At 36.0% G+C, this 72089-nt stretch overlaps 2 protein-coding genes across 2 annotated transcripts; both read right to left on the bottom strand.

The window, feature by feature from the left end:
• Positions 1-34589: 34589 nt before the first annotated feature.
• Positions 34590-35496, bottom strand: LOC132287667 (pectinesterase inhibitor 7-like). Its single transcript, XM_059789793.1, has one exon. It carries the CDS (start codon positions 35476-35478, stop codon positions 34849-34851), a length of 630 nt encoding a protein of 209 aa, XP_059645776.1. The 5' UTR covers positions 35479-35496; the 3' UTR covers positions 34590-34848.
• Positions 35497-53165: 17669 nt separating this feature from the next.
• Positions 53166-69011, bottom strand: LOC132296410 (uncharacterized). The gene is made up of 5 exons (XM_059794612.1): positions 68795-69011; positions 55339-55838; positions 54708-55194; positions 53491-53795; positions 53166-53300 (listed from the first exon to the last, which is right to left on the bottom strand). The coding sequence occupies exons 1-5, from the start codon at positions 69009-69011 to the stop codon at positions 53166-53168; spliced, it is 1644 nt and encodes a 547-aa protein (XP_059650595.1).
• Positions 69012-72089: the final 3078 nt, after the last annotated feature.

The raw sequence follows: 72089 nt of genomic DNA, 5'->3' as shown, positions 1-72089 counted from the left end.
CACATGTTGATGCTAGAATAATTCTTTGCCAAATAATTGTGTGTAATTTATTGATATATTGATTTGTAACAAATTCTTGTACCCACAAATATGAAGACATATCCAGGGTTATTAGGGCAATGAAATAATCTAATGCTCAAGAATTTTCTTTTAGCTAGTTTTAAGTCCTGACAATCTTAAAATCTGAACGATATATAATAAATTTATTTATTTATATTTAAAATTTAACATTACTCTTCCTGACATTTATTTTAGATGGCACCACTCTCCTATCGAAAGATGGACTTTGAAGAGTGTTGGCCTAAGGATTTTATCTAAAGGTCAATCTTATGTTTTGATGATTACAATCCATTAATGATGTTTATATATTAATATTTTTATTGAGTGAAGTATAGTTGATCAATCATTCAATCCTCAATGATGAGCTAGAAGTTCCATCTCAAGCATTCCAAACACTCAAGCAATGATTTCAAAGAAGCATCAAAGTATAAGAAATTAAAGAAGAACTCAGACTTCAAAGATCATTCAAGCTTTTCAGCAAATCTTCATCAAGCCTAGACAATCATGGTCAAGAAATAAAGAAAAGGGTAGATAGGATGGTGAGAGCTTAAGGTTTAATGTCAAAGTTTAGTTGAATATATTTTGAAACTCAAAATTACAATTCATGCATTTCATTCTCATTTCATCTTTCAAAGAACATAAAATTAGCTCATTAGGTTTTTGAACACATTCATATGAGCCTTACATCATACTGGAATTCATTTTAAGTCTCCTACTGAAAGTAAAGAAGGCTCTACAAAAATTAGAGAAGGCTCAAGGGAAAATAGAAAAGGCTTTACAAAAGTAGAAAATGCTCTACAATTCTAGAGAAGGCTCAGAAAATTAGAGCAGGCTCTATTTCAAATAGAGACGGCTCTCAAAGCTATTTTTCAATGAAAAATGAAGTTTCCATCCAAAGAGCAGGCTCCCAAAAAGGAGAGTTGGCTCTCAAGGCTAGGGAGCCGCCTCCTCTTGTTTACAAGAGCCGGCTCCTTCTAGGGTTTTGATCTACAACGGAAACTTTCTCATTTATTGTTTTCCAACCACCTGCAACAGCTATATTGACCATTGTTTATCTATAAATACAGAGGTTGGTTTGCATCATAATATACACCATTTACAGAGAGCATTCTACTATTCTTGAAAAGCATTACAGAAGCATTCGTTGAGCTTTCATTCCCTCTGCTTTCATTTCCTCTCTTACATTTCATTCTACTATAGTAATTATGAGCTCATATATATATTCATCTTTACTATAGTCATGAGCAGAACTGTGTACTTCTATATTTGAGAGATTTATTGTACAATTCATTTCTATTCGAAGTTATTGTAAAAGGGTTGGTGTGACCCAAAAGAAAGCCTAGGAGAAGGGTGTTCTCTTAGCAAAGAAGAGAAGCAAGGTCTTGCTTCAATTGAAGGTTTGCTCTCTACCATTAAGGAGAAGGTCTAGTGATTTTGGGAAGTCTCAAGGGGGACCTTGAGCCGAGGAGTAGGAGTTTCTGAACCTCGATAAATTGCCGAGTCATTGTTTGCAATCTCTCATCTCTATCTCTCTTACTTGTGCCATATACTGCTTGAATATTTCAATTTCTCTGTGCTTAATAGTCTGTTAAATTTAATATTTTTAAATTACAAAAAATTGGCCCTTGACTCTATTCACCCCCCCCCCCCTCTAGAGTCAATTAGTGACTAACAATTAGTATCAGAGCCTAATCTCTAGAAAAAGATTTAACCATCTTAGAGAACGACCATGGCCAATGCAAATTTTCATCAAGAAGGTCAATCTAATAATAGACCTCCTTGGTTTGACAGAAATGACTACAACTATTGGAAGATCAAAATGAGAGCATTCCTAAGAGGTGTTGATATAGATGTTTGGAAAGTCACAGAAAAAGGAGACCATGTTCCAACCAAAATAGTAAATGGTGAAACTGTTCTAACACCTAATATTGAATGGACACTAAATGACCGTAGGCTTGTACAATGTAATGTCAAGGCTATCACTAATCTCTATTGTGCCTTAAGCAAAGACAAATTCAATAGAATTTCGGATTGTGAAACGGCCAAAGAAATTTGGGATAAACTTGAAGTTACCTATGTAGGGACTAGTCATGTAAAAGAATCTAAAATGAATATGCTTGTCCATAAATATGAACTTTTCACCATGAACAACAGAGAAACTATTAGTGAAATGTATTATCGTTTTACTAACATTGTGAATCCTTTGAAGGCTCCTGGAAGATCATATACATCGTCCGATAATATGAGAAAAATTCTTAGGTCTTTGCCTAAAAATTGGGAAGCCAAGAAGACCGCCATCCAAGAGGCTAAAGATCTCAATACACTCCCCATAGATGAACTCATTGGCTCATTAATGGCCTATGAGTTAGAGATGAATGATAGAGATGAAGACAAAGAAGCTCAAAAGAAGGATATAGCTCTTCAAGCTACTACCAAAGAAGTCACAATTGATAAAGCTCCTAATGATGAAGAAGAAGAAGAAGTTGTTTTCATTACCAAGACCGTGAGAAGAGTTCTTCAAATAAAAAAGTTCCAAAAGAGTAACAACTTCAAAAGAAATGGTGCATCAAATGAGCAAGGAAAAAGAGAAGCACCTACATGTTTTCATTGTGGAAAACCGGGGCATTTCAAATCCGATTGCTATGCCTACAAAAATGAAAAGGAAAGGAAAAAGAAAGGCAAAGCCATGTGAGCTACATGGGAAGATGATGATTCAAATGGATCTGAAAGTGACGATGAACTCAATGAATTGGTCAATCTTTGTCTCATGGCCGATGAAGATGAGGTAAATTCTAATCATGACTCATTTGATTTAGAAACTTCATATGATGAATTAGTTGATGCACATAATTATTTGTTAGATGCTTTTAGAGAATTACATGATGAATTAGGCAAAATGGTTCAAAAGTGTGCTAGCCTTAGAAGAGAAAAGCTTATCATCTCTCAAAACCTTGAAAAATCTCAACTTGAAAATGAAACCTTGAAAAAGGAAAAACAATTAGCTAAAAAAGCGGCCTCAATTGAGTTAATTTCTGAAAATGAATCATTGAAAGTCATTATTGAGGATCAAGTTGAAACCTTAGCCAAATTCACAAAAGGTAGAGAGAATTTAGGTATCATTCTTGGAAAGCAACGAAATGCTTATGTTATAGATGGGCTTGGATTTGATCCTCATAACAAAGATTCATGTTTATTGAAAAGGAGAAAACCCTTGAACAATTTCTTTGTTAAAAATTCCTCCTTTAGTCCAAAATGCAATTATTGTAAAAAGATAGGACATAAGATCAATCATTGTCCTATTAGGCCATGTAGGACAAAAGAAGTTTGGGTTGTTAAAGGGACTTATGTGCTTCTTCCTAACTCTCATGGACCCAAAAGAATGTGGGTACCAAAAGAAGATTACTCAAATTCATTTTATAGGTTTGCGTGAAGTCTTCATATTCATCCAAGGAAAAATGGTTCCTTGATAGTGGATGCTCAAGACATATGACGGGAGATGAATCAAAATTTTGCTCCATCAAACCTCACAAAGGAGGAAATGTTACATTCGGCGACAATTTAAAAGGCAAGGTCATTGGCATTGGAAATATTGGTATCTCCTCTTCCTTATCTATTGATGACATTTTACTTGTTAAAGGCTTAAAACACAACTTATTTAGTAGTAGCCAACTATGTGATAAAGGATATGATGTTTTGTTTAAATCGGATAAATGCATTGTCAAAAAGGATAATAATGAAGTTTGTCATGCTCTAAGAAATGGTAATGGGTACACTTTGCTTTTGTGTGAATTACATGATCAAGATGTCAAGTGCTTTGTATCCTCAAATGAAAATAGTTGGTTGTGGCATAGAAGGTTAGGTTATGCTAGTATGGATTTGATTTCAAAGCTATCTAGAAATGAATTAGTCAATGGCCTCCTAAAGACTAATTTTTCTAAAGATAAAACTTATAGCGCATGCCAAATAGGCAAGCAAATCAAGACATCATTTAAAAGGAAAAAGGACTTAACAACTACAAGGCCACTTGAATTAATTTATATGGAGTTATTCGGTCCAGAGAGAATTGCTAGTCTTGGTGGAAAACTCTATGCATTTGTCAATGTTGATGATTACTCTAGATTCTCTTGGGCATTTTTCCTTACACACAAAAATGAGGCTCATGCAATCTTTGCTAAATTTTATAAGAGAGTTGAGAACGAGAAAGAGTGTAAGATTAAGTCCATTAGAAGTGATAGAGGAAGAGAGTTCGATAACCAAGATGTAAAAAGATTTTGTGTTGAAAATGGATATAATCATAATCTTTCGGCTCCTAGAACTCTTCAACAAAATAGAGTTGTTGAAAGAAAAAATAGGACTCTCCAAGAAATGGCTAGGACTATGTTAAATGAACATAAATCTCCTAGAACTCTATGGGCCGAAGCCGTTAGTACCTCATGCTATGTCATAAATAGGGTCATCATTAGAAAACTTCTTAATAAGACTCTTTATGAACTTTGGAACAAAAGGAAGCCAAATATTGGATACTTTAAAGTTTTTGGGTATAAATGCTTCGTGTTAAATGACGAAGATAGTCTAGCAAAATTTGAACCTAAATCGGATAAAGGTATTTTTCTAGGATATTCATCTCATAGCAAAGCATTTAGAGTGTTCAACAAAAGAACACTAGTGGTTGTGGAATCTATACACGTCGTATTTGATGAATCACCATTACCCCATCTTAGGTGCTCATTGGATGATAATGAAGATGTGCTTGAGATTGAAAAGAACATTGAAAATCTTAATTTAAATGGTTCGTCTGTTGAAGATCACTCCAAATATGTTCCAAAAGATAGTCACTCTCATGAAGATACTCTTCCTAAGGCTTGGAAGCAAGTGTCTAATCATCCAATAAATCAAATTATTGGCGATCCATCTAAAGGAGTAAGCACTAGATCTCACATAAGTAATGTTTGCAACTATATAGCTTTTGTTTCCCAACTTGAACCAAAGAATATTCTTGAAGCCGAAAATGATGAATCTTGGCTCTTGGCCATGCAAGAAGAACTTAATCAATTTGAAAGAAATGAAGTTTGGCATTTGGTTCCAAGACCTAAAGATAAAACTGTCATTGGCACAAAGTGGGTGTTTAGAAATAAAAAGGATGAATCGGGAACAATTGTGAGAAATAAGGCAAGCCTTGTTGCTCAAGGTTATAATCAAGAAGAAGGAATTGATTATGAGGAAACCTTTGCCCCCGTAGCTCGACTTAAAGCTATAAGAATGCTCCTTGCATTTGCATCTCATAAAAACTTTAAGTTATATCAAATGGATGTAAAAAGCGCTTTCTTAAATGGCTTCATTGAAGAAGAAGTGTATGTTGAACAACCACCTGGCTTTGAAAGCTATAATTGTCCAAACCATGTTTTTAAATTGACAAAAGCATTGTATGGTTTGAAACAAGCTCCAAGAGCTTGGTATGAAAGACTAAGTGGTTTTTTACTTGCTAATGGGTTCATTCGAGGAAAAATTGACAATACTCTTTTCACTAAAACCATTGATTGCAACTTGTTGGTCATTCAAATTTATGTTAATGATATTATCTTTGGATCAACTAATAGTGTATTATGTGAAAAGTTTGCCTCTAGTATGCAAAATAAATTTGAAATGAGCATGATGGGTGAACTAACCTTCTTCTTAGGGTTGCAAATCAAACAAACACTTGATGGTATTTTTGTTTGCCAATCTAAGTATGTTAAGGATTTGCTAAAGAAATTTGGCTTGGAGGAAGTCAAACATGCCATTACTCCAATGAGCTCTTCTTTGAAACTTGACAAAGATGAAAAGGGCATTAATGTGGATATTAAAAAATATAGAGGTATGATTGGTAGTCTCTTATATTTAACCGCAAGTAGACCGAACATCATGTTTAGTGTATGCTTATGTGCTTATTTTCAATCTTGCACTAAAGAATCTCATCTATGTGCTGTTAAACGCATCTTTCGCTTTTTAAGTTATACTACATTCTTAGGTCTTTGGTATCCTAGACTTACATCATTTGAACTTGTTGGTTACTCGAATGCTGACTTTGGAGGATGCAAAGTTGGTAGAAAAAGCACTAGCGGGACTTGTCACTTCATTGGACAATCACTGGTATCTTGGTCCTGTAAGAAACAAAACTCTGTTGCTCTATCAATGGCGGAAGCCGAGTATATTGCAGCCGGTAGTTGTTGTGCTCAAACGCTTTACATTAAACAACAACTTGAGGACTTAGGACTTCATTTTGATCATGTTCCTATAATGTGTGATAATACAAGTGTAATTTGTATTTCAAAAAATCCGATTCAGCATTCTAGGACAAAACATATAGAAATTAGGTACCACTTTCTTAGGGATTATGTCTTTAAGGGCGACATTGAACTTATGTTTGTCAATACGGAGAAACAATTAGCTGATATTTTTACAAAACCACTCCAAAAATATTTGTTTGCTTAGAAGGGAAATTGGAATGTGCTCAGAAGAAAAAATACAACAGTAAAGCAAAGCAGCAGCAGAGCCAGCTCCATTTAGAAAAAGAGTCGTCTCTTTGAAGAAAAAGAGCCGTCTTTACACAAGGCAGAGCAATCTCCACAGATGATATCAAATTGCTTGCTCTCGGGATCTCAAAAATTTTAAAAAAGGGCTTGCTCTATAAAAACAAGAGCCGGCTCCCCAACCTGTATACAAATTGGAATAGGAAGAGCCGTCTCTAGAAAAAGGTAGAGCTGGCTCCTTCAGTGCTATTTTTTTTCTTAACTCTTGGGATCTCCTCTGCAGACAATTGAGCCTGCTCAACAAAAAGGAAGAGCCGGTTCCTAAAATGCCTTAAACATCCAACTCTCGGCATCTTTGAAAAACTCAAAAGAGCCGGCTCTAAAAATTTATTGAGCCATCTCCAAATATTGTTTAGAGTCGTCTCCAATTTCTTCCTTGAGCCGGCTGTTATTTTTTTTTTTCTCTGAGCCGTCTCCAAAAATTTAAAGAGCCGGCTCCAAGACAATTAAAGAGCCGACTCCTTATTTTGGCCAAACTCAAGCTCTCGGCATCTCCCTGCAACATATAAAAGCCGGCTCCAAAATTCCTAAGAGCCGGCTCCAAAATCCTTTACAGAGCCGGCTCCAAATTCTCTATGAGCCGGCTCTCACATCAATTGCCTATATGTTTTTTTTTTTTGGGCTCGGCACTTCCTCATTTTGAGGTCCTAACAAAATCATTCCAGAGTGTTTGGAGACTCCATCTTGCTTTGGGCGATTTCCTCCATTTTGTATTGGACGCTTCCACTGATAAGGGTACTCCATTAATCCACAACATTGCAATGTCTCGGGCTTTCAAGCAATTGAACTGTAGGTTGTTGTAAGCCTCAGCAGTATCACTATTGGGCATAAACACTTCATTCCACAGAGCTCTTTCGGCTAGGGCACTTCTCCATTCTCTTTGGGCATTGTGTTCTGTAAGTCTCTTCCTCTCAAATTCAATCATTATTGCAGATGATCTCACATTTAATTCATAATTTCAGCTGTCCATTTTTTAGTTCATTTCCTTTGAGCTTTCCTTCATGAAACCCTCATATTCACTATAGTTATTTTTCTTTCACAAAAAGGGTCAATCATCCTAAGAAAATTGCTTACTATATGTTCTGCTATTCAAATTTTATACTCAAACTATCATTCTCCTCTATTTAATCTACTGCTCCATTATTGATCAAATCTTGAGATATTGCATAAATTTTGTTATCAAAACCAATTTTTTTTTTTTTTGTTTTGAATTTATTTTTGGATAAATTTGAATCATATGATGTCTATGCTTCATTTGGGAAGTACATTTCATAACTCTATCAAATTTCTACTCTTAAGATGAACTCATACATTTCAATCCCTAGAGCATGTTTTATAAAAAATAAAAAATAAATAAAAATTTTGGTTTATAAAGCAAAAATTTTAGACTGTTCCATGCATTGACTTGTCGAAATTTCATGTGCCTCCATTTAGTTTAAATTTGAATCCTCTATTCTGATTCCATTTTGATTCTTCATGTCTAGACAAATTACTTTTCACTCAAAATTCTAACTAAATTTGCAACTTTAACTGGGCCTTTTTATTGGTTCAATTTGTTTTATTAATCTTAATGTTAATCTTCTGTCTAAACTTATTTGAGATTTAAATTTTTCATTGCCTTTTAAATTGGATTTTTATTCAGAGAATTCCTCTGTAATTTCAGTTTAATTTCTAGAAATGTCCACGGCTTCATCCTCACGTAGAAAGAATCCTTCTCGTGGACAAAAACGGTCTACTCAACATAATGATGAATCAGGCCCTAGTGAACCAAATCCTCCTCCACTTCAAATCTCTGCCACCATGCTATATAAAAACCCCACATACAAAAGCATATATGACAAATTCTTTCAGCATAGAAAAGTGGCCACAGCAATGGTGTTGTCTGACACAATTTGCAATGATCTTCATCTCAACACCTATAGATTGTTTGATGCAATTGGCCTTGGATCATTTGTTGGAATGAATGAAGGATACTATCCAAAAATAGTAAAGTTATTCTACACTTATCTTGAAGAAATGCCTGGAGAAGAAAAACTTAACTGCTATGTGGTTGGAATATATTTTCACCTTGATACAAATAGCATTGCTCGAATCCTTTATCTTCCCCCTGTGGATGGAATTCAATTCTATTCTCATTTCAACTGGTTTAAAGGACAAGGTTTTGATAAACTCGCGGCTATTCGGCAAATGAGTTATGATTCTAATGTAACCAATACCAAAGAGGTCAACACCAAGCAATTAACTATGGAAGCTCGTTTGATTCACAAGATCATCGTGTACTCTATTCTTCCCAAATCCGGCAGTTGATCCAAAGTTTCCCACATGGACATCTTTCTTATCTGGTGTGTCTTAAATGGCAAGCACTTTGATCTTGCATACATAATTTTTCATCACCTTCTTACATGCAAAAGAAAGAAAAAGGTCTCTCTATATTATCCCATGGTTCTCTCTCACATATTTATGGCTAAGAAGGTTCCGCTTGATAGTTGTGAAGCAGTCAAACCAGGTCCAAGACACATTCTCACTGCCTTAAATCTTGCGTCAATGGGGCTAAAAAGGGATTCCAATGGAGTGTGGTTTTATCCTAGGCAACGAAGGTTCGAAGAGGCTAGAGTTAGAGGAGAAGAGATTGAGGATGTTGATGATGGGGATGAAAACGAACATGAAAATGATGACGATGATGAAAATGAGGAAGTTCCAGTTGAAAATCGTACCAATCGTGCTCTCTTGTTGGAAATTCTCAAAGGCACTCGTCAAAACCAAGCCACTCATGAAAAACAACAAACTCAACTTGACGAAATGCACATGGCAATCGCTCATCTTAATGAGGATTTTGTAGAATTTCAAAACCAATATGGACCTTCTTCTCCTTAGAACAGTTTTTCTCCATTTCAAACCTTCTTTTGTGTGCACTTATTAGCTTTATTTGCTTTAGAGAAACATTTTTCTGTGTTTTATAAACTATGCCTTTATCTGTCATATGGTACTTGTGTTCACAGTCTCTTTCTGTTATCTATAAAATGCCATATTTGCTCATCTTTTGCCCTTTAATTCATTCTTCTCTGATATTTCCTGAAATGGCAAGTTATTTTTCTTTATCTATTCATTTAGTCTCTCATTTTTTTGAGATGACAAAGGGGGAGAAAGATGTGTTATCATGCTGATGTGCTATTCTATTGCTTTTTAAGTATCTTGATAGATGCATATTGATAGGGGGAGTCTTCTAAAAATGTCTGTGAAATTTATATGCTTTCAAATTATCTAAAATAATTGTTATAGAATCAAGTTTGATATAATTTTCATAATATGCTTATTGATAGGGGGAGCATTCTTTCTAATGCAACTCCATGTTGACTATAAACACATCAATGTTTTGTCATCATCAAAAAGGGGGAGATTGTTGGCCTAAGGATTTTATCTAAAGGTCAATCCTATGTTTTGATGATTACAATCCATTAATGATGTTTATGTACTAATATTTTCATTGAGTGAAGTATAGTTGATCAATCATTTAATCCTCAATGATGAGCTATAAGTTTCATCTCAAGCATTCCAAACACTCAAGCAATGATTTCAAAGAAGCATCAAAGTGCAAGAAATTAAAGAAGAACTCGGACTTCAACGATCATTCAAGATTTTCAGCAAATCTTCATCAAGCCTAGACGATCATGGTCAAGAATTGAAGAAAAGGGTAGATAAGATGGTGAGAGCTTAAGGTTTAATGTCAAAGTTTAGTTGAATATATTTTGAAGCTCAAAATTACAATTCATGCATATCATTCTCATTTCATCTTTCAAAGAACATAAAATTAGCTCATTAGGTTTTTGAACACATTCATATGAGCCTTACATCATACTGGAATTCATTTTAAGTCTCCTACTGAAAGTAGAGAAGGCTCTACAAAAATTAGAGAAGGCTCAGAGAAAAGTAGAAAAGGCTCTACAAAAGTAGAGAAGGCTTAGAAAATTAGAGCAGGCTCTATTTCAAATAGATACGGCTCTCAAAGCTATTTTTCAACGAAAAATGAAGTTTCCATCCAAAGAGCAGGCTCCCAAAAAGGAGAGCCGGCTCTCAAGGCTAGGGAGCCGCCTCCTCTTGTTTACAAGAGCCGGCTCCTTCTAGGGTTTTGATCTACAACTGAAACTTTCTCATTTATTATTTTCCAACCACCTGCAACAGCTATATTGACCATTGTTTATCTATAAATATAGAGGTTGGTCTGCATCATAAAACACACCATTTACAGAGAGCATTCTACTATTCTTGAAAAGCATTACAGAAGCATTCGTTGAGCTTTCATTCCCTCTGCTTTCATTTCCTCTCTTACATTTCATTCTACTATAGTAATTCTAAGCTTCATATATATATTCATCTTTACTATAGTCAGGAGCAGAACTGTGTACTTCTATCTTTGAGAGATTTATTGTACAATTCATTTCTATTCGAAGTTATTGTAAAAGGGTTGGTGTGACCCAAAAGAAAGCTTAGGAGAAGGGTGTTCTCTTAGCAAGGAAGAGAAGTAAGGTCTTGCTTCAATTGAAGGTTTGCTCTCCACCATTAAGGAGAAGCTCTAGTGATTTTGGGAAGTCTCAAGCGGGACCTTAAGCCAAGGAGTAGGAGTTTCCGAACCTCGCTAAATCGCCGAGTCATTGTTTGCAATCTCTCATCTCTATCTCTCTTACTTGTGCCATATACTGCTTGAATAATTCAATTTCTCTGTGCTTAATAGTCTGTTAGATTTAATATTTTTAAATTGCAAAAAATTGGCCCTTGACTCTATTCGCCCCCCCCCCCCCCCCCCCTCTCTAGAGTCAACTAGTGACTAACAAAGAGTTTTGTGCTGCTGCAATTAGCACATATCAACTTGAGGCACTTGAACAATGGGAGCATATTGCATCTACAGCGTTTGAGCATTTTGAACAGGAGGGTAATCGAGTGATTTCTGTGGAAGAATTGGCTCGGGTATTTATGAAGTCATTGCTAAGAAACTGATGATATTTACAATACTAAGATCATAAACAATCTACAACAAATAGTATGTGAATATATATTACCTCTACTTGATTTTGGAGCTAAAATATCTATATTGCAGTTTACAATTTCCTTTCTGTTAACTTCACTTATAAAGCAAATGATACTTTTTTAATTCTTGATTGTCTATTAGTTTATTCATGTTTGTCAAATGATCTTGAGCATTTGTGCACTCAGTTTATTATGTTTGGTTGCGATAGGTTTGAAATTTTAGTAGCACAAGGTTCAGTTGCACTTGTCTTTGTGCTTCAGTCAATTTAATGAATCCAAACAACATGCTTCACAACAAGAACCATACTCTCATATTTTAACAACGCAGTACTTGGAGGCACATATTTAAACTAAACTAGTAGGGGTTTATGAAGCATTTGCGTGCAATACTAAACCTACTGAATTGCTGGCAAGGTGTTTAGATATTGTCACCTTTTAATGATGGTAATATGTTTTTTAACCTCTCTATGCTTGTAAAATGATTAAAATTATGAGAAATCAGGCATTGTCTAAGCTTGCAGTTTAAATATGTAATTCTTTGCATGTTTTTTGTTCACAAATATTAGAAAAAAGAAAGTTTGAAGTTTGATAGGTTCTTTTGTTAACTTATGGTTGTATTACCTTTGGAATTGTATGGCTACATTTCTGAAAAATTCTTTTGATTGTACAATTTGGATGGTATTTTCAATTTGAACGCTAATGGTACAATTTGGTGGGTTATTGGCCGACATTTGGACTTTTATAAACAGGTTTTATAAATGGGTTTTCTTTAAGGGAAAAGAAAAAAACCAAAAATAAAATAAAATAAAAATGGGTAATCATCAGCGTTTATTAAATGAGCGCTGGTAAAGACTATTTACTAGCGTTCCTTAAAGAGCGCTAGTAAAGACTTAATACCAGCGTTCTTTAAAAAGCGCTGGAATTGACTCAATACCAGCACTCTTTAAGAAGTGCTGGTATTGACTCAATACGAGCGCTCTTTAAAGAAGCGCTGGTAAAGGCCTAGCGACGCTAGAATCACCAGCGGTTATCTATGAACGCTGGGAAAATGCTGTTAATTGAATTACCAGCATTTTTTTAGACTTTCACCAATGTTTTTGAGTGCTGGTGAAGAGCATAACTATTGTAATGAAACTACACTCATAGCTAGCCAGTACAGTAGCATGACAGTGCTATACACCCGCCCAGAAACGTACCCGCCCATGAAAATCGCAATCTCAGAGGAATCATCCCGAATAAACAAGGAGCCTAAAAGGTCCATAATCTCATCATGGCTCAAAACCAACAAATCCACAATCAATCCACAAAGCCCTAAGGCTATGCCTAACGACTCACCTCACAAGAGCCTAAATAAAAGGTGTCTCTCCACCTATCTTAAAACTAATGCTAGGTTGACAACAACCTACGCTACCATGAAACACTGCCAACGATCACAGTCAACCTCAAGGAAAAGTTCCTAACTCACCATGCACCCCAACCTAAACTCGTGCTTTCCATGACCAATCCCATGTCATGCCAAATATGCAACAACAATCATGCATATACAAATCTAATCTAGCATACATCATATGTCATGCTCTTTACATTAAAATCAAATTAAGCTCGATAAATAATATACACACATAACACATATAAGTAGCAACTAGCATGCTTTTTACAAAATGCACCTAACAATGCATAAAGACCGAAAATTAAGAAGTTCACATGCCTCTCTTGCATCCTACAAATTAATTGAGTCTCCAATGAAATTCAAGTGTTCACGACTCAATGCAACCCACCAATCAATGCATAGATAAGCCCCACATGGCAAGACACATAAGCACTGAAATCATATCAAGTCATGCAGTAAAAACTTAAACACTTAAGCACATAAGCATGTAAGCATGTCAACATGAGGCATGAAATGAACCTAAACCCGTCATTCTAAGGTTTTTAAACCTCAAGTTCTGAATTCACCTGTGACGGCCCAAGTTTTACAAACCCGGTGCGTCAATGATGACCCAAAATTTAACCCGATAACGGATCCGAAATGCGGAAGTAAAGGAGAAAAATAAGGTCTCTAGAGATGTACATTATCCCTAAGATGCCAAAGTGACTACCCATGAAGCCACGGAACTCAAATGAACCAAATGCGGAAGCGAAGTTTTGAAAACGGGTAAGTACACCTTAGGGGTAAAATGGTCTTTTCAAAATAGAAATGGGTGCCATCATGCACATCATTGGAAAAACAACAAAAAACTAATAAAGTTAGACTCAAAAATTGCCTGATTCAGAGTCCGGATAACAAAGATATGGAACCTTGAAGTTTTGAAGCAAAAACAGAAAATAAAGTGCTCCCAGGGCTTCAGTGATCAATCGCAGGATTCGACGATCAATGCCCTAAGTCTTTCCAAAATCAACAATAAGCACAAAACTTATACTCGAATAAGGAATGCATGAAACCACTTTCTATGCACAAATAGAGTTGAAACCACACACCTCATGTCCTAGGGTTTCATGTCTACAATGGCATACAAAATGTCGAATCTTCAATGTGCAATTCGCTACACATAACAATGGCATAGACAATGCCGAATCTTCAATGTGCGATTTGCTACAGAAAACAATGATATCACAAATCATGTTAAACCAATTCACCATCAAAGTAAGCCACAATTACTAATCCACCCAATATAGTAATAAGCTTATAACGTGAATACAAGTAATAATCAACAATTCTTTCATATCACAACAACTATGATATCTCTAGAATTTTGTAATCTAGTAAATGAAACAATTTACTTACAACAAGATATATATATATATATATATATATATATATATATATATATATATATATATATATATATATATATATATATATATATATATATATATATATATATATGTTTCACATGCTTTAAATCATTAAACCTTAAGTCAAGAATATAAAATTTATATCTAAATGCAATTCCTATAATTCAACAAGCATGTATATAATATATATAAAACCTCAAATACAATTCAAACAATAAGAGGATAAACATACTACAACCCCTACCTCATTAGAGGATTGTTCCTCTAGAATCAAAGGCAAACGAACTCAATTTGAAAAACTGTGAGAAGGTGTTCTAGATAAAGAAGAGAGGAAGATTTAATCTTCGAGTTGGAAAACCGAATTTCTAAAGGAAGAGGGTTGAATTCTAAAAATGGTGGAGAGGGTTTCAGGATTTCCTAAACTACCTTACCCGAGAATTGCCCCTCTATAATCTAAGGCAAACAACATAAAATGGAGAAACTGAGAAAAGGTGTTCTAGATATGGAAGAGAGGAATATTTGGTCTTCAAAGTGGAAGATCAAAATCCTAAGGGAAGGATGTTGAAATCTGAAAATGGTGGAGATGGTTCAAGGAGGCTGCAATGGTGGCCTTTGTGAGGAAGATGAAAATTACACCTTTCTCCACCAACTCAAAGGCTTTGTTAGCCAACTACACACACACACACATCCATCCTCCACTTTTCACAATCCTAGGGCTCCTCATAAGGCTTAATCTCAAGCTTACACTTGTCACTAATCTAAGTCAACAAGTGTACCAACCAAAAGTCTACAAGTGGGTGAATCTTCACCCTCCATTTGTCACCATCCAAAGCACCCTCACAAGGCTTAATGACAAGCCTATACTTGTCAATATCCCAAACTAACAACTGTTCCAATTCAAGGCCAACAAGTGGGTGAACCTATACCCAACATTTGTCACCTAAACAAGCTTCCAAGTCTCATCACTAAGAAGATGACAAGTAGCCCCAAGGAAAAGTGACACTTGTCACTAATTCCTACAAATTGCAAAGAGGTCCCTCCTCTAAATATCTAAAGAAATATTTGTATAAAAGTTCCTAAGACAAAAAATAATTACATAAAACACCACATAAACCAAAAATGTTTTCGAAGAAACTATGCATCCATACCTCTACGAAATGGAAATAACCAACAATGCTTTTCAACAAAATTAAATCATGCATCAATAGTAAAAGCCAAAATGATATAATGCACGTGGTGTCAGAAATCAGTTCCGAACACCAAAGCCTACCTCGGGTGCAACAAAACCCTAAGGTATCCCGAAAAACAATAAATCAAATAAATAAATAAATAATAGTAATAAAAAAAATGAATGATGGAAAATCGGGAAAGGAAAAAAAAAAAAAAGACACGATCTTCACAATTTGTGCTTATTTATAGGGATTCTATGGTCTAGCCCTGAACTTGATCGAGTTAGGGCTTTTGGTGGGCTTAGTAGAGTAGATATATTATTCAACTAGGTCAGTTAAGTGGGAGGATGATCGCTAAATGATACCTATAGCGAGAGAGAGATAGAGAGAGAAAAGAGAAACGAAACCCTAGATTCCATATCTTCCGGTATGTGGAAGTGCTCATTGAAAATGACTCTCGCTTTGAGTTTCATTGGTGGTGCTCCAAAAATAAGATTTATCATTTATGATTTACAGATGACTTAATGTTTTTTTGTAAGGGAGTGCCCCGCTCCCTTTCTATTTAACCAAGCATCTTGTGGGGAAAATTATTGGTTGAATTAGGTGTTAAACTTCCAAATCTCTCACTTATGCTAGGAGACTTCAGTTTATTAAGGTCATCGATCTTATTCAGCATGGGCCATTTTGTTTATTCTGCCCAAATTGGTATTAGGAAAATCAACCAAGTATTGAAAAGCTTCTTACGCCTGGTGTGGAGGTAAAAAATACTGGAGGTAAAATGGCATAGACAAACATATGCAAGCCTAAGGAGTATACTGGGCTTGGCATTCCTCAATTAGTCTCGTGGAATCGAATCTCTATCATTAGGCATATATGTAACCTGCTGAAGGCTTTAGATTAATCTATTTGGTTTGATTGGGCACAATCTACTCTGATCAGAAGCAACACCTTTTGGACCATCAACACTCCCCAACTGTGCTCATAAAACTGGAGAATGATTCTAAGATTATGAAGTCTTGCTAGACCTTTACCAGGTGGAGGATGGAAAGGAGATAGCACTTTGACAATAGCACTTTAACATGACTATTGGCTACCATTTGGTTCTTTAAATGATAGAATTGACAATCAATTGATTATCTTCTCTCAATGGAGGTCACATGTTAAGATTGGTTTATTCATAAGATATGACCAATGAAAATTGCAGTGTTACTGAACAACTTCCATTTCGAACCCCATATCTAAATCAGGAAGGCTTCTCATATATAACCTATGCATCTTAACATGTATCTAGGTTTTTTTTTTTTTTTTTTTAGATGCTAAAGCAAACTCACACACACATGTCAGGCTCGAACCTAACACTTTCCTTTGGGAAGCTGGCTGGGCCTTGTACCCGCTGGGCACTTATGGAAAGAAAGGAACAAATGCGCCTTTGAAGGAACCCAAAGCTCCAATAGGGATTTTAAAATAAATATCTTGATTTATGTGTAGAAACAAGTTTTATGCATGAAGAATATGATGATCCATTCAATTTAAGGATAGAAAACTTACATCAATGTTTGAGTAAACCTTAAATCTCTCCTCTAAAGTGAATATTCTCACTTATTGTAGATGCTTCCTCCTTAGAACTCCATATTCTTGGTAATGATCTTGCCTTTAGGAATCACCCACAAGCCTCCATGAATGACCTTGGAGAGTGAAGCTTGAGGGAGCCTTCATCAGATGAGAACACTAACTCTAATTTCTTAGAGAGAAAAACTTTTCTTGTTTTCTAAAAATTATTGCACAAAGGCATAACTTAAAATATACATGGACTCCATGTATATATAGACATCATAAAAATAATAATTAAAGACAATATATTTTTCTCAATCTCTAAAAGTAAAGTGATATCTCAAATCTAATGAGCCTCCAATATCAAGTTGAGCTATGAGTGAGAATATTTGTGCTTATTATTTTCTTGACTACAATAAATTAATAATTGGCCCGATCCATGGACCCAGTTCAATTAATTCATAAATTAATTTCTACTCTACTAAAAGAAATTAATTGAACTCTAATTAAATAATAAATAACATCTAAGTCAATATTGTACTTTGACCCTTTTATGAATAATTAGTTATCAGATAAATAAAGCCATCAATCCAACTATTAAATTAATATATTTATTTTGGTACCTTTCCTTATTTCCGACTTTCACAATAAAATATTTATTTGACAAAAATAATAATTTAAATAAATAAATAAATATATAAAAAATTATTTTGTCTAAAAACACACGAAGGCCTTCGAATTTACTTTGTGATCAACCATAATCAATACAAAATCAATACAAATAGTAATGATGTAAATATTAAAAATATAACTCTCTAACTATTAATTAAATAATTACCCAAAGTGCCGGTCTATGGATTCCGAAGATTCCGCCGAACAAATCAAAGTAATTACTAATTAATAAAAGAGTCTATACTTCTCTCATGCTTAAGAGTCAAATGTCATCATAGTAATAGGGAGCAATTGTATACGACAGCTCTTGTAATATATCTCAACCTAACCCGAATCTAGTTTAAGTCTTAGTTAATAATAAGTCCATCCATAATTACCGACTATGAACTATTTATGATTACTATTTATGTTCATGTATTGATCGTCATTACATACATATATAAATATCTCTTGTAATCAAGTGGACACTATCAATTCTATAATGAATTGAAACATAATACATTGAATTCACCAATTGTATAAAGCATAAATATTTCAGATATGTTAGGAATATATGTCACTTTAATCCAAATAGGAATTTGCTATGCCAGGGCATATAAATCCCAACAACTCCCACTTGCTCTGATAGCCAATTCTAATTGCATCTAACTCTAATGTTATCTAAGTGACGATCAAAACTATTGGTCGATGACACCTTTGTTAATGCATCAACAAAGTTGTGTTCCAATACAATGTTCTAGCCACGAGTATATGTTCTTGCCGGACAATATCATATAGGACATGATTTTTCCTCTCAATATACCTTGTTCTTCTATTGAACCTTGGGTCATTAGTTTGGTCTACTTCTGTACTATTGTCGCAATATAGCTCGATAGGCAGGCTAGTATGGTCCACAACCTCTAAATCAGTGAGATCAAACCAAAAGGCTTCATTTGCTGCCTCTAAGGCTGTAATGTACTCCACCTTCAAGTTTGAGTCAACAGTTGAAATATGCTTAACAATCTACCAACTGATTTCCCTTCCATTGAGTGAACATACACTAAGTCATAGACCTTATAGTTTCTACATCTGATTTAAAATCAGAACTAGCATACCCGACTAGAACCACATCATCACATCCATAAATAAGTATGAGATTATTGGTTCTCCTAAGGTACTTTATGATATTTTTCACAACAGACCAGTTATCAAGTCCGGGATTGGACTAATATCTACCAACTATCCCTACAATGTAGCGGATGTCCTATCTGGTATAGACCATGGCATAAATGATACTCCCACATGCCGAAGCATATTATTCCAGTCTCATTTGCTCAATTTCCTCTGCTAGTCCTGGAAAAGCTACTTAGTAGAGAGAGTAATCCATGTCAATAAAGCAAGAACTCATTCTTTGAGTTTTGCATACTAAACCTGGTCTAAACTTTATCAATGTAGGATTGTTAAGATAAGCCTATTTTCCTTTTAACCCGATCTTGCAAAAGCTTTATCCTAGGAATATACCTTACATCTTGAAGATCCTCCATTTCAAAGTAATTGAACAACTACCTCTTTACTGATGACAAAACTTTCACGTCATTCTAAATGAGTAGGATGTCATCAATATATATATAATTAGAAAAATAATGACATTACCCTGTACACACATTTTTTATTCACTAAGAAATCTTCGGTATCCTTTTGTAGATTAACTTGTCTTCCATAGGTATCACCATATTAGAAAGTTCTACAACATCCCAGATTTTATTAGAATACATAGATTCCAACTCTGATTTCATAGCAACTTGCCAAAACTATCTGTATCCATATCGGTTCACGCTTCCGTGTAGCTTACTGGGTCCAACTCATATTTAACAGGGATGTCCATAAAGATCTCACCTAAAAACATGACTTTGTCGGATTGGATGATAATTCTCCTACTACATTAATGTACCGATGTAGGAATCTGTGTACTAGATGATGCCGACGCATCAATAGGGAATTCATATATAATTCTTAATTTCTATAATAAGTGTGTTCATATGTGGTACAATTAGTACTTTAACTATCTTCTCTAACACTATTGTGCTACTAGGTATACGATTCATAATATGACCCTCCTATAAATAAACTGTAAGTGTTAACAATCAACTTTTATCATTTAGATCATAAAATAACCCATCCTAGTGCCTTTAGAGTAGTTATCAAATCAAGCATGCCTATGATCTGCTTCCAACTTACTTGTCCATATCAAGTGTACATGTGCAAGACTACCCCATATGTGCATGTGATTCAAACTAAGATTTAGTAAAAAAACACAGCTCAAAAGATATCCTTGAGACAGACTAAGATGGAATGCAGTTCATAATGTGTATCAATATCATCAAGGCTAAACTCTAAAATGAAAGAGATAATGTAGCATAACTGATCATAGATTTAACCATGTTAAGCAGAATTCTGTTATTCCTATTTGACACCTCAATTCATCGAGCGTCAATTATGGAAAACTGGTACACAACACCCTCATTGACCATATAGTCTTTGCATTATCCCAAGAAATATTTATATCCATGATCAGATCGAAGTGTTTTGATAAGTTTACCTAATCTGTGCTCTACCTTAGTCTTGACACTCTCGGAATACACCAAAAGTTTAAGACTTGTGTCGCATCAAGTAAATGTATCCAAAACGTGAGTAGTCTTGCTTGGATGTTCATAAGACCGCACATGTCAGTGTGTACCGACTCCAATTGTTCTTTATGTCTATTTTATTTGGCTGATTAAAGCCCTTTATGGTTATCTATCTTTCAATATAGGATTCATAAGTTGGTTTAGGCTCCCCTGCCTCACTAGGTAATAAACCTTCTTTGACCAATCTTTGAATCTCATTTTGACTGATTATAACCTAATAATAAACACTAAAAATATAATAAGTCAGGAATAACAAATTTTCTCTTAACATTCAATCTAGAAGATACAACATTAGTTTTTATATCATGCAAATATTAAGAGCTAGTGGTTATAGTATATTAACCATCTTTCAATGCACTATACGCAATCGTACATTTATTTAATTTTATAAAAGCAGTTTTACCAAAAGTAACAGTACAATTTTTATAAACTAAAAGTGAAACAAGAATGAGATTGCGTCTAACATCTATGCATAAAGATAATTGTCTAATACTAATATCCCCATTGTAATGACCCGGATTTTTCGGATAAATTTTTTTTTCCGTTGTCTTTTCCCTTCTGAGTTTGGTTTCTTGTCGATTAGTGTCGTCTCGAGTGCTCTGGAGTGATTTCCGAGACTCTTTTCTTTGGATTGACAACTTCCTTTGAGGACCGAGTCATTTCGACATTTTACGTTTTTTGACACTATTCACTTTTCGTCCTTTTCCCTATTCCGTCTTTTTCCCTATTTCGTCTTTTCCTCGTTTGTCACTCTATTTGTGTAACCACACTTCTTGTGTTCGGAGTTGGTTTCTGACTTTGCGTATCTTCATTCTCAATGATTTCTATGAGATACGTATCTTTACTTTCGTGAGAAAGTACTCTGGTTCCTCCCGGTGTTCATAGGGGCATAAATACAAAGTTCTTTGGAAACTTTTTCTTTTCTTGGGGTGTTTTTCATAAATATCTTTTGAAGATATTTTATTTCAGGGGTATCTAAAAAAATATCTTTTGGAAGATATTTTCATTCTGGGGCAGTTTCGCAGTTTTCACTTTTTGGAGGGGTCATTGTGCAATTAATGAAAGTTATTGCTCAATGCCTTGTTTTGAGCCTGGATCCTCGTACGAGATTCATTTTCACATTTCGTTGAGTCGTGGACTCTTAGAATTTCCTCCTGGACGATGTTTTCCAATTTCAGGGTTTATGGCCCCGGTTTGCGCCAAACTTGTTTTGGGCATAACTCTCTGCTCGGGACTCGGTTTTTGACATCGTTTCTTCCGTTGTTCATATTTTCTCATTTGAAATCTTTTTTGTTCACAGAGTTTTGCCGTTTGAGCGCATCTGCTCAGATTCCACTTTTCCGGACCTGGCGGGGCCCGTTCAGAGCACTTTTTGAGTTTTTCTATAAACAGGAGGTCTTAGAAAGAAAAATCAGATTTTCTCTCTCTCTCCTCTCTCATGGCCAGTCCAAGCTCCATCCATGGCTGCCATCTTCTCTCTCCTCTTTTGGACTTCTTCCCTTCATTAAAAAGTGGTGATGCCTTTGTGTTTATTGTTCCCCTCGGCGAGGCCTACGATTCCAACCGATTGGAATCTCGTTTTGGCCATTTCTTGAGTTCGGGTTTGAAGTCAAGTTGTGTTTTTGATGGGCCTTCCTTGGGATTCATGTTCGTGGTGTTGTCTCCGACAAAACCTAGGAGTTTCGTCGGATTCGGAGCCGATTTATTTTGGTGGGGATTTGAGATTTCATCTTAAATGGAGGTAGGGAATGTTTCAGGCTTTTATGTGTGTTGTATTGAGTGTTTAGCATGATTATACAACTTATATATGTGCCTTGTATCAAATCTGGAAAGTTAGTAATTTTTAATTCTTTACATAAGATTTAAAATTCATGATGATATATAACTTTGATTTGACTTATGGCATGGTAGAAACTCTTATTTTAATATGTTAGTTAACATATATTAATTTGGGATTAATTAAATAAGAATTGCTCTTTTTAATTAATATTTATCTTTTGTGAAAGATTTAAGTTCATGGCCATACCTTGCATGGAATTGAGTTGTATTACGCTTCTAAATTAAGTTTTGGTATGTTTGTTAACATATTTTAATTTGAGAGCATTTGGTTGAGTTTGGAAATCTTGAGACTTTAATTAAGGGAATTAATTAAAATTTATTTTGGTGGTTTCATGGGCCTAATTAAGCTTGTGTGTGAATATATGTAATGACCATGATATGTCTATTAACATATATTAAATTGGGGTCAATTGGAAATGATTTGAAATCTAGAGAGTTTAATTATTTTGATGTAATTAAATTATATTTTGTTTATCCATGGATTTAATCATGTTTTAGAAGTTGTTTCTATTTTAAGAGTATGGATTTAGACTTATGATGTATTCACTAGATTGTGTTATATGCATTGAAGAGCATTGTTGTTAAGTTTATATTTATGAGAGTATGTTTCTAATATGAATATATTATTGGCTTGTGATTTCGTAGCATTATGGATATGAAATGCTTATTATGCACAATTGAGAGTTATATTGCTAACTTGTTACTATGTTGTAGTAATATGTATAAGTTATGAACTTATTTGGCTTATTTTGGAATCTTGGAACATCGTTGAGTGGAGATGGCTAGGGTTTGGCTCTAGTACGGGGACGTGAGTCCTCTAAGTCATTAAGATAGTGTGCACTTAGGGTGGTCTTCCCTACGAGTTAGTGCCCGGAATAACCATTGAGGTATCGGCAGAATTCCGAGCGTGATGTCCAAGTTTTCCACTGTTTGTTTTCGCATTCAATTCCAAGTTGACAATCATGTTTACCTTGTTAACTTGTGGTTTTGGCTATTGGTGATTTTGATGTTGTTAAGTACATCTATACTAAATTGATATATTTAGTTGATTTCACACTTTTAGATTTCTAGTTGATAACTTAGAGAATCTATGCCTTGATGTGTGGTATTAGATATTCTAATTATGCTAAATTGTTATATTTAGTTGATGTTGCATTTTAAACTTCAAGTTGATAACCTTGAGAATCTATATGTTGTTGCTTGTGTAAGCATGCTCCTATGTTGTTCCTTTGTGTAAGCATGAACCTATGTTGCTAAAATTGCATGGATGAGGTGATTGATGCTAGAAATGATCTTAGGTAGCTAGGATGCTCCTTGAGTCTCACCTTTGACATAGACGTTAGGTGGAATGAACCACTATAATTAAATCATGCAAACTTGTAAAACGTAGGTCGATGCATGCTCATTTCCTACGAGTAGCTTTATGTTACTAACCCCTACGATACTGGGGTATATTTCAGGTACAAAAATTAAAGTTAAGGTCTTCATTATGCTTGGATGGTTTGCGGACTTAGAGACTTCCATTTTTGGTGAAGGTTGGCTTGGAATGCCAATTGTAGTCTTATATGTCAACATGTGTACATTTGATTCCTTATATGTAATATGTACATGAGTACACTCCTTACAATGTATTTGACATGTATGAGATGAGGCCAGAGGCCAATGACATGTAATTTGTATCCTATGTAAATTTTGACTTCATGGAATATTAAGAAAGTATTGAAAAATATTGAGTTTTTGCTTCACCATGTTTGCATTGGGTGTGGGAATTCTATTTTGATTCTTCCATAGGGTCTCATTAATCATGTATGAAGTGTGGCCAAGGGCCAAATGGCATTTTGAAACCATCTCATGATTTTAAATTCCGAGTTTTTGTTCCAAACTTCGTTTTTGGCATTTTGGCCGTTGGGGGGTCATATTTTGCATCAGCCATATTTTTGGGCCATGGACCATTGTAGCACATCTTACTAGGTAAGTTACGTTTGCGTGCATGGTTGTTTCCGGGTAAAGCTTCTTCTTTGGTGAAATGAGCCTCCTACGGACTCATTTTACACTTTTGTTGCATTTTCTGACCAAAGGGTATTTTGGGCATTTCCTTTGAGAAATAAATTCCTTTCTTCACATGGTTGAATAGAAAATATGATTTTAGGGGGGGTTTACTTTTCGTGTTTTTCCAGAAAATGCCATCTTGGCATCGGAAATCGCATCCGAAGTTCAGCTTTCAGTTTTTAAATTTAGCAGCTTTTTGGACCCTCTGGACCAGTTTTCTTGGGAGGGCATTTTGGGCATTTCACATTACGTATTTTTCAATTTTCCTTGCAAGTCATGTAAAAACTCAATTTTGAGGGGGGTTTCTTCTTTGAGTTTTTCCAGAAAATGTCATCTTGGCCCTCAAATTTCCATTTTTCCCGGAAAAACCCCTACTGCCAAGTTTTTTGGGCTGCCCATTCTGCCTCCTTCACATATAAACGGTTACGAGGGGTTTCGTAACCGGTTACATGTGCATGGGCAGTGTTTTTGGTGAGATTTTTGGCTTCCTAACCGGTTAGGAAGGTCTCCTAACCGGTTAGATGTTCTTGGTTGTCCTCTTTTGGACCGTTTTGTCCCTTCTTTTTCCGTTAGCCATATCTTCTTCATCCGGACTCCGAATCAAGCGATTTTTGAGTCTAAGTTCATTGATTTTTCATTGTCTTTCCAATGATGTACTCGGTGGCACCCACTTTTAGGCTGAAAATGATGATTTTGCCCCTAGGTTCATTCTTGTCCGTTTTTGAAATGTTGTTTCCGCATTTGATTCATTTGTGTCCCGTGACCTCGTTGAGGGTTACAATGGTGTCTTAGAGTCATATTGTATCTCTAGAGACCGTTGTTTTGTCTTTTACTTCTGTATTTCGGATCCGTTATCGGATCATCTTTCGGTTCATCACTGACGCACCGGGTTGAAAAACTTGGGCCGTCACACCCATACTCTTTAATTTTAGATGTAATACTCCCACTGACTTAGCTACAACCTTGACATCAGGTCAAAAGACAAATATACATTCATATCATTGAGGCTATTGGATTCCTGAAATCCTTGTAACGAATTGCAAACATGTTTAGTGGCTCCAGAATCTATCCATCAAGAATTAATAGATACAACCACATAACATGGCTCAATGATGAAATATATATTTTCCTATACGACGTCGTTGCTTAGACAATTTGTTCTTTAAGTGTCTTAGTTAGCCGCAAAAGAAACAATTTCCTTCGCCCTCAACATACACTACCTTATTTCCTTTAACCTTTTGGATCCCCATGTTTTGTGTTATCCTAGTCCTATTATCATCCTTCTTCTTTTCTTTTGCCCTTCCACTTGGCCTAAAAGAAGATGGTATAGACTAGGTTAGATTGATAGGAACGCCCATACTTTTGAATATCCCTTCATATGTTATCAACTCTATAAGAATATCAGTGAGTGTGAACTCAAACTGATTTTTTATTTAGTTCACTCTAAAAGAGTTGAACGAGTTTGGTAACAAGACAATAATTATGTCAACTTAAAACTTACCACCCAAGTCAGCCCATTGACCTCCATTTAATTTTTAAATAATAAACAATCATTTTCAAAATATGATCTTTTACTGGAGATTCTTAGGCTATCTTGATGGTACTCAAGTTTGACATGGCACTTAGGCATATGGTTTATATAATTTCATCAAAACACCTAATTGAGATTTAACATGATGCTTGAAAAAAATAAAATAATGCAAATATTAGCTTTGGAGTGTATTCGAGATAAACTCTAGAATATTGTACTGAGTCATATCATTTGCCTTAATTCACTTATTAAAAGCATTTAATGTCATCTTGTGTATCTTAAAGTAAAAGGATTAGGTATAGGAGTTATAAATATATTTTGTACCCTTACATTGTGAGTAAATATCTAAGTTCCTTTTTCGAGTCCGTATAAACGAGGTCCAATTAAATTGAATATATTAGCAAGCAGATTAAATGGATTAGATATAATTAATCTGAATATAGATGCATTCATACAATAAGTAAGGTGAATTATTAATACTATCATGCATATTTAAAATTAACATAAGTTTGTCAACCACATATATAGTATAATAAATTTTAATAGAATAAGAGTTCATTATCACTAATGGTGAACAATCCTTTTTAATTAATGTGGGTCCCTTAACTTCGTCACATAATAAATCACACAATCAATACGTCAATAATTTATCCTGATGGAGGAGTTCATTATTACTATTGTTGAGATTCATTTGTTATTAGGCGAACATTTCTATTAAAATAATAATATACGGGTCCCTTAACCACTTTGTATGAAAAATCGGATAACCAATACGCCAATAACTTTTTCGGTTGGCGAAGTTCATTATTACTATTGGCGGGCAAATCCCATCATTTCTATATCTCTTAAAACAATGCCTTGTCTATATATATGAAATGATTCCCGATTATGTTTAACATTTCTAAAATCACCTAGTGTAGACCAATCCATTGGAGAACTAACACTATTGATTTTAGATTTAGTGTATAGCGTTATTAATGCTCCAATGAAAAGTAAAACATTAAATATCTTATCATTATAATCTTAGACTCTTTAAATCATGCGTGAGACCTTATTTTTAAAGATCTAATTATAATGAACATTTAATATTTTTATTTTCATGAGACAACCATTCTTGTAATTTTTAGACTTTTCAAATCATGCGTTGGGCCTTATTTTTGAAGATCTAATTATAATGGTTATAATAACAAAGGCTGTGGGGTAAAGTATAAAAATCCCCGCTCCCACTTAATTTTTAATCATTCATAATTAGGGTTTTTCATTTATTCAAATACATGGTATGATGCATGCAAAACGCCTTGATTTTAATCCAATTAAATTTAGAAAATATTTGGACTTTAAATGATTCACTAATATTTAATTTGAGGCACACCTTTTAAAAAAATAAAATAATTTTTCATTTCCCTCTTTGAGTGTCTTCTAATTAATTAGTAATCAAATCCAATTAATTTTCATAATTTAATTAATATAAATCAAGTTATTTAAATAAATATCATAGATCCAATGCATAAACAATAATAATTAGCAATTATATATTCTATGCATTTCATACATCACATAAATAAATAAATGAAATGGCCAACGAATTTAGCTTTTAACATTAAAAACTAAATAATTATTAAGTACTATAATTATTGCTCCCCATTAAACCCCACTATCTTTAAGTAATGGAGAATAATTTTAAAATCTAATTTGGGGCAATAATTTACTCTTTAACAAGCAAAAACAACACAAAATAATCATAAAAATGAGTCTGGAGGTCCACCGTAAGGTCCTGTGCACCTACGGAAGACAAAGATAGGTCACATGCCCACCCACGCGCCAACACGCACCTGCCACGCTCCTACCATGCTCCTCACACGCCTATGCAAGTTGGCAACGCGTAGGACGCGCTGCAACGTGCTTAGACACGCTACCTTGCTAGCGTGTGTTACTCACGCGCTGTTTATTGTTTGGCAGTGCTGGGTGTCCACCATGTGCTATGTAGGTGCACCACATAGGATCGTGTCCTCCATTGATCATTGATCCAATGGCTGCTGGTGCAGGCGCATGTGTACTGCGCCGCACTGGATCAGCCTCCCTTACTCTGGTGCTGCCATCGCCGCCGGCGAAGCTCTGGCTGCCGGAAAACCGCTAATAATTCCAGAAAATTAAAAATTAATCCAGAATAATTAAATTAGGCCCTATAAAATTAAAAAAAAAAAATCAAAAAATTTTTAGAAAATTCCTAAAGCCTAATTTAACCCTCTTGGACCTTCTTGAAGCTTCATAACATCATTTGATGAAGATTACATGGCTTTAAAAAAAATTTAAATGATGTAGATTACATGACTTTAAAAAAAATTTACACTTGAAATACAATGAAAAAAATTAAATTACACCATTGACCTTTCAAATGGCTAAATCAAAGCCTTAATTACATTCATCCAAAGATAAAATTACATTTAATTAACCTATAAGTTTCATCAATGGCCCAAACATACATCAACATCATCCAATCACAAATATATATACATCATAATCATATATTAATATATACATATGCATATATAAATTTGAATCCATGAATGATGATTTTCTTTAATAAAAAATAGGAACTCTATATATGAATCAAATCTAGCTCTCATACCACTTATGGGGAAACGGAAGTTTTTAAAACTTTTAGAGGGATTTTAAAATAAAGATCTTGATTCATGTGTAGATACAAGTTTTATGTATGAAAAATATGATGATCCATTCAATTTAAGGATAAAAAACCCACATCAAGGTTTGAGTAAACCTTAAATCTTACCTCTAAAGTGAATGTTCTCACTTACTGTAAATGCCTCCCCCTTGAATCTCCATATTCTTGGTAATGATCTTGCCTTTAGGAATCATCCATAAGCCTCCATGAATGACCTTGGAGAGCTAAGCTTGAGAGAGCTTCCATCAGATGAGAACACTAACCCTAATTTCTTAGAGAGAGAAAAAAATTTCTTATCTTCTAAAAATTATTGCACAAAGGCGTAACCTAAGATTGAGAAAAATATATTGTCTTTAATTATTATTTTTATGTTGCCTATATATACATGTCCATGTATATATAGGCAACATAAAAATAATAATTAAAGACAATATATTTTTCTCAATCTCTAAAAGTAAAGTGACATCTCAAATCTACTGAAACTCCAACATCAAGTTGGGCTATGAGTGAGAATCATTTGGGTTTATTATTTTCTTGGCTACAATAAATTAATAATTGGTCCGATCCATGAATCCAATTCAATTACTTCATAAATTAATTTCTACTCCACTAAAAGAAATTAATTGAACTCCAATTAAATAAAAAATAACTTCTAAGTCAATGTTGCACTTTAACCACTCTATGCATAGTTAGTTATCGGATAAATAAAGCCATCAATCCAACTACTAAATTAATATATTTATTTCAGTACCTTTGATAGTTTCCGGTTTGATCACAATAAAACATTTATTTGACAAAAATAATAATTTAAATAAATAAATATATAGAAAATCATTTTGTCTAAAAACACACGAAAACCTTCGAATTTACTTTTTGATCAATCATAATCAATACAAAATAAATACAAGTAGCAATGATGCAAATATTGAAAATATAATCCTCTAACTATTAATTACATAATTACCCAAAGTGCCGGTATATGGATTTCGAAGATTCCGCTGAACAAATCAAAATAATTACTAATTAATAAAAGTGTATATACTTCTCTCATGCTTAAGAGTCAAATACCATGACAATGATAGGAAAAAATTGTATACGATGGCTCTCGCAATATATCTCAACTTAACCCGAATTCAGTTCAAGTCTTAATTAATAATGAGTTCATCCATAATTACCGACTATGAACTATTTATGATTACTATTTATATTTATGTATTGATCGTCATCACATACATATATAAATATTTCTTGTAATCAAGTGGACACTATCAATTACATAATGAATCGAAACATAATACATTGAATTCACCAATTATATAAAGCATAAATATTTCAGATATGTTAAGAACATATGTCACTTTAATTCAAATAGGAATTTACTACGCTAGGGCATATAAATCCCAACTGTTGCGACATGGTCTCTGCCTAGCCATTTCTTCTCTATCCATATTGCTTCTTGTTTAAATTGCTATTTTTTCAGTAGCCTCTTTTGTTTCATATTGGGTTGGGCTCTCGGCCTCTTTGTATGCCTCTTGGATTTTGTTTGGTCCTTTGGGGCTTCTGCCCCTCCGTACATTTTTTTCATTAACTTGGTGGGAAAAAGTGGTTGAGATACCTAAATGCAATCAAAATTCCATTGAATGAGTTTCGAACAACATTGATTACAAGATACGAGGAGCCAGACATAAGATTAGCCAGTGATTGAAAACAATTGTGTCCTAGTTTAGATTGAACTAAGGTAATGTGTGGCGTAGTCGGGACCACTTCTTCTTCTTCTCGAAACTTCAATGAACATATTGTTGTGTAGTCACTTTGCCAGGCTAGCCAGAACAGGTTGGAAAACCTGCCTTTACGGTGAAAAACACAATCCTTTATTTTTCAGAGCTTCATTAGTCATTTTCATTTCACATAATTCTTGAGTTGTTGCCTTTCTAGATTCAATCACACTCTCTACAAGGTCACGAGTTCGCAACAAACATTCTTGATGTGTCTCTATCACAATATTTGAATTTGATGATGTGGCAAGATATTAAATAGAACATGCGAAGAATAAACTCATTTTCTCATGGAGTTTCATCCAACATGGTGGCGGCTTCTCATTATTTTTTCCCCAAAGTTTGGATGTTTTCATTTTGAGCCGCCCACATGGGTGAACAAAATGGGAGTTGAACACTCCCTCACACAGATGATTAGTGTTTTTTTTAATCTAATTAAGGCATTGTGTCTAGACTAGTGCCGCTCTCGTGCCTCGTCTGTCCTCCGTCCGCTTCATGTTTCAAACGTGCTCTCGTTTTCGGTGTGACTTAAATTTTGTCGTTTTCGACTTTATCAGTTCGAAACAAATGAAACATACGACACGTGAAAACAAAGAAACAAATAATTTAATAGTTGTAGCTGCTATGGTGTTCCGTCCGTTCTTCCGCTTTCACGCTCCAAACATGTTCTCGTTTTCGTTTTCGTTTTCACTGTATAAGACTTAAATTTTGTCGCTTTCGACTTCACCAGTTCGACAGAAAATAACAAATAATTTAGTAGATGTAGCAATATCTTAACCCATGTGGGACGACACAACAAACAAGTTCCCTAATTTAGTTTGGCCGCCATCAGTTTCAAGGGACAAAAATTAAAGACAGAGACCTAAGTCTAATGTAGAAGATGATGGCTATAGAATAGAATATTTTTGTGAGAATAATATATATGTTCATTACAATTAATAGTTGTCATGATATGATATGCTAATAATTATGCTATTTAATACTCCAATATAATTGAGAACACATATGATAGAGATCGTGGTGTCTCGATCTCCTCTTGGCACCCTTACGTACGTGTTATATAGTGTCACATGTCATGATTTCTCAAGCTTAGTCTTGACAAGCTGTTTTATCTAGTTGGATTTAGAGATAGGAGACAAACATTATATATTATCGAAGTAGTGAAGACAACAAATTTCCATCATTTTGGTGGAGGTTTTAGTCTTTAGGTGATTCTTCTACGTTACAGATATATTTGGCGAATTATATAATCAGATTAAAGACTTTGTGTTTGACCATAACTTTAGTTTCACTTTATTTAAAACTTTAAATCACTGTTGAGCCCTTTTTATTCCTAAAGCAGACGGATTTCTAAACTAATTTACCATTCATTCTAGAGGAGGAGGGGGGGGGGGGGGGGGGACTAATTTACCATTCATTCTAAAATTAAAAAAAACCATTCATTCTAAAATTTAAAAAAAAAGGGAAGGGGGGGGGGGGGGGGGTTGGGGAGACCCATTTTTGCTCCACTGATTGATGCAGCTCTGTTCAGATTGATTATTCAAGTGCCGTTTTTTAAGGTTGGCAATTTATGTTCGTGAATTATAATCGTGTCGTGTTGATGTAAGATATTCTGTTAAATAAATCAACCCTAATTTAAAAAAGTATTAGTTTCAATCCAACCAAATTATTAAATAATTTACATTGAAAAAATCCGTTTTATTATTAATAGGCTAGGAAGGGGGAAAAGAATAACTGAAAGAAAGAAAATCAATTAGTTATTCGTCAAATGCCAAAACTCTCCCAATCTGACTTGGTTAGACAATGTCAGTTAGATAAGAAAGAGTGTATCACTTACCTGATATAACTAAAAAGGTCAAAAAAAAAAAAAAAAAAAAAAAAAATACAAGTGGTGCTTCCTATTTCCCTTCACAAATAGAACTATTTTATTGCATCCGGAAACTTCGCTTTTGTGAACAGAGAAAGCTATTTTATTGCATTCACACAATTACGTAACATAACTGAATCGGTAGTTTAAGATGTGATCACAATCCAGACAAACAACTACATTATCCGAAAAAAGTATAGTATATATTTTACCTGGATTCCGTGGATTTTCTTTTTCCAAAGGTTTAATGTAGCATTTCATTTCAAAGACCAATGATCAAAACATGTTCAACTTTGGTCTTTGTTTCGGATAACCTAAACCTAATGCAAATAATTTCAAATCAAGATGAATTTTTTTTATGCATTAGGTCAAAAGTAGGTAACAGAATTGTACTTTCATCGATTAAGAAACATAAAGTCATATAATTATAGACCTAAATAAGTCAAAATAAATTATCATCATCACATGTATAGACACGATTTCTAAAGAGGTCTGTCTCTCCATCATATCTGTCTACAATTCACACACACACAAAAAAGGCATGAGAAGGCATCATAATTAAAGGCGCGAAAAAATGAAACCACCAACATACCATATCTCATCATTGTCATTGTGGGTCATTCAATTTTCACGGTTTAGGTCGCCGAGATTTGAGGCATGTATTAAGACAATATAGAATAAAGTTTGAAATGAAAAGTAAAACCGAGCCTTTGTAGCCACGTCAAAAGCTGAGTTGGCATCAGATTGAAAAATAATAATAATAATAAAAAATATAAAAAAAATAAATTCATACATGAGACTAGAAATTTGTGAGGATTAATTTTGCTCCACCAAGAAGTATAATTACAATTTCGGGATTTGAGGCATATATAAAGAGACCACAAAATCATTGATGATTGAAAATGAAAAGTAACGAAAATAGTGAAACTGAACTTTTGTAACCAGGTGGAAAGCCGAGTTGGCATGAGAACTCGGCATGAGACTTCGGACCAACACCTGAGGTCTAGGTAAAGTCTGACTTCGGTAATTAATTTTTAATGATTAATTTTGCTCCCTAAACAAGCATAATTACGAATTCCGGGATTTGAGGCATGTATTAAGAGAATAAAAGAATCATTGAGGGTTGAAACTAAAAAGGTCACAAAAATAGTAAAATTGAACTTTTGTAGCCACGTGAAATACTAAGCTGGCATGAGACTTCAACATGACACTAAATTTAGGTAAAATAAGGGCTAGTTGGCCCCTTAGGCGATTTAGGTCGCCTAAGAATATGTCCAACCGTTGTGTATATTTTTTTAACACATTTTTAATAGTCTGTTAAAATATTATTTTATGTAAAATATATACTGTCACATATAATATGTAATTTCTTGTTTTATTTTCAACGATTTGTTAATATACATTATCACGTTACCAATGTGTAATCATTGATATAAATAAGTATTTGTTTGTTTGTTACGTATTCCAACATTTATACAAATGGCTATTAGTTTTGACATCGTGGAAGATTCTTCAGTCTCATTCTCGAGTCTCAACAAAATGGAAAATCCAAAAGAGAAAGATTTAAGGTACGAATAGCATGACAAGGTTTAAACTAGAGCCCTGCCAAAGAAGCTGTATATTTTATCATCCTATATATGCATCACACAGAATGGAAGATCCAAATAGAAAATACAAATTCAAACTTTTGTTTGTGACATAACAAAGTTGTTGGTACGTTTATTTTCTTTTGTATATTTACATAATTGAATGTTTGGTTGGTTAGACAATTCTTTTGGTGCAAAAGTAAAATTTCGGTATTATTAATTATAAGATTATGAGACAATAAAAACAAAAAAACAGTGGTATTTTGGGCTTTTTCTGAAACAATAGATATTATGGACTAATTTATTTAAATGTTATACATATACTAAATAAGGTATTTTTTGCAAATTTTTTATATATTTTTTGCACTTTACACTGAAAATATTTATAAGTCGTTTTAAGTGAAACTTATTCAATTAATTGATGTCTAAATCTTACTATAAATCACAATTATTTAATTTAGAAGTATAAAATTGAGTAATAAATTAATTAGAAACCTAACCACTTATATACCTACTTTGAATATTCAAACTCAAACAAATCACAATCTCAATTTAACAACTATTTATTTATTTATTTTATTATTATTTTTTTTGGGGGGTAAAAAAAGGAAAAGGCGGAGCAAAACAAAAACCAAAACTAGTAATTCGGTTAATCAAGTAAGGCCGCATAAAAAATAAAAAATAAACTTCTAAAAAATTATTAGATGATCGATCTCGGTTAAGAAAAAATTACAAAAACAAACCAACCAAACTAGAAACCAAGAAAAAATTTATTGTAACTAAGCAACTGAAATAAGGGTTAAAGCGCACACAAATTGTAACATGACTCACCAACTTGAGAAAATTAGCATTTACAGTCCACTCATCAACTAAATACTTTTTCTTTTTTCTTTTTTTGGATAAATATTCAACTAAATATTAATGTTACTCTCCATAGTATATTAAAGAACCTACCATATTTCTACTAAGAAATCTCATTTAGTAGTTAAGATCGAACGGTCAACAAAGCTCCATCACGGAGCCGCAACAGTCTCAGCGAAAGAATTCACCAACGCAAGCGCATTACTGGTGACGTCATAAACCTTAACAACCCGATCACAGATGTCCGTCTTCACCGGCCCATCATAGTCGATTTCCCCTAATGCGTCAGTACACGTGTCCTGGCACGTGAGCGCCCCGCTCATCCACGTCTGCACGTTGCTAATCAGGAACCCCAGCGACTGCGACTGGCCGGGACGGCCGAGGCGCTTCATCTGCCTGAGCGAGTCGCGAATCCCGTCGACGGCACCGCCGAACTCCTCGAAGCAGACGTCGAGGGCGGAGGCGAGTCGCCGGTTGCCGCCCTTGTCGGCTTGGCGGGAGATGTTGGCGACGTAGTTGGCCATGTGCTTGACTTTCGAGAGGCTGACGGCTATGGCGACTTTAGCCAGCCGAGCCGGGTCCTCCTTGATGGCGTTGGCGAAGCCGGAGAGCGAGGTGTAGCAGAGCTCAGGGTATGAAGTTGCGTTGCACTTCGTACGGATGAAATCTGTGGCTTTGTTGGGTTCAGAATTGGGAGATTCAACCGCTGAGATTGGTTGGACATGGAGGAGTATGGCTAGAGAAAGAAAACATAGGAGAGAGAATGAACTTAGCTTTTCCATTATCGTTAGAAAGCTTTGCATTGCTAGAATTTCAAGTCTGTAAAGGAATGGTTCGAGTTTAAGTAGGCTCATGACCTTAGCTGTAATTACTGTTATACCCTCACCAATATATTTTATTTAGGGGTGCACATTGTTTGGATCAGATTGAAAGTTTTTTGGGACTAAACCATTTATAACGGTTCCACTCTTTTTGAAACTAGATCCAACCATAATTCCACGAAAAACCGGAATAGTTAATTTAGAGACCAGATGACAATCAAGTATATATGTATTATCAATAATATCAAGCACTTGTGGAAGAAACAAATAGACATTGACCAAATAACTACAAGGAAAAAAATATAGCATTCAAGTCCCCAGCTATCATAATTATTTCCAGATGACCACAAGGAAAAAAATACGGCATTCCTTATTTCTAATTTTTCAAGTCCCAGCTATCATAATTATTTTTTGCTATGGCTAAAAGTATATAGACTTAGTTCACTAATCACTATGAAGTTGAAAAGAATATATATATATATATATATAATATAAGTTATATGACGGTTCGGGTCGGACCAGTCGAACAAGACCCCAAATCAAGACCGAACCGAAAAATTACAATTTCATAACTTTACTCTTTGTTTGTTGTTAGTTATTCTAGTGTTGGGCCGCCTATGGGCTGGGCTTGTTTATTGTAGCCTTTCTCAGGATATTTGTAATCCCTTATTTTATCTTTAAAAAATAATAATAATAATATTAGCCCAAATCATTCAGTTTGTTCTAGTTCGATTTTTTGATTTATCAAATTTTTTGAACCCCTAATTTTATTGGTATAGAAATATTTGATTTGAATCCAATACGGAATTAATCAATATAGAATCAATTATATCACCTTTATTAGAATTTAAATATGCATATTCAATTTAAATTGGAAACTTATAAATTGTTCTAAAATCAACTAATTATATACTCCCATATTTCTTGGAATACATATTTCAAGTTGCATAACAAACCCATATTAAATTTCCGTTTTCTAGTAAGCCGGCCTAAAATTATTATTTTATAATTTTCTAAAATATTCCTAATATTTTTATTTCCTTATATTATTAATTCCAACTAATTTTAGCTATTTCCTTAGTGCAAGACCCCTACAATTTTTTTTAATAGTGTGAGAAAAGAATTTGATTCATTCTAAAATTTTCTGTACTTTGTAAATTTCTGTACTTTCAAGGTTTCTGTGGTATATATATTTAACTAATAATTAAGTTTTAATGAAATTAACTAATAATTGTAGAAATTAATTTTAAAAAAAATTAAAATTATACAATAGCGAATAATAATAATAATAATAATACTAATTACCACTTCATTCATAAGAAAAACGAAATGTGAGCATTGGGTAAAGTCTCTTCCCGGACTTATACAATGTCTGAAACTAAAGTTTGTGAGGATTAATTTTGCACCCAAAAGAACTGTAATAACGAAATTTAGATTGAATATATATATATATATATATATATATATAACAACTTATCAATCAACAAATCACATGAGGCCGCATGAACAAAAATCAAAACTAGTAATTTTGCAAAAACAAACCAACCAACTTCAACGTGAGATTAGCATAAAGTCATAAACCATGTAAAAATTTATTGTAACTAAGCAAATGAAATAAGGGTTAAAGCACACACAAATTGAATAATAACTCACCAACTCGAGAAAAATAGCATTTCCAATCCACATATCAACTAAAGACTTTTTTCTTTTTGGGGGTAAATAATCAACTAAATATTAATGTCACCTACTCTCTTCCATAATATATTAAAAAGTCTACCATACTACTAATAAGAAATCTCATTTACGAGTCATGATCCAACGGTCAACATAGCTCCATCACGGTGATGGAGCCGTAACAGTCTCGGGGGAAGCATTCATCACCAATGCAAGCGCATTACTGGTGACGTCTTCAACCTTCTCAACCCGATCACTGATGTCCGTCTTCACCGGCCCATCATAGACCATTTCCTCTAATGTGTTCATACACTGAAGATACAAGATTTTATTTCTTCTTTCTTTCTCTCTCTCTCTCTCTTTAGAATCCTCTCTTTTCTATTTTCCACCTGTAATGGTCTATTTATAGGCCATTACCATTATTGTTGTTAACTGATTACATTGAGCCTATATTCAAAAGTTTTCTTCCTTTTGGGCTTGATCTTCCTCGGTGGATCCCCCAAGTTCGGCCCATTCCGGGGCGCTTTGGCATGGATCCTACTTCAATTGTTCGACCCGATCCCGTTCCAGCGAACTATATCCGGCCCATGCCACTTGCTGTATCCTCAACTGCCCCCATAATTACCCCTTATTGATTAGGGGGTAATTATTAAAGGCTGCTAATGATAACCTGACGGCTCGAGAAGATCGTGTGGGAGAATGGACGGTTAGATTTAGGGGTCGGCGTTTCGAGATTCAAAAAACTCATCGCTTTCCTAACTCCTCGGCCCTTAGGCTCACCTTGTCTTTATAAGCTTCATAGATGTTCCATCAATCTTCTTTACCGTCTCCATCTCACTTTCTGTTGTTCGAATCCTCTCCAGCGATCTCTTGCAAAAGATCCTCCTTCCAGTGGCCTTGCAGTACTTTCTGCCGTTTTCACTCTCTAAGGTTAGTTTCATTTGCATTTTTCTTTTGGAAGACTTCTTTCTCCTCCTCGGAATCTTCATTCATTCTCACCATGACAGTAGATCTAGACGTTCTTCACATGAAACTTCACCTCCCTGACGATGTAGAAATTCGAAACTGCCCCGAGAGGTGAATATTAGAATCGGTGCTGGCCTTCTTCCCGGCGAGGTCCTGTTTTCACTCCTCCATCTTAATCTCCTTAGGTTTCCTTTGCATCCTTTCTTTTGCTATGTTTTCAACAAGCTAAATCTTTCCCCTTTGCAAGTAAACCCCAATTTCCTTAGGATTTTGTCTGTTATGCTACTCCTGATTCGTGACAGAGGTCTGGATCTGGACCTCGTAGATCTTCTCCTCTGTTACAAGGTCAGCAAGATCAGAATTGATGAACCGTGTTACCGCTTTTTTCCCATTGAGAAGAGGTCCATCTGCACGGATAAAATCAAATCCGAGAAGGGCTGGAGGAAAAATATAATTAGGGTTAGGGGAGCCTGGTTCTCTCCAGCTGCGGAGGATTTCCCTATCCCGAGCACTTTTGGAGAGTGCTCTGTCTCTTTTTACAAGAAATATAAAAACCATAAGAGTGACTGTCCTTGCGAGATTTGCATTCCTCGTTTTTGTACTTTCTTGTGCCATTTCTTAGGCATTCCTTGTGATGATTTGAGCTACGGTGTGTGTAGGGATAGGGAAAACTACCTGAAGCGGTACGTTCTGACCAACGTTCCCTCCTGCTCGGACCTCCTCACCTCAGACAATCTCCTCGATATCTCAGTCCTCGGCAAGACAATGAGCCAACACCAGATCCCTTTCTTCGGTAGGAAGAAAACTGCCCCTAGGCTTGCTATCACCCCTGCATCAAATTCCTCACCGGCTTCAGCATCTTCCTCTGCTACCCTTTCTGATACCACTCCTTCCACCAATCCATCCGTGACGGCTGCTGACCCGGTCGCTAACACAGTGACTACCAGTCCGAACGTTACCCCTTTTGTCAACAATCCTCCTGGTTCTACTACTGCTTCCGCACGGGAAAAGGCCAGAGGAAAAAGGCACCAACCTGATAGTGCCCTCAGCATCGATGACGTTCCTTTGTTTCAGAGGGTTAGGCCCTCTGGGCCGAATGTGATATCCCTAGCGAGACCTCCTCAGACTAGGCCCCCTACCCCTTCTGGGCATGCCTCCGCTTCAGGAACGGCGCCATGGAACCCTCGCTTCATTCGAACAGACGGATCGTCTATTAAACCGACCGAGACCATGTTCAAAGATGGTCAGACCGCAATGGCTTACTACAGGAGCATGTGGACTCCCAAGGACATTGAGGTAGCCAAAGGTCTGTCTAAGAGGGAAGTGTTCAACCAATTTCCCTTATCCGCCATGGAGGTAACTTCTGCCCCTTAGTCAATTAGTCTTTACACACTCTTTACACTTATTTTCTTCTAACCATCTGCTCGGCTTAACCAGTTGTCCTGCATATCTCTACAGACCCTGTACGGGATGATGGCTATGTAAAAACAAGTTGAGCATGTGAATGCCAAGGTCCGCGCGCTTTCTGACAGCCTTAATGCAACGAACAAGGAGAACGATGATTTGGCTGCTCAGAAGACCGGGTTGATGGTTCAGCTTGGTAAGATTGAAAAGGAGAGGGATTCGCTAAGGAAGGAGACTGACTCTTTTCAGGATGAGAGGAATGCATTGCAACTTGAAAAGAGTGTCTGGCATACCGAGCGGGAATCCTTTAAGGCTGAAAAGGAAGAACTGCTACGCCTTCTGAGTGATGAGCAATCCGCTCGGATGGCCTTTGAGAAAAGGGCCTTGGACGAGCGCAACGCTTTACTCGATACCATCAGTAGGGTAAACGGTGGTATGCTAGCTCTGCATGCTCGATTTTCTAGAGTTTGAGCCCTCAGATATGCAGGGGTTCCGAGAGGGTTACGCCGATCGTGTTTCGGATGAGGGTCAGACCGGTTCTACCCCTAATAATGTTGATAAGGAACTGGATATTCCTGCACAAACCAGATCTCTCAGGAAGAATGACGAAGTGGGCCATAGAGTTAAGCTCATTTGATATCACATACGAACCTAGAACAGCAGTCAAAGGGCAAGCGGTGGCAGATTTTTTACTTGAATGTGATTCAGAGGACGTGGAGGAGGATCTTCGTAGTTGCTTATGGAAACTCTTCGTTGATGGATCCTCAAATCAGATGGGTGCAGGCATTAGGATCAAACTGCAGACGCCAGAAGGTATAGCCTTAAGCCAAGCGTTTTGGCTTGAATTCGCAGCCACGAACAATGAGGCAGAGTATGAAGCGTTGCTGGTAGGAATAAAGCTTGCCAAGGAACTTAAGGTCAAGATTTTGAATGTTTTTAGTGACTCACAGTTAATTGTTCGGCAGGTGAGGGGTGAGTATGAAACCAAGGATGAAACGATGGAAGTATATCGTTCTGCTGTTATGCGGGAGGCGAAGAACTTTGAAAAAATTGAATTCATTCAAATTCCAAGGGAGTATAACGAAGATGTCGACCGGCTAGCATGTAGTGCCTCGGGTTCTGGAGAAACATTGGCAAGGGTGATTCCAGTGGGAATATTAAACCAGCCATCCATTTTCGAAGAACCTTCAGGCTCGGATCCTTGGCAAGTGAATGTTATTCCATATGAGCCAAGCTGGATTGATCCGATCGTAACTTACATCCGAGATGGTACTCTGCCTGAGTAAAGAGATGAGGCTAGGAAAATCAAAGCGAATGCTGCGAAGTACGCCGTAGTGCATAACCAGTTATACAGAAGATCTTTTTCCGGGCCATACTTAGAGTGTGTTACCCCCACAGAGGCTCGGCAAATACTACGCTCTATTCATGAAGGTGTATGTGGAAACCACTCAGGGGGAAGATCTTTAGCACACAAAGCAATGGCTCAAGGGTACTTCTGGCTGAACATGTCGCGAGATTTGGAAGAATTGTCCAGAAGGTGCGATAAGTGCCAAAGGTTCGGACCACTGATTCACCAACCACCTGAAGACTTGCACGTAATGACCACACCATGGCCTTTCGCACAGTGGGGGATGGATGTAGTTGGTCCTCTACTAACTGCCAGAGCTCAGAACAAGTATGTGTTGCTGGCTACAGACTACTTTACTAAGTGGGTGGAAGCAGAGCCATATCTGAGCGTTACTCAAACTCATGTGAGACGATTCATTTGGAGTAATATTATTTGCTGGTTTGGTGTTCCGAGGTCAATCGTCATGGATAATGGGACCAACCTTGACAGTAAGCAAGTAAGAGAGCTGTTGGAGGAATATGGAATTAATCAAAAGCTAGCAGCAGTAAGTCACCCACAGGCCAATAGATAGGCGAAAATTACAAATAGAACAATCTTTACTTGTATCAAGAAGAAGCTAGAGGAAAAGAAAGGAAGGTGGTTAGATGAACTGCCGAACGTCCTATGGGCCTACAGAACGACCCCTAGACGACCGACCAGAGAAAACCCATTCACCATGGCGTATGGATCCGAGGCAGTTATACCAGTCGAGCACTTAGTTCCGACTGTTCGAAGCTTGGCATGGAACCTTGAGCATAATGATAGTATGTTAAGGTTTAACCTCGATTTGCTGGAAGAAAAAAAAGATGCAGCAGTGGTAAGGCTCGCATCCTACCAGCAGACGCTTGCGAACAGCCATAACAAGAAAGTAAAGCACAGAGACTTTAAACCAGGTGATCTGGTTCTGAAAAAGAAGGGAGGATAGTCAAAAAAATGATGCCACCATGGGAAGGCCCATACAGAATTGCAGAAGCCATAGGACAAGGGGCATATACCTTAGAAACCATGGCCGGAAGGCTAGTTAACAAGCCTTGGAATGCTACTTCTCTGAAGAGGTATTATCAATAAAAAGTTGAGATTCAATATTGAATTTTGTTCATTTTCAATTGAATACAGTCGAATGTACAAGTTTATAAGATTTATAAAGATTACACTCCTCTTTAAAAGGTTGAGCAAAGTAAGTGGCAGCTGGCACTATGAGCCGAACGCCAAACACTTACTAAGAAAAACAGAGGGCCAAGTGGCAAGTGGCATTCTAGCCGAGCGCCAGGCGTCTGAGCAAAGTAAGTGGCAGCTGGCACTATGAGCCGAACTCCAAACACTTGCTAAGAAAAAAAAGAGAGGGCCAAGTGGCAAGTGGCAAGTGGCAGCTGGCACTATGTAATACCCCTAATTTAAAAAAAAAGATAGGTTTGGAATTTATTTTATTATTTTAAGTTGAATTTTAATCATTTAATTGCTTTCTTTGAAGTGTCTGATAATTATTTAATTATTGTAATTAGTTATTTGGTTAGTTGATATGGTTGTTATTTGTTTAAATTGATGGTTTTGTTGTTAGCGTGACTGGATTTAATTATTTCAAATTTAATTGTTTAATTGTTGGTTACTTGTAACTGTGTTGTAGTTAATTTTTCTTATTCTAAGTTAAGTTGTTAATTGTCTTTAATTGTTTAGTTATGTGTTTAATTGTAATGGTGTTATATTTAATTTTTTATTGTAAATTTAAATTGGTAATTGTCTTGATTTAATAACTAGGGTTTTACTTTTAATCAGTTTGTAAGCCGTCGTAGGTTTCTCAGTATGTTGGATGGGCCGGTTAGGATTTCAGTTGGGGCTTGAATTAATTTAGGGTTTAGTAAAATCCTATAAATATATGTTAGATGTTTGGTTAGGGCTTTAGAAACATAAAAAAACCAAGTATACGACTGTGGAGACAAAGGAAGAACAGAGAGTGTTCACATTGGTTTTCGTCGGAACTTTAGGGACGGCGTAGAGATTTTTGGACAAAGATCTCAAAGGCAAGTTCTAACCTTACTCTCTCCCTTATACTCGTGTTCTTTGCATACTTAATAGTTCCAGGATGAATTACATGTTTAAAAATAAAAACGTTATCTGTTTCATGTTTAGAGTTTAACTGAAACTGAATTTGTTTTAAAATTGTTAAACTGGTTAACTTTGAACTTTCTTGTTTAATTCTTGGTTTAATCCATATTAGTAGCATAATAAGGACTGAATTAAGGGTTGGAATCTTCTGGGATTAAGTTAAACTCTCTGAAAACCTATACTGTGAAGTGTCGGAGGCGTAAACGACGACTGGAGAGGAGAACACGAAGAAGAGGAGGGAGAGAGCCGGCTCCTATTGGATTGGAGCCGGCTCTCCTTGGATTAGAGGCGGCTCCAATGGTCTAGGAGCCGGCTCCAAGGCCATTGGAGGTGGCTCCAATATTCTGGAGCCGGCTCCAGGTTGTTTTCTACGTGGGTTTTTGGTTCTGTTGTTTGTTTTTCAACTTTTCAGTGATTAAGCTTCATAGTGATTGTTTTACTATGTTTTAGTGGAGAATGAATACTGTAATGGATGGTTTAGGAGTGGTCTAGAGTAAACATAAATATTCAAAGATCAGAATAACATAGAATTGGACACAAAGCATTAATTATTAGGATTACATGGAGTTAATTACGAATGTCTTGTAGACTTGTGTGGATTTGGAGTTTCTAACTTCTAGATTATAATGGAAAATTTCCTGTGAGAGTTTGCGCACTGCTAATTGCAAATTCTTAGAATATACATACATACAAGGAATCTGTATTTTTGCTAAAGATTAATTGATGGTTAAACTTAACATTTAATTCGTCAATTTTGTTGAATAGGAACTTAACAGTATGATAAATTGTCTAGATTTATTATGCATGCCATGGAAATAAATATTATAACATTTGTTTAAGCTCTGTTAATTATGGATATCGGGAATAAACTTATATTTACAGACACAGTCCTGTGGGTGATCAGGTAATGGCTTATTGTTGGATTAATTAAGCATGTTTTTCTAATATACTTTAATGTGCTTAGTTTGGAACTGTGGGTTTTGACACTGATACTGTTAGTACTTAATCAATGGTTGGATTTATTAAAGCATGATGGTTAATCTATTCTAACATGGTTAGGTTGGAATTGTTGGTTTTGGCATTTATAAATTATTTAAATGTGTGGAATAGAGTAATTAATATTGATATTTATGTTTCCAATGTTAATCAATTTGTTGGGACTATTCAAGAACGGTTGTTAATACATTCTGATATGCTTGATATGGACTCGTTGATATTGTTATGTACTTGTATATGCTTTATCAACTATTGGACGGATGGGATTATATGTACCGGTATGGGACGGTGACATACTAGGTTTGGACAGTACAAGTTGCTAAGTTCTACCTATTTGGAATAAGGGTACGGGTTATTAAATAAATCCTACTTATATGTATGTAAGTCGGTGCGGTTGACTACGCCGAACGACTTAATGGATTTCTTGTGGATGGATGGAATTGGAGTTTAAATATATTTTTATGGTACCCTGACATGAGCTTGAGTCTCAGAGTCGACGGTTAGGATGCGTATATGCAGTTGGATATGTAGCTGTCTGTGGGGATTGAGGTATACCCTGTTTAGGCTTAGGTACTCATACCCACTCAGGTGTGATTTGTGTAATGCCTTCTATTCAGGTTGAGACCCTCTTCATAGTCTAGCGAGGGTCCAGTAGTGTGGATATATATTTATGTACGGACTATTAGCTATTGATTGAACTATTTAGTATGTACTTGCGTATCGGGTTTCTGCTTGGATTGCAGTAGGATAGAACTTGTTCGTGGGCCTGACCCACTCCTATTTTACACGTGTACGTCAGTTCCAGGCTTGAGCTTGTTCGTGTGGAGCAGAGACGGTCACTCATTCTTCCGACGATGTAGGATCTCTTTCCAGATGTTCGACTTGGATTTTATCTTCAGTTTTACTTTGATTCAGTTTGGGATTGTTATATTAGGGGTCCACTAGAGATAGATTCCCGAGTTGTTAAAAGATTGGAGTTTGGGTTTGATGGATTTTAATAATTATAATATTTTGCGGATTCTATTTTTAGTTCCTTCCAGCTTTAATTTCATTTCTTAATTCATTTTGTATTCCGTGTTCATTATAAAATATTAATTGTTTGATATTCCCTCGGGTTTGGGCCTGGCCTGATCAACCCGTGTCTCGGATCCGAGAGGTATCACATACTATGAGCCGAACGCCAAACACTTGCTAAGAAAAAAAAGAGAGGGCTAAGTGGCAAGTGGCATTCTAGCCGAGCGCCAGGCGCCTGAGCAAAGTAAGTGGCAGTTGGCACTATGAGCCGAACGCCAAACACTTGCTAAGAAAAACAGAGGGTAAAGTGGCAAGTGGCATTCTAGCTGAGCGCCAAGCACCTGAGCAAAGTAAGTGGCAGCTGGCACTATGAGCCGAACGCCAAACACTTGCTAAAAAAAAAAAAAAAAAAAAAAAAAAAGAGAAAAAGAAAAAGAGTTTACATAAAGAGCTTGATCAGAAGTCGGCAAAGAGCTTGATCAGAAGTCGGCCATCTCATTAATAAAGTTCAAAGAGTTACAAAAAAAGATGAGGTGTAAAGATGACGAATATACCAAAGTCAGTACATTTTTTTTTTAAAAAAAAAAAAAAAGAAAAAAAAGAAAGAAAAAAGAGTTCTAACTAAGAGGCGTTTGCCTCGTCAGCCTCTTGATGATGCTGGGCTGTCTCCTCATTATTGTTGGTATCACCATCCTCACGAGGTGGAGAGTCGAGGTGAATGACAGAATCATTATGTTGAGTCCTACCCTCAATAGCTTTAGAAGAATCATTCTGCTGGGGTTATCTTCAGTAGTAATAACAGATGGAGTCAAGGTGGACAGAGGAAGAATGTCCAAAGTCAGAGCAGCAGAAGGAGTAGGAGTGATCCGAGAAGAGGCAATCTCTTGGCATTCATCAAATATGCCCTCGGCAGCGGTGGAGTCTGGATCGGTATAAACACCAGGAGGGTCAATATCCAATTCCTTGTCAACATTATCACGGGTAGAACCGGTCTGACCCTCATCCGGAACACGATCGGCGTAACCCTCTCGGCAGCATGTACCGCTACCTCCACCGTACCGACAGGCTCCACTCGCTTTCTATCAAACCCTAGTAGTGGATTCCCGGTGGATTTCAGCCGATCCTGTTTGATCTCGAGCCGATCGAACGTATCTCTTGGCATGATGTTCGCACTACTTCCAGGGTCAATTAGAACTCTACGCACCAAGCATTTGGCCACTGTTAAACTTACGACCAGCAGGTCCTCATGAGGGATCTGAACACGCAACAAGTCTGTTACGTCAAACTTTATCTACGTTGATGCGCTCTGTTGGTGCAGAGTGTTTACACTGGCTATCCTTCTCTTCATCCGTGCCTGGCGGAGGTGTGTTCAAAGCAGTTCATCTGATTCCTCGGCAGGTTCTGGCCGATCGTGAATTGCATTAATTACTCGAACTGGTTGCGTGTTGTGAGAATTCGATTTCTGATTCTTCTTCACGTACTCCATTGGTCGGTTCTGCTCCACCGCTAGTCCTTGAATATAACTTGCGAACTCCCCTCTAGCTATCAGCATCTCTACTTGTCTCTTTAGGTTCCTGTATTCGTTAGTCTGGTGGGCAAAATCAGAATGAAATGCACAGTGCTTAGACTGATCCCTCTGTTCGAGAGGTTGTCAGATGGGTAAAGGAGGTCGGAACTTATCTTTATTTTTTTGGTACAGCCTCGCTAGGGTAACTTTCAATGGAGTAACCAGCTCTTCCTCTCTGGGCCTCTTCTCAGATTTCCACGAGGAGCGTTGCGGCTGAACCTGTTTTTGCCTGATCTTTGCTTTGGTTTTTTCTTCCGTGGATATAACGGATGTCTTCCGAGCGTTTGCCGCCTCTTCTTCTTCCAAGTGCACAAATCCATCGGCTCTTTTGTTAAGTTCATCCATAGTCTTCGGCGTGTTCACCACCAAGCTTGTGTGGAATGGGGTGCCACGGTTCATGGCCAGTATGAATGCTTGAACTGCCGTTGAAGGGTGATATTCAATAACCATGCTCTTGGTAAGGTTAAACCTAGTTAGGAAAGCCTGGAGACGCTCATCAGCATGTTGCTTCATTGTGAATAGGCTCGAAATATCTTTCGCTGGACGCTTGTTTCCATAGTATTGGCTTATGAACCGATCACACAAGCTTCGGAAACTATCCACTGAACCCCTCGGCAGGTTCTTGAACCAATTCAGAGCTAGTCCGGCCAGACTCGTAGGAAAGCACTTGCACATCAAAGAGTCATTCTCAGTGTTTAGAGCCATTTTCAACTGGATGTGATACACGTGATCGATCGGATCAGTCGTTCCGTCGAACAGAATGAAAACGGGCATGGAAAATTTCCTCGGACTCGGAGCATTCAAAATCTCATCGGTGAATGGTGAATCAACCGTTCGAGCTGCTGAACGGAGTGCTTCATTTTCCCTCTGGAACCCCGCGGCTACTCTCTGGTCTACTGATCTCCTCTCTGAGCTGTGATAGTCGAATGTCGTCATGGAAGGCCGATAGGTCGGATCGAATGACCTGTCCTCAACAAAGTCTTTGCGCTATGGAGGCATAGCTTTGTGACGATTCAACTCTGTTGCTTTATCTCGGCTGAGCGTTTCTTGATGTGGATCAAAAGTCGTTGCTTCGTTTCGCCTGATCTGCTCACGCCGTGGATCTATGTCAGTTGATCCTTCACGATCATCAATACGACGAAGATTTGGTGGCAAACCGTCTCGCCGGATTTCCTCGCGGTGAGGATCTACTAGATTGTTTCCAACCTCCTCACCGTGATGTGCTGCATCGGTACGTGCACCTTCTTCTCCTAACGGGAGTGGTCGTGGAATTACTAGAGCTTCTTGACGCTGCATTTCAGTCCTTAGATCCGCATTTTCTCTCCGGAGAGCTTCGATCATGTTCATCAACTCATCAAGTTTCACTTGCTGGACGTTCTCAACCGTATTGGAGTTGTCACCCTCTATCATGATTCCGGATCAAAGCAAAAGCATAAATTACGAACTCCAAAACAGATCTAAGCGTCACTGATGCAAACTCCGTTAGATCTGGGCTTAACTTCACCGAATCGTGATCACTGTTTGCTAAATCTGAACTTTTCTAGCTTTGAACTCACCAGATCTGACTGCAATTGAGCAAATCACAATTGCATCATTCCGAAGCAAATGCCTCAGAATCCACAATAAGCAAGAATTCTCTCTGAACAAACTACAATCTCACTGATCTGGATTCAACTTCCAGAAACCACACTGTGTACTCACAAACTCGATTGAACTAATATGGTATTGATCGGGCTCGAATTGATCTTCGTCCTCGATTCCCACAGACGGTGCCAATTGAAGATACAAGATTTCATTTCTTCTTTCTTTCTCTCTCTTTCTCTTTCTAGAATCCTCTCTTTTCTATTTTCCACCTGTAATGGTCTATTTATAGGCCATTACCATTATTGTTGTTAACTGATTATATTGGGCCTATATTCAAAAGTTTTCTTCCTTCTGGGCTTGATCTTCCTTAGTGGATCCCCCAGGTTCGGCCCATTCCGGGGCGTTTTGGCATAGATCCTACTTCAATTCTTCGACCCGATCCCGTTCCAGCGAACTATATCCGGCCCATGCCACTTGCTGTATCCTCATACACGTATCTTGGTACGCCATCGCCGAGGTCATCCACGACTGCACGTTGCTAATCTGGGACCCCACCGGCTGCGACTGGCAAGGGACGGCAAAAAGGCTTCATCAGCCTGAGCGAATGGCGAATGTCGTCGACGGCCACGCTCAACACCTTGGAGCAGAGATGGAGGGCGGAGGCGAGTCTCTTGTTGCCGCCCGTGTCGGCATGGCGGGAGATGTTGGCGACGTATTTGGCCATGTGCTTGACTTTCGAGAGGCTGACGACTATGGCCACAGTAGCCAGTTGAGCCGGGTCCTCCTGGATGGCTTTGGTGAAGCCGGAGAGCGAGGTGTAGCAGAGCTCAGGGTGTAAAGTTGCGTTGCGCTTGATACGGATGAAATCTGTGGCCTTGGTGGGTCAATGGTTAGGAGATTCAACGGCTGAGATTGGTTGGCATGGAGGAGTATGGCTAGAGAGAGAAAACAGAGGAGATAGAATGAACTTAGCTTTTCCATGGTAGTTAGAAAGCTTTTAGACACTTGAAATTCAGATTCAAGCAATCCGAAGGAATGAGTTCACGAGAGTTTTTGTAGTTGAGCTGTAATTACAATATATTTTATCTTGGTAAAGAAATATTTGATTTGAGTCCAATACGGAATTAAGCAAATATAGAAATACAATATCAATTATTTTTCCTTTATTAAATTCTTTCCATTTAAATACGCATAATTTCAAACTTATAGATAGTTCTAAAAGGATATCAACTAATTATATACTTCTATATTATGAATTTCAAATAGAATGTAATATTGGGGTTAAAAATAAAAAATCATAAAAAATTCATTCACTCATTTGAGCCAGTCCCTAAATTTTTTAGTTTCTAAAATTATCTCTTAACTTTTTCTTTAATTTATATTTTATTCTTCAAAATCTTTTAATTTGTTTTTTTTTTTTTTTTTTTTTAAAAAAAAAAAAAGTTTCCTTCTTCATTCAAACTCTAATTTTATTTTATTTTATTTTTATTTTTTATTTTTATTTTTATTTTTTTTACAGTTTTCTCATTTTTCTTTTCTTTTTCTTTTTCTATTTCCAATTTTCAAAATTCTTTTTAATGTGCATATTTGAATAAATTTTTTTTTTTTCATTTATATTTTATATTTATCATAATATGTATATATATATAGATATATTGCAGTGTGCCCCCCTAACTTAAAATCCTGACTCCGTTCCTCGACCAAAGTAAAATATATATATTTAGATTTTAAACTCTCTTTTCAAACTCGTCCATAACCTTGTTACGATGATACCAAACTCATCACAGATTAAATTAACGACCCTACTAGAATCATACTAGAATAACTTCAAAAGCTCCCTTTCCATTTTTTTAACCGAAATGTTATGATCTGATTGTAGTGCCTTTCATCAATTTGTTTATATTATAATTGGATTCTTTTTTATTATTTGCTATGTTATCAACAGATTATAAGAATATGCCATGGCCATCCGTATCTCTCACAGTTTGACTAGAATAACTTCAAAAACCATTTTTTTTTTACCAAAATGTTACGATCTGATTATAGAACCTTTAATCAACTTGTTTATATTTGTATTGTTTAATTAATTATTTATTTAATTATTTGCCATGTTGTTTTAGTTTCTTTGGAGTTTGCTAGGATTCAATTAAAAGAATTAAGTTTGCGCAGAAACATATGGAAGAGCGCAGAAACTTATGGAAGAGAAGAGCGAAAAAGGTAACGAAACCGGATAAAATATTATTCTCTCCATTCCTTATGTTTCACATGTTTTTATAACATAAAGGTCAAAAGGTAAATTAGAAACACTAAAATAAATATTATATTAAATTTTGAATTAGTATAATTATGAAAAATGATACTTACACAGAAGAGGTAAATTGATTTTTCTGGCTTATTTTACGGGGATATGCTATGTCACAATATTAAAAGTGATAATTATTAAGTTTATCTCTTTTCTGTTTTTTTAGTATCCTTTTTCATTTTCATCTTCACCCAAGAGGGTGAATCTTTCCCTTTTTATCTTTTTTTCTCGGTCCCCTTCTCTCTCTTCAATTTTTGATGCCTACTTATAAAATTCTAATAAAATAAAATCGTATTGCAGAGAATAACTGTTAATGGACTCTAAAGTGGTTGTTGAGGATTTTGTATGCTTTTTATAATTTAATTATCTTAATAAAATTAAGGATAATTTGCACTCACACCTCTTTAGGTTTACAATAAAGATAGGTAATTTGCACTCACACCTCTTTAGGTTTACAATAAAGATAGGTAAACACAATTTAGGGAGAGTGCGATCCAATTGCCCCCTTAAGTTTGCAAACTTAAACAACAATACCCCAAACCATGATAAGAGTACGTAATTGCCATTTGACTCCTGAATTGACACATTTAAATCATGAAAGTATAATATTAACATTTTATAAGTCCTTTGATTTGACCAAAATGGCTATTGTCAAAAAAAAAAAAAAAAAAAAAAAAAAAAAAACATATTCCACCACAATTCTTTTGCAAAACCTTATAAAAGTATTAAATTAATATTATTTATGGTAATGTTTTACATAAAAATTAAAGTTGGCCCTTCAAATTTTTTGTAACACTCAATTTATGGTACTAAATCATAGGTACTAATAGTTATTTTCTATATAAAAATTAAAGTTGATCTCTCTAATATATATATTTTAAAAAATCTATATGGTTCCCTGATTGTAGTTTAATAATAAAATTACATTTAATCCCTTCAAATTCCAATAGACCTCTTGCTATAAAAGATCAAATTTAGTTAAAAAAATAATAATAATAATTAATTATTATGGTAATCCTTATAACATACTATAATTACGCACACATATATTCACACACATACATAAATATTATTTGTTATGAATTGTAAAGAAAAAAAAATTATTCACTTGATAACAATAATGATTCGATCGACAACTTTTCTTTTAAATTTTATTGCATATTATTTAGACACATTTTAACAATATACATTAAACTTGCACAAAAAAATGTCTTACAATGATTTTAAGTTATTTTAAAATTTTTATTTTACATTACTAGTTTGGCCCTACCAATTAAAAATTCCTGGGTCCGCTTGTGTTTGTATGCATATGGCATTGGTGGCCACAGTGGTGGAGTTTGATTTATTATTATTATTTTTTTGCTAAGGGTCATTTTGGTCAAATAAAAGGACCTATAAAAGTTAATATTGTACTTTAATAATTAAATGGGTTAATTCAGAAGTTATAGGGCAATTAGGTACTCTTATCATGGTTGGGATGTTATTGTTCAAGTTTGCAAATTTGAGGGAGTAATTGAATCACACTCTCCCAAAGTTGTATCTACCTGTACTTATTGCAAACCTGAGGGGGTGTGAGTGCAAATTACCCTAAAATTAAATTGTATTGTAGAGAATCAATGTTAATGGAGTCCTGAATGGTTCTTTTTTTTTTTAGTTAAAGGGTAAGCTTTATTGAAGAAAGAAAAGAATGTACAAGGATCCCATCTAAGGGGAGAAACAACAAAACATAGAGAAAAAGAGAATAATACAAATCCACAACCAACCTAAGCAGTAGCATGAACAAACCTCCACAACCAACCTAAGCAGCAGGAACAAACTGCTCTAAATATCAACCATAGGTCATGAATAACTGCTCAGAAGAGCAACAATAAGGCAAACTGACAACATTAACCAAGCGAATGTGATATGAATTACTCTGATAGGTGCCATGAGTGACCTCCTACAAAAGCACAGCCTTTAAGGAAAAGTTTATGTAATTCTTCCATAGTTTTTTTTTTCTGGTAGAGCTTAATCCTCTTCCTCAGTGCCATTAAAGCAAGCCTTGTTCTGATGCAGCCCTTAATAAGACAAATGATGTGTTGAGCACTGGTTGATTTATTCCTAAAGGCTCTGGCATTTCTTTCGATCCAAATGAAGTAAATAGCAGCAAACAGAATGAACTTATGGATAATGAAGTATTTGTTGCACCATGTAGTTGAGCACCATGAGATAAGATCAGCCCAGTAATCATGTCTGAAGTAGAATCCAGAAACATTTTGAATGAACTCCCAAATGAGAATACTGAATTTGCACTTGAAGATTAAATGATCAATTGATTCCCAATCAGATATACAAAGATAGTAGGCATTGGTGTAGTGCTTGTGCTTCATTGGTTTGGTATCAAGAGTGTAGAGTCTCCGTTTGTTTGCTAACCAGAGGATGGAGGTTGCATGCTTTGGATTTGGGAGTCGAAGGAGTGTGACTGTAGGAATTATATGTGCTGAAGGGAGGCTGGAATAACCCACTGAGTATTGGAAATTAGGCTATCTACTTTAACATTTTGTCAAGTTGAAGAATTTCCATCTTAGAAAGCTAAGAACATAGTGGACCATTTGGTAACCAAAAATCAATCCACATTATAGTATCCATGCCTGCTCCAACTCTATGTTTGATCAACCTTCTCGCCATGTCTCTAAGTTTGAGGAGCTTCCTCCAAAAGCCAGAATTGGTTGAGTTAGCTTTGATTGTCCAGAAACTTTTGTTTTTGATAAGATACCTATAGATCCAGTCCACCCACAAGCTCCTTCCTGTAGAACAAATCTTCCAAATATGTTTAAGGTTTGAAACTCTATTGGTTATTTCAATACAGTCAAATCCAAGGCCACCATGTGGTTTAGGTCTACATATGGCAGTCCATGCAACTTTTGCCTCACTTTTCTTGAGTTCAACACTAGACCACTAAAACCTTTTTAGAATTTGGTTGATATTATCTATAACCTTTATAGGTATAATGAAGGCTTGGGACCAGTATGCTTGAATGGAATGAAGGATGGACTTGATCAAAACTGCTCTCCCAGCATATAAAAGGAATCTTGATGTCCAGGAGCTAAATCCAGTTGTAATCTTGTGGATAAGAGATTGACAGTCAGTTGCATTAATTGCTGAGGAGGAAAGTGGTAGCCCAAGATAGGTAATTGGAAGCATTCCAGTGTCAAATTGTAGCAATGATTGAATTTGAATTCTAGTCTGCCTATCCACACCAGAGAAGAAAACCTGACTTTTGGAACAATTGATTGAGAGGTCTGTAATAAGGAGAAAATTTGATAGTGTATTGTGAAGTACTTGGACTTGAGCCACATTACCAAAGGAGAAAAGCCGCAAGTCATCAACAAAAGCAAGGTGGGAGATGGAAAGCTTTACTATATCTTTAGTGGTACTTGAAACAAGGGTTATTTGAGATTACATTTGCAAGGGAAAGAGACATAACTTCCATTGCAAGAATAAACAACAAGGGGGAGATGGGTCCCTTGCCGAACACCTCTCTTACCCTTAAAGAACCCAAAAAGCTCCCCATTTAAAGAAATGGAGTAAGAAGGAGTAAAGATACATTGATTGATCTAATTATAAATTGTGGTGGGAAGCCAAAAAGTTGGAGTGTATCCAAAATGAATTGCCAATGAAGAGTGTCAAATGCTTTCTTAAGGTTTATCTTCATTGTGCAACAAGGAGGATGGTTAATTCTGTGGTATCCATTGAGCAACTCATAGGCAAGGTGAATATTGTTAGTGATTTGTCTATCCTTGATAAAGGCATTTTGGGCAGGGTTTATAATTAAAAGGAGAACTAGGCTGAGTTTGGAAGCAAATAGTTTAGAGATGCACTTGTAAATGATGTTGCAGCAGGATATAGGCTTAAAGTCACTTACATATGAAGGGTTAAGTGTCTTAGGGACAAGTGCAATGTATGAGCAATTTATTTCAGCAAACATTCTTCCTGAAATGAAAAATCATGTATTGCTTCAGTGATATCTTGGCCAATAATTGGCCAAGCATGGGTGAAAAAGCATGAATTAAACCCATCAGGACCAGGGCTTTTGTAGGGGTTGAATGAAAGCTTGGTCTTCTGTATTTCTAGGTGTGTTAGTATGGCAGTGAGGATAGGGATGAGGCTAGAAGGAATAGTCACAGTAATAATACTAGAGAATGAGGACATACCTGGATAGGTGCTATAGCTCTGACCAAGAAGGTTTTGGAAGTAATTGAGGAATTCATTCCTTAAATCCAAACCTTGGATAGTATTCCCCAATGAGTCTTCAATTGAAACCACCTTCCTTCTATTAGCTTTGGATGAGAATGATTTCATAAAGAAGGAAATATTCTGGTCCCCAACCTTAAGCCAATGGATTTGTACTTTCTGTTTGTAAAAAATTTCCTCAGCCAAACAAAGTTCACTGAACTTAACTGCCAAATCCTTTTCTTGTAATCGAAGATGGTCATTTGCAAGATTGAGATCCAAATTAGCTTGGCACTGTGACAGCTCCTTTCTGTAGATATCCACCATAGAACCAAAAGCTCTCTTGTTAAGTAGTTTCAAAGGATATTTTAATGCTCTCAGCTTTTGTACCACATTGAACATCTCAGTGCCAAAAACCTCATTTTGCCAACCATGGAAAACAATATCAATGAACTTCTCATTAAGTACCTAAAAATTAAAGAATCTAAAGGGTAAATTCCTTCTAGGAAAGATTTCACCAAGAACAACAATTATAGGAGAATGGTCTGACACACCATGTGGTAGAAATTCACAAGTAGCTTGAGTAAACCTATTCATCCATACATGGTTTACCAAAACCCTATCCAGTTTCCTTGATATGTTAGCACACCTAAAGCTATTATTGGTGCAGGTAAACTGGATGCCAGTGAATCTCAGGTCTTCTAACTCATTTTTGTGCAAACATTCCTTAAAATCTAACATCCCTTTAGTCCATCTATTGGCACCCCCAAAAGATTCATTCACATGAAGTAGAACATTGAAGTCACCCATGAGGATCCATGGTCCTCCAGGCTCATTGTGGATGTGTAGGGCTTTCCAAAGAGCAACTCTTTTAACAACAGTGTTGGCTCTATAAACAAAAGAAGCCAAACATTTTGTGTTCAAACTGTGAATCCAAATTGAACAATTAATCACTTGACCATTCGTGAATGTGGGGTAGACAGACACCAGCATTGGATTCCACAGGATCCAAACTCTCCCAAGGGTAGAGTACTGATAGTTACAAACTATACTCCATATATGTGCAATATTTCTGCGAACTACAGCAACATTCTCTTGCCATATCTTTGTTTCTAATAAAGCAATGAGACAAAGATCATGTGATGTAATAAGGTTCCTAACCTCCACTTGTTTGAGCGGGAAGTTCAGCCCTCGTACATTCCAAGCAGCCCAAATCATTGGGAGGAGGTAATGAGCTTACATAACCCCCTAAACCCCTTAAGGGTAGCAACATTGGATAAACAAGGCTTTGCAATTTTAGGCTTTCTGCTGACTTTGGAGTGTTTTCCTTGGTTTGGTTTTCGAGATTTGAGTGCCTTATTGAGGATGGGAGAGTAAGAAGGATAATAATTTTTATGGTTTGAAGCAGTAACAGTGTCATCATCTTCCTCTGAAAAATGGTCATCTTCAGCAAGGGACTCTTGTTCCTCAGTAGTGTCATTCATTCCCAAAGAACCAAAGGAATTGCTAATTGGAATAGATTTAGTTGGTACATCACAACAATCTGAGACAAACATCTTGTGAGCAAAGAGGTCAATAACTAAGTCCAAACCTTTAAACTTAGTTGAATTCTTGGATGTGGATGGTGGTTTTGGATTAGCAGATTGGGGCTGTGATTTTTCTTGTGCCAAATGTGGTTAGACCTCACCATTGGGTGACAATGGAGTCCTAAATGTTACTTATATTACCTTTATCTTTTGGGTATCGTCTCTTATTTTACGATCCATTAAACCTATCAAATCCATAAAGGAAAAAATACATCTATAGGAAAGAAAATGGAGATAATTAAAGAAGGAATTAAATTTCTAATAGAAACAATTAGGGTATTGGAAATTAAATAAAATTAAAATTTGAATACTTTGTAATGAATCAACATGAGCCACTGCTATAAATTATTTGTTTTTTTGTACCACATAAATTATGCCTAACAAATGAGTCCTTAATATCATGACTCTATAATTATTTAAAGACCGCCAAAAAAAAAAAAAAAAAAATGGATACTTCATAAAAAAGAAGGAGAAGATTAGAGTATTATCTTCTTCCTCTTTTGACTTTTTAGTTTCGTCTTCATTTAGTTTTTACGATTTATTACCAACCCTCTTTTGAACAAAATGAATTATCTCCAATTAAATTTCAATTTATTATTTCATATTAAATTTTTATGAGTGTATCGGTCGTGCCTCAGTGATAAAGGTCTGATCTTCAGTAGCTTCAATAAGAGAGATTGCGGCCTTATTTTTCAAATTCCTATCACAATCAGAGGGGGTGTGGATTGTAAAGTCTGGGGAGCTTCCAAAGATGGGTCTTTTCGGTTAAAAGTGCTTATCACAATGTGCTCTCCATTTTGAACAAAAAGTCTGATGTTTTTTCACAAGCTGGCTGTAGCTTTGATGCTACCAAATCTAGTACGTGGTGCAACATTTGGAAAATTCAAGCTCCCCTAAAAATTCTCTTTTTTCTTTAGCAAAGTGTATATGAGCGTATCCCTATTAATTTTTTGCTCTCCTGTGTGTTGTGAGTTTATGGTTCCTTCTTACATATAAGCTAGTTAAAACGGTTGATCATGTACTTTGTACATGTCATTTTGCTTCCATGGTTTGGAAGTTAAGTCCACTGCGATTGGATTTTGGGGGTTGTTGCCCTTCATTTTGGCCTAAGAGGTGGGTGGATCTTACTGAGAAATGGCATCCGTCTGATTGTCCTTCAAAGTGCCTTAGTCTTGTGGCTTTTATTTGTTGGACTCTCTGGAAATATAAAAATGATCTTTTTTTTAATCAACGTCGTTGGGACCCTTTTGAGGTAGTTCAAAAAGCTCTCTAGGATTTCTTTGAATTTCAGGAGATTCTTTGGCAGTCTCGGTTACTTTCTTCCTCGCTTTCATCTTCCACGCCGGTTCTTCCTCCTCTGAAATGGTGTTCTCCACCCCTGGGGTTTTTCAAACTTAATTTTGATGCTACATTTAATCAATCTCAGAAACTATGTGAGGGTGGTTTGATTCTCAGAAATCCTTTTGGGCAACCTGTGAAAATGGCCTTTGTTTTCTTTTTAATGTTGGTAGTCCTTCTATGGCTAAGGGCCTCGTCCTACACGAATGTCTTTTGTTGATCCATCTCTGAGGCTATCAAAATGTTATTGTTGAAGGGGACTGCCAGCTGGTGATGCAACTTAAACCTTCGAGTAAGGCCTTATATGTTGTTTTTGCTGATGTTTCTCATTTGCTATCTGTTTGTCAAGGGTCCTCTTTGGCATGGGTTCCTAGAAATGTTAATTGTGTTGCTCATTTAGTGCGCAAAATGGCCTTGGCGGCCTAATGTGGCGATCTGGAGTGGGGTGTCTGGCCTAAATGGCTTTCAGATGCTTTGTCTTTGGACTGTATTTCTTCTTTTTCTCAATGAATTGTCTCTCTGTTTGGTGTTAAAAAAAAAAAAAAAACAACCCTTCAGTAGCCTACCCTATGCTCCGAGCCCTAAATTTGAATCTTCTTTTTGTTAACCATTATTAACCATTGCCAGATAATAAATATATATATAAAAAAACACATTAAACTTTTATACATAACATTAAGGCCATGTTTGGTGTGGTTGAATGAAATGAAGTGGGAATTGAATGAATCAGAGAATGGAATGGGAATGGAATAACCATTCCATTCTCATGTTTGGTTGCACAGAAAAACCTCTTTCTTGCCTTTTTTTTTTTCTCTCTAAAAATGCCTGTCAAATCTCACCCACCATCGGACCTCCACCCCACAACCACAACCAAACATTCTATTTTTGTAAAAAATATATTCATATATATATATGTGTGTGTGTGTGTGTGTGTGTGTGTGTGTGTGTGTATAGCCGGTTATCACCCCAACAACCATAACTCTCGTCGCAAAAGCTCCGCCGGACAGAAGAGAAAAACAAATAGAGGAGCAACCACCTCCGTCGCGGACTAACGGGTCACGAAGCCACACAAATCAATCAAAATTCCTTCACAAAATTGCACAAACCCTAGGGTTCTAAATCAATGTATCGTTTGGTGCCTGGATTTGTATTAGATAAGAGCCATTTTCTGAAAGCAATCTCTCAGAAGTATGAACAGGATGGTTTAATGATTAGTAAGGCTGAGAAAGAGAAAACCTCAAACCCAGTCGAAGAGCTTCCAAATCTGAAACAGAAAGGATTAGATTATTGTTATTGACACCCCCTTATTGCCTTAAGGCATACCCATAGTCCTCGTTAATCCGAATGTAGCTTTTACTTCCTTTAAAAGAGGAAATTTCTGGCTTCCCAACATATGAATTGGCTCTTTCTGTGCGTCGCTAGGGTAAAGTGGCTTCTTTCTGTGCGGCACTAGGGTATAGTGGTTTCTCATCTTTAATTTGAGATGGCAAAACTTCACCCTTGTGAGACCAAAAACCAGTCATGGTTCTCCGATGAAGAGAAAGGGGAAGAACGTTATAGCAGTCGTATTGAAGTTCATCAAATGTTTTTTTTTTTTTAATTCAATTATTATTATTATTATTTTAAAGTGGGAATGGAATGGCCATTCCTTTAGTTGGAAAGTTGAATGAATTAGTGGGAATCACCATTCTTGGAGAATGGTGAGAAATCATTATTCTAACTTTAAAATTATTTATAAAACTAAAGAATGGAAACAAAAGTATTCCATTCCCACTTCATTTGATTCCGTTCACTCATACCAAATATGGTCTAACTGTATAACCAAAAAGCAAGTATTTGATTTTGTCTTAGGAACCAATAAGGGGAACATAGGGTAGGTATCACTTCTTTGATTTGGACACTTCTCTTCACAATTTTAAAGACCGTGTTATTCACTTATTTTAAAGGTTAAAAATCAAAATCTAGAAGAAAGAAAAAAAGATAAAAGAACTATTTTTTTTTCTTTTCTTGATTAAGTAAATCACAAACCAAATGCAATATTATTTCTTCTCTCTTTTTATTCCTATGTACTCACCAAACAAAGAGATTTATTTATTTTTCATAAAATTATAATTATCTCTCTTTGGTTTTTCATTTACTTAATTTTTTTCTAATTTCAATAGCCATCAAAGTTTTTTCAAGCATGACATACCCCTGAAACTTTGTAAGTGACTAATAACTTTTGTGCATGACATATTTAAGAGAATATAAATATAGCGAGCCTGTGTATTTGTTTTACTTTCAAAATAAATAAAAATTAAAAAAAAATTATTAGAAAGTAAATATTATTTGTAGAGTAATGATAAGCTCACATAACAATTTAACTTACATAAAGAGTCGACAATTCAAAATCATGGAAACGAGTTAATGCTTTGAAAGCATTTAAAAATCTTCATGGTTTGGTCGATTTTTATTATTGATCTTATATTAATTAATTTTAATTTTTTAAAAAACTAATGTTAGGAGTTATTAATTATTTATTAAAGTAAAAAAAAAAAATTAACATGAATTTGCAGACACAAGAATTAACCCAATCACTCATACAATTACAACAAGACACTTATTAATTGTTTCAAAATCCAAACAATATAGCAAGCAACATAAGGTACAAGTTTGTCATTTGATGCATTGGACTCTTTCTTGTAAAAACTCTTAAGAATCACGAGGGCATTTTTGGTAGTAAAAAAAACTTCCATTAATTAATGTGAGGGGTAGATTTGGTCGGGATCGCCCGTGTAGTGGGAACTTATAATAAAAGTAAAAAACACCACCAAGCCGCCCATTTCGGGTTTCTTGCTTTCTTAATTTGCGGCCATAGTGCACAATGGTGGTGTTGTACATTCCTCCACCAATTAACGGTGCGTTGTTTCACTTGTACGTTTAAAGTTTAGATAAGGACTTGTTTAGAATCATTTTAAGCCCTCATTTATTAAAGAGTAATAATATTTAGACGAATTGTTCTAAATTATTTGTTTAATTGAATGAGTTTTTATTAGAGGTGGTAATTTGTGTTTATGGATCATAATCGTGCCGTGTCGACGTAAGGATATTTTATTAAATAACTCAATCCGAACACGAATTGTTTAATATTCGTGTAAAAAATCTCAACACTAACCAGACCTATTTATTAAACAGGTTACATGTGTAACCCATTTAATGATGTAATGACCCGGTTATTTTACTTCCCTTCTTTTTTCTTTTTTTTTTGGGTAATTTTCTTTTCGTCTTTTCCTTATTTCATCTTTTTCTCGTTTGCTATTTTTCCTTGCATGACCTCACTTTTTGTGCTCGGATTTGATTCCGAATTTGCATGCATTCATGATTTAGAGGTTTTCTCCGACCATAAGAGTCTTAAGTATTTGTTCTCTTAGAAGGATTTGAACTTGAGACGGCGCAGATGGGTTGAGTTCATGGAAGATTACGACTTTGAGTTACAGTACCATCCGGGTAAGGCTAATGTAGTGGTTGATGCATTGAGTAAGAAGTCACAGGTGTTTTCTCTTTCAGGTACGGCTCGATTTCGGGAACGAAATCCTTTTAAGGAGGGTATGTTGTAATGACCCGGTCATTTTATTTCCCTTCTTTTTTTTTGGTAATTTCTTTTTTCGTCTTTTTTCCTATTTTGTCCTTTTCTCATTTGCCATTTTTCCTTGCATGACCTCAATTTTTGTATTCGGATTTGATTCCGGCTTTGCATGCATTCATGTTATTTAATTTCCAACATAGTAGTATTTTTACATATGTAGAAAACCATGCTAGATGTTTACTTTTCTTGTAAAGGGCATGGATGCATAGTTGTAACGACCCGGTCATTTACCTCCCTTTCCTTTTCTCCTGAAATTTTACGGATAAATTTGTTCCGTTTAAATTTCTTTTCTGAGCTTTGTTTCTTGTCGCTTAGTGTCGTCTCGAGTGCTCGGAAATGGTTTTTGAGACTCTTTTCCGTGGATTGACAACTTCCTTTGAGAATCGAGTTATTTCTGCATTTTCACTTTTCGGACATTATACGCTATTTCGTCCTCTTCCCTATTATATCTTATCTCTGTTTGTCACTTGTTTGGCAAAACCTCACTTTTCGTGCTCGGAGTTAGTTTTTGACTTCACGTACCTTCATCTTCAATGGTTTCTTTAAAATACGTATCTTTACTTTTGCAAGAAAGTACTTTGGTTGCTCCCGGTGTCCACAGGGGCATAGATGCACAATTCTTCAGAATCTTTTTCATTTCTTGGGGTGTTTTTCATAAATATCTTTTGAAGATATTTTATTTCAGGGGTATCTAATAAAATATCTTTTGGAAAATATTTTCATTCTGGGGCAGTTTCGCAGTTAACCCTTTTTGTAGGGACCACTGTGCAATTAACGAAAGTTATTGCAAAAATATCTTGTCTGGAGCCTGGATCCTCGTATGGGATTCATTTTTACATTTCGTTGAGTCATGTAATCTTAGAATTCCATTCTGGTCATTTTTCTCCAGTTTCAGAGTTTCTGACCCCAATTACCTCCGAACTTGTTCGGGGCATATCTCTCTGCTCGGTATTCGGTTTTTGACGCCGTTTCTTCCATTATTCATTTTTTGTCATTTAGAATCGTTTTCTTTCATAGAGTTTTTCCGTTTGAGCGCGTTTGCTCAAAATCCACTTTTCTAGACCCGGCGGGGCCCTTTCGGGGCACTTTTAGGGTTTTTCTATAAATAGGGGATTTAAAGACAAAAAAATTAGATTTTCTCTCTCTCTCTCCCCTCTCTTGGCCGGCGTTCATGGCAGCCCAAGGGGCTGCCACCTTCTCTCTCCTCCTTTGAAGCCCTTCCTTCATGTGAAATGTCATCGTGCCTTAATGTTTATTGCTCGCCTTGACAACGCACACCTTTCCCCCTCATCAGAATCAATTTCGGACCATTTTTGAGTTCAGGTTCCAAGTTCAAGTTTGGATTTTCATGGTACCTCCTTGGTGTTTAATGTTCCTCTCGTTGTCCCCGACATAACCTAGGAGTATCGTCGGATTCGAAGCATTTTTCTTTCGGTGGGGATTTGAGATTTCATCTTAAATGGAGGTAGGGGGTGTTATAATTTATTTTCTTGCTATATAGTATGATATTGATGCTTATACAACTTGTTTACATGCTTAAATATAAAATTTAGAGATTTTATTATTTGTTTTTCTTGTATGAGATTTGATTCTCCCGGTTCGTTATAGCTTGTTTTAAACTTATAGCTTGATATTAAATTACCCCTTGATATGGTCATTGACATATATTAAATTTAGAGCATTTGGACAAGGAATAAAGATTTTATTTAATATTTATCTTGAATAAATATTTAATTTGTGTGGCCTTAACTAGCTTGAAATCGATATGTATTAGCATATTAAATTAGGCCCTAGCATACTCTTCAACATATGTGAATTTGAGAATATTTGATGATGTTTTAAAATCTAGAGACAAATGATTAATTTAATTAATTAATTTATTCCGAGTGTACTATTCACTCCATTGGATTTCCGACTTGATAATCTTGGTATGCATGCCATATAGTTTCACATATATTTAATCGAGAACATTTGATTAAGTTTTGAAAACTTTTTGTTTAATCATTTTCTAGTATTAAAGTTTAATACTCATAGTCGTAACTTACATGTAATTCACTTGTAATAGGTTATTAAATCAAGTCCTGGCATATTGTATAACATATATTAATTTGAGATCATTCAGATGAATTTCAAAACCTAGAGATTTTAATTAAATGAAATATTTAAAATCCATTCAATAGCTTCTTGGTCTTGATTAAGTTTCTAAATTGGAATTCATGCTTTTCTTGACACGTTCCTTCACATATATCAATTGAGAATAATCGGATAAGTTTTGAGACTTACCTTTGCTTATTTCCTTTGTATGGAATTTAAATCACATGGTCGTGTCTCGTATGAAATGAACTTGTAACTTGATGTTGGACTTGTATTTCATGAAGCTTTTAGCTTTCCATCATGTTTCTAGACCCCTTGTATCTTGATCTCATTAAGGTAGTTAATGGACTAGCATGGTTGTCTTAGAATGATTTAAGTTACTCATGTGTTGTTAAATAAGTAATTGAATCATGTGTCTTATACTTGTGGTATATGTACTTCAATGGATTTCTTATGCTATATATCTTGGTTCTAATCTATATATAGATGCATACTATATTTTCTTGACATTTTACATGCCATTATAGTTGATAAACTTAAGGCATGACTTGTGTGTTCCAAAATCTTGGTTGTGCATGAAACGTGGTTAATGCATTTCTTGTATTTTAATACAATCTTGACTTGCACAACTTGTTGATTTTGGGAATTGGGATATCAATCAAGAATTGTTATGGCTAGGACTTGGTTCTAGTACAGGGGAAGGTACCCTTGGGTTGATAACCCTAAAGTGATCCCAAGACTAAGGGAAGGTACCCTTGGGTTGATAACCCTAAAGTGATCCCAAGAGTACGGTTTTCATCCGGGCGATATCTAAGTTTCCACATTATTTGATCTCACTCTTTAGATTTCAAGTGTTGCATTCCTCGAATTTTTAAAACTCCTTCGTGTTATAGGAAATGTTCCATCCTTAATTAACTGCATAGATATTATGCCTTGTTTTTGGATTCATGTGTTTTCCTTATCGTGTTACTTAGAATGTTCCAATCATGTTAAATTGCATAGATATTATGCTTTGTTCTTGATTTCATGTATAACTTCTTTTCGTGTTATATGAAATATTTCATCCTTGTACAATTGCGTAGATATTATGCCTTGTTCTTGACTTCATGTATAATCTCTTTTCGTGTTTCATGGAATGTCGTATCCATGTTTAATCGCATAGATCATATGCCTTGTCCTTGATTTCAAGTATACTTTATGTCGTGTTAATTGGAATATCCTAATCTTGTTTACTTGCATAGACATTATGCCTTGTTCTTGATTCCATGCGTTATTCTTGTCGTGTTCTTTGGATTATCCTAATCTTGACTTGCTTCATATATGTAGATATATTATGATTCTTGTTGCTTATGCTCCATGGTAGTTTAGGATGATCCTTGAGTCTAATCTTTGACATAGACGTTAGGTGGCATGATCTTTTTTGAACTATATCATGTTAGTCCTAAAAATCTCTAAAGAAATCGAGCTGATGCATGCTCATTCTCTACGAGTAAACTTGTTTACTCACCCTGAAGTTACTGGGGGATTTGTTCAGGTACGAACACTTGGTTCGTGATGCTTGTCGATCATTTCGTGGATGACTTGTAGCTCTTAAGTTTCCATTTCATGCAAATGTTAGCATGAGATGCCTTTTGTAACTTTATTTGACAAAATATGTATATTTGATTCCATTTATGTAATGTGTACATAAGTACACCCTTTTTATTGTATTCAACATGTATAAGATGAGGCCGAAGGCCAATGACATGTACCTTGTATCCTATGTAACTTTTAACTTCATGAAATATTATGAAAATATTGAAAAATGTCAAGTATTTGTCTCACCATGGTTGCATCGGGTGTGGGAATTCCATTTTCATTCTTTCATAGGATCTCATTAATCATGTATGAAGTGTAGCCAAAGGCCAAATGGTCATTTGAAACCATTTCCGAATTTTTATTTTCACTTTTCTCATTTCAAGTTAATTTTCGCCTTTTTGGCCATTGGGGGATCGGATTTTGACTCGGTCATTTTCGGGAGCCACGGACCATTCCCGCGCACTCAAAATCATTATTTATGTTTGCATGAATGATCGTTTCCATGGAAAACCTCTTCCGTGGTGAAATGAGCCTTCGACGGACTCGTTTCACACTTTCTTTTTTTAAAAATCTTGTTCAAGGGCATTTTGGGTATTTCCTTTGGGGAATAAATTCCGTTCTCAACTCCGTCACATAGAAAATGTGATTTTAGGGGGAGTTTCTTCACGATATTTTTCCGAAAAATGTCATCTTGACCTCGAAAACTATGCTCCAAACTCAATTTTCTGCATTTTCCACTGTTTCTGCTAAAACTACTGTTTCTACCCAGGTTGAACCGGTTTAAGATGGTTGAACCTGTTCAAGATGGTTGAACAGGTTCAAGAGGTGTCTTTTGGTCCAGCTTGGGTGTACTGCCCATGTTGAACCAGTTCAAGGAGGCTGAACCAGTTCAAGTTCCCCAGATCCTGTTTGAAGGTCCAGCTTTGGTCTTCCAACTTTGAACAGTTGTAATTTCTTCGTTTCAACTTTGAATTGGTCCATTCTTGAGTCTAAACTGACCATGTCAAAGTAAGATTTCCAATGGTACCAATTTCAGCTTCAGATTCTTTTCCTACCTCAAGATATCCTCGTTTTAGTGAGAGAGTGTTGGATTTGGTTCTCTTCCTTTGGCCTTAGGACTTCATGTGAAGTTACCGAAGGTTGTTTTTGAATGTTTTTGATATTGTTTGACTTGTTGGAAGTCAAATTCCTTCCTCTTAGGGTAAAATGACCATTTTACCCTTGGTCCTTCCTTCGGTAGGGTTTTCATACCCTTGTCTTTGTTTTGTTTCCGCACTTTGTTCCTTCGGGTTCCGTGACCTCATGGAAGGTTATCAAAGGGTCTTAGAGGTGTGTTATGCCTTGGGAGATCATTGTCTTGTTTCTTGCTTCCGCATCTGGATCCGTTAACGGGTCAATCTTCAGTTCATCACTGTAGTATCGGGTTGAATCAAAACCCGGGTCGTTATAACAGTTCTTTGAGAATATTCTTGAATTTTGGAGTTTAAGTTTAATTAAATAAAGTAATTATTTTTCATTTTAGAGACCATTTTGTAATTTAATTTAGAAGATATTTTGGAAAATGACCTTTTTGTAATTTTTGAAAAGTGTGACAAGTGTCACTCTCATGGTGCCACTTGTTGGCATTAGGGTGGAGAGACTTGGTAGCTTAATCTCATGACAAATGAAGGGTGGAGTGTAACGACCTGAGTTTTTCAACCCTAGTACGTCAGCGATGAGCCGAAAGTTGACCCGGTAACGGATCCGAAATGCAGAAGCAAAAGGTAAACCAAAACTTCTAGAGATATAAATTATCCCTAGAACACCAATGTGACCTTCCACGAAGTCACGGAACTCAAGGGAATAACCGGAAGTGAAAGCTAGGATGAAAAGGTCACTTAGTACCCTATGGCACCAATGACAACCAAAAGAGCAAGATCTAGTTCAAACTAAATCATGTGTGCTATAGAATGGCTCAAACAAGATAAACAAGGTCCTGTAGGAACAACAAACGAAGTTAACCTGTCTAGGTAACAAACCAAACAAAACCTACAAGGCAGCTCCATTTCGGTCGACCGAAATAGAGCTTCGGTTTGCCGAAATAAACCAAGAAAAAGAGAAAAATTGAGCCTTCATTTCGGTCAACCGAAATGACAAACCGGTCGACCGGTTTGTGGCTTGAGATGGAAAAGGGTACAGGAATTGGCAAAACACTGTTCAACTAAAACCACAAGAGAATCGATCGATCGAACTAAGCCATCGGTCGACCGAATTGGGCCAAACATCAAAAATGGCTACTGGAATTCAAGATTTTGATGTTCAAACAATTTGAACCGAGAATTGGTCGACCGAAACAGGCGATCGGTCAACCGAAACAAGTCGAAAATGAGGAAATGAACCTGCTATGCACCAAAATGAAGAAAAGTCCTTAAGTCTTATTTGAATCCCCCATGGTATGATCAAAATAGATTATATGCTATTGTGTGATGATGTGAACATACACGCAAGTGTAAAATAGTGTTTTAAACATGTTACAATGGCCTACGGCCTTATTACATTTTATTTACAAGATTTGACATGCCAAACCTTCAAAGTTGATAAAAATACATTTTTCAAACAAAATATGGCACCAATTGAATACAAGTGCAATTATAAACATGCTTGACCCTTGGCCTCATGTCATGCATGTCAAACACATTACAAAAAGTGTACTTATGTACATATTACATATTTAGAACAAAAATACAAGTTTTGTCATACAAAGCCACAAATAGGATTTCACGCCAACATTTTCATGAAAATGATACTTTAAGTCTACGAAACTTCCATGGAGTGGTGTGCATCCCAAATCAAGGTCCCTGTACCTGAAAAATGTCTCCACTACGTGGGTGAGTAACATAAAGCTACTCGTAGGAGATGCGCATGCATCGACCTAGCATTTTACAATTATATCACCTTAAGGTGAAACATGTTAAAGGGGCTCATGCCACCTAACGTCTATGTCAAAGTGAGACTTAGGGATCATCCTACGCTACTCATGCAATTTAAAATGAACAACGGCATACAAGTATACATGCTCAAGTATACTAAGCAATGTTAAAACATGTTATGCATTGTCTAAGCATGCATATACAAACATACAATTAACATGGAAAACTCACGAATGAAGTATACCGGCACAAGTATACTAAGCTAAATGATTTACGCATATGATAAACATACATGACACAAGTATACATAATGAAGTCCGATTGCACAAATCAAACATGCATTGCTTAAGTATAATAATTAGGGTTTGGATACACAACTAAGGATACAAGTTCAAGTATAGTAAATGAGATCTAAATACACAAAACAAGTATGCAGTTTCAAGTATACTAATTATGATTCAAATATCCAAAGCAAGCATTAATTCTCAAGCTACAAGTAATCCATGATTAACGGCTTGAAATTAAAAGCGAAATTAAACAGTGGAAAAACTAGGACATGTGGTCGCTAGACCAAACTGCTATTTTCGGGTAATTACGACCCATAAGGTACCACCTAGTGCGCACTTATGACTTAGAGGACACTTGTCCACGTATAACGAACTATACACCAACCCTGGGAATGAAATTTTTTTTTTTATTACATCCCAATCCTCCTTTATCAAAACATTTACCCAATCTCGATTTCCAATGTGCAAATATATATGGTAATGAGCCTACTATTCTTGCGTAGATTGCACTAACACCCACTGCTGTATCATACTAAGTGTCCATGGTTTATATAAATTACCACCATCAATCCGAATGATCCAAATACAAATGAATGTGATGCACTTGTACCGTAACAAACATGTCTATGTATAACATGAATAAAAACATACCCTTAATTAGTGTGAGGTGCCCATGCATCATATGGTGTAACATTATACACCCTTCCCTGATGCACCTGTTGTATTGGTTGCCCCAGTGGTGCTGGAAAAGCTGGATAAGCCTGAGTCGGCACATGCGAGAACTGTGGAGCCGATAATGGTTGCTCATGTCCCTGTTGCCCATATTGTCTCGAAGCCATCCTAGGACAACGTTTGGATGAATGCCCATATTCTCCACACTTATAGCAATGACCTCTAAAAAGGTCTATCTGCCCCTGTAGTTGACCCTGTCCAGTTTGTGGTGCCTCAATCTGCTACTTCTGAGTAGGAACCCCCTCTTTCTGAACCTCTGAAGTACCCTTGTGCTTCTTCCAAGGTTGATGTCCCTGGAATTCGCCCGTATCCTTATTTCTGGCTCCTTCGCCCTCAGCAGAGTGATTAATAGAGTCTTTATCATTCCGATTCTCATCCCTAGATCGCTTGTAGTCTTTCCTAGCCTCACAATGTTGCAAAGCTGCATCAACCACCTGTGAATATGTGGTGTATGCCGGACTTCCCAAAATAACCTTCTTAATGGGCCAAGTTAACCCATTTAAAAAGCATGCCCTCTTCTTTACCTCTGTATTTACTTCCTCTGATGCAAATAGAGATAGGTTTGTGAATTCCTGCTCATATTTTGCAACTGTCCTATCCCCTTGCTGTAGGTTAAGGAACTCATTTTTCTTAGCTGCTCTAACCGTAAACGGAAAATATTTGTTATCAAAACGATCCTGGAACTGATCATATGTCAGTGTGGTCCTTTCCTCCGTAGTGGTGATAGACTCCCACCACTGTAACGCATCTCCCACCAGCTTGAAAGTGGCGAGCATCTGTTTCTGAGTTTCTGTGCACTCCACCATACGAAGATGACGCTCAATATCCTTCTTCCACTAATGTGCAGTCTCCATATCTGTGGACCCTGAAAACTCCGGTGGACTCCCTTTAATAAAGGAATTCCTCGCTTTCTCCCAAGCACTAGGTTGTCCCACTGGTATAGGAGCGGGTGCTTGCGGAAGAAATTGCTGATTCTGAATTGCAGCCGCCATTGCTGCAGTAACAGCCTAAGTGATGATATGAACCATATTAGGAGAAATCTCTTGCTCTTTCCCTTGGTCATCATCCTGATCCTGCTGCTCCAGCACAACACTTTAGTTTTGCAGACGATTCTGACGCCTACGTTCTTGCCTCCTCCGATACCTTCCAAAATGGTGTCCTACCATTTTCTGATAAGACAATAACGATTTTACGTTAGAACGCACTAACGGACTGAGTATAGAATACAAAGAATCCTATTACTTAGGCTCTAAGCAAAACACGCAACGCAGAAATCATATAACGAAAGACACTCCTAAGGACACATGAACCTGGAGTGCTCTGATACTAACTGTGATACCCCCTAATTTCAGAGACATGGGTTGATCAAGTCCACGCTCACAAAACCAAGGGATATCAAAATAATTAATATTTAGCAAGCACAAAATACAAAGATGAATAATAACGAATAAATAAAAGGCTGAAGAAACTAATAAATAATAATTCCATTAATTAAAAATCCTCCAAAGGTTACAACTCGGGAATCTAATAGTTTAAGGACCCCTTAACCAATATCCATTAATCCAAAAATCATAAGTAAAACTAAAGTCAAATAACTTAACAACATCCTACTTTGAAATAAATGAGAGTGGATGATGGATAAACATCCAAGCTGCGGATCCTCAACCTTGAGACTTGAATTTCTATGAACCTGAAAAATAAAATAAGGTGGGTCAAAACCTACGAACAAGTTCCCCCTAACAAGCCCCTGAAAACCGATGAATAACACATCTCTAACCACAACCATCCTAATTCCAATTTTAGCCTTTAATAAATAGTGATAAGTAATAATACATAAAATCACCAATAATAATTACTACATCTATAATCCTAAACCGTGAATTAATAAATATATATATAGATTTATATATATATACACACGACCATCCTTAACATACACCGTTTCCATCACATGGAACCCCACTTTCCTAAAATTAATCCAAATGGTTAATTAACCATTAATAATGCCATGCTCAATCCTCGGAGCATTTTATTTCCTCCTATTCACATAACCATAACCATAGATGTTTATTTAATTATCTAATTCCTAAAGCGTTATATTTATGCTTTGGCAACTCGTTCCAGCCTCCACAAGTATAATATATATACTCAACCAATTAACATTCCAATTATATCTTGGCAAATAACCCATACCTCTAATAGTATGTTCTTGTCCATACTTAGTTAATGACAACTTATTCATAACTTTGGAAAATAATCCATGCCTCCAATAGTATGTTCTTGTCCATACTTAGGTAATGATAATTTATTTATATCTCTGGCAAATAATCCATGCCTCCAATAGTATGTTCTCTACATACAAAATTTATAACAAAATATTTATACCTTGGCAAATAATCCATGCCTCCAAATCAACCATATCCCATAAGCATAAATTAAAAGCATAATAAAGCATATAATAAGCAACATAGGTACAATACAAGCATGCACAAAAATATGTAAAATAATTCTCTAAGATTTTAATCCCAATTAAAACATGTCAACGCATGATAAATCTCATAGAACAATTTAATAAATTGTTTAAACATGTTTCCAAAACTAATAGCCATATAAGCAATCAAACTTTCCTTGAAATTAACTTATGAGTTAATTTACTCATTCCTTTGTAAATCCATTTAGTGTTATGAATATTTATATGCATTCCAGTATTTAATTAGGTCCATTAAAACCCTAAAACTCCATTAAAACCTCCGTAGATCAATTCTGGAAACCAAAACTCAAAACCAAGTAGCAGGGCAATTGAGTCGGCTTAGTTACCAACTAAGTCGGCTCTCTGCCCAACTGAGTCGGCTGGGTTGGCAACCCAGTCAGCTTAATTGCCATCTGAGTCGGCTCAATTACAACGGAGTTGGCTCAGTTGGACCTGGGTCTTCTTCTTCCTCACGACAGTAGCTTTTGGCCTCTGTAACTTGTCTGTTTCGCCTCCGATTCGTGTAAGAACAATCCTAATTAATTCTAGGATGATCTAATACATGATTTAGCTTCTAAATATGCATTATAAACATGATTTTATTCCAATAAATCCATCCAACCATAATATATATAAACCATATATATACACACATAACTAGTTTCTTTCCATGCTTTTAACCCTATGCCTAGGTGATTTGCATGAAATTAAAATCTAAATTATGATACCCAAGGTGTAGAACTC

Source organism: Cornus florida, unplaced genomic scaffold (genome assembly GCF_030987335.1).
Source record: "Cornus florida cultivar Cherokee Brave unplaced genomic scaffold, ASM3098733v1 CherokeeBrave_3.0.0_Hap2_Chr02, whole genome shotgun sequence".
Taxonomy (NCBI): Eukaryota; Viridiplantae; Streptophyta; class Magnoliopsida; order Cornales; family Cornaceae; genus Cornus; species Cornus florida.
This window is presented reverse-complemented; position numbering and strand designations above follow the sequence as displayed.

Excerpts from the sequence above, each read along its gene's own strand:
- LOC132287667 (XM_059789793.1), bottom strand. The coding sequence starts at position 35,478 with ATGGAAAAGCTAAGTTCATTCTCTCTCCTATGTTTTCTTTCTCTAGCC.
- LOC132296410 (XM_059794612.1), bottom strand. The coding sequence starts at position 69,011 with ATGGGCATTCATCCAAACGTTGTCCTAGGATGGCTTCGAGACAATATG. Across the intron at positions 53,796-54,707 it reads GAGCTATAGCACCTATCCAG|ACCTCTCAATCAATTGTTCC; the intron begins GTATGTCCTCAT and ends TCCTTATTACAG. Across the intron at positions 53,301-53,490 it reads CCTTCATTATACCTATAAAG|GAAGGAGCTTGTGGGTGGAC; the intron begins GTTATAGATAAT and ends TTTGTTCTACAG.